Here is a 71672-nt window from a genome sequence, read left to right on the forward strand (position 1 = left end):
TAACTCCTCGGCTTTTTTACTGACAGCGACCTGGCTTACCTCTGGGGACACCCAGGTGAAGGGCACACTCTAAGCGTTGGATGGATGGACACGGTCCCTGATGTTCAGTCCCTTTTTGCACTCATTTCTGTGCATGTGCTCCATCCTCTCTCTTGAACCCCCTCACTTGCCCTCCCATGTCACCTGGCCAACTCCTACTTCTCCCAAGACTGTTCAGGTGCTGCCTCCTCTGGGAACCTCTCGCCTTGCTTGGCAGACTCAGGGCTCCTCCAGCCCTCCCCATCCAGACAGCCCTGGGTCATGGGCTCCTGCAAGACAGGGCTGAGTCTCACCTGTGATTCTCTCCCCGTTTCCAGACAGTTAAGTGCTTGTCCCACGAGGGTGTCTCCACTAGAAGGTGAGCTCCATAACGATACTCTTTCAGAGCTGAATCCCCCACACTTAGAGCAGAGTCCGGCAACTAATTCAATGTAGGATAAATGAGTATCCATCACATAAGTGAATGAACAAAGTGAAAATGTGAACGATGGTGGAGTCCTCAGGTTGACTCCCAGCTGGGGGCTCCCTGCAGCCAGGACCCTCTGGCAGTCGGAACCAGCCATACAATTTGCTGGATCCACTGCAGAATGAAATGTGGGTCCCCTGTTTCAAAATTAAGAACTTTAGAAGGGCAAACAACAGGATGTTAAACCAAGGGGAAGAGGGTGTTTCCGGGGCGCTGAGCCCTCTGTTACTCCACTGTGGCTTGCTGTGAGCCCTGCCCACCCTCCCCAGCCTCCATCTCCCTGCCAGCGGTGCTTCCCAGCTCCCTACTCTAGCCCGGATCTCCGGTGCGCCTGAAGACCTCCGGAGAGGGGCACCTGTCGGACAAGGTCTGGCCGGGCGGGGGGCGTGGGGGGGGGGCTGGTGCGGAGGGAGCTGAGGGAGGGGCCCTGGGCCTCGAGTTCCAGGGAGGACCCGGGGGCAGCCCCCAGTCCCAGCTCGGCTCAGTCCAGAAGCAGCTCCCCATGCTCCTGTAGGAGGGAGAGAGATGATATTTTCTTGGGAAGTGGCTCCCGTCTTTATCCGCTTCTGGGCATCTCCAGGCAGACACACAGGGACAGCTTCTGCGGCAGACGGGCGAACAGAAACAGCAAAAAAGAAACAGAAAAAGCAAAAAAGCACCAGAAAAAGCAAAAAAGACAAGCCATCCCCATAGTCATAGATCTAGGGACGGGCGCTGCCACTCCGTCCCCTCCTCTCCGCCCCAACCAGGCACACTCAAAGACTGACAGGCCAGACAGAAAGACCCCGCACAGAGAAAACAGACCACAGAGACACGCAGGGACGAGGACAGGCAGACTCACGCACAGGGACACCTTCCCACTAACCCGAGCTTCCGCGGGCTGCCACGCAGACGCTGCGGCACGGGAGCCGCGCACGCACCCTCCGGGCTCGCGGTTCCCCCGCTGCCACGCCCCCGTACCCATCCTCTCGGCCGGCTCTGGACAACCCCTCTCTCCCTCGCACCCCAACTCCGGGAGCCACCTGTCGCCCGGGCAGGGCTGGGTCAGCCGGCGTCGGCTCAGGGGACAACAGAGCAGCGGACGGCGGGCGGGTTCGGACGCGCTGGGCTGGGGAGCAGGAGGACGCGCGGCCGTCGCGGCAAGGCTGGTGCCCAACCGAGGCATCGGGGACTCCGCGTGGGTCCAGGGTGCTGGGAAGGGTTGCCCCGGACCTTGCGGAAGGAGGGGGAGTGGGTAGTGTGCATAGGGGAGCGCGAAGAAGCTGGGGTCAGCGGGTGGGGACGTGGTAAGTGGATTGGGTGAGCGCCTTGACCGAGGGCAGGGGGCAGAAGGCTGGAGACCAGGTGTCCGCGGGTGATCAGGACAGGGGGGCTGATCGGCTGAGGCCCCTCGGGGCTAGGGCAGGGGAGGACGGGAGCAGCGGGTGGGGCGCAAGTCGCAGCCATCCCCGAGGCAAGACTAGGTGAGGGTCACTCAATGATTCGCGAGGGTCAAGGGGCGCCTGCCGCTCCCCTGGCGGCTCCGAGCGACTCGGAGAGGGGCTCGTCCTGGCCCGCGGCCCGCCCGCCGGCCCCGTTCTTGGCTCCGGGGTTCCGGGGATCCCCGGGTTCCCCGGCGCCTCGGCGGGGCGCTGTCCGCGAGAGCTTCCCGCAGAAGCTGGCCGAGGCCCTGAGCAGCCAGTACGCGCTGAACGTGTTCGTGGCGGGGCTGCTGTTCTTGTTGGCCTGGGCCGTGCACGCCTCGGGCGTGGGTAAGAGGGACCTGCTGTGCTTCCTCACGGCGCTCATGCTGCTGCAGCTGCTCTGGATGCTGTGGTATGTGCGCCGCAGCTCCGCGCACCGCCGCCTCATCCGCCTCAAGGACACGTACGCCGGCGCGCGCTGGCTTCGCGGTGAGTCCCCGACGCAGCAAACCAGCGGGCGGGCGGGCTAGCGCACCGCGAAACCAGCCTGCTCGCCCGCTAGCTGCAGCCCCACGGTATCTCGCTCCCTTCCACCTCTCTCCTGTAGTCTTTTCTGCCTCCATCTTCCTGTCCATCTTTTCTGCGCCCCCTCCCCCACCTTGACTTTTCTCTCTCCCTCCGCCTTCAGGGTCTTGCCTTACATTCCGACGGCTACGGTTGCAGCTACGGTTACACAAACCTATTCACATCCTTCTTTCCTTATTTAAAGCCCTGCCATGGTTCCACTGACCCCGTGACGGAGGCCACACTCCCTATCCTGGCGTTCCAGGGTCTCTCTGATCGGGTCCCAGGTGACTCTTTGGTTTTATCTTCTCTTTTGTCCTCATTCTGTGCTCCAGGCTCAAAGGCTTCAAGTTCCCGTCACAGTGTGCCATGCCTTCACAGATCTGGCCCCAACGCCACCTTCTCCACGCACTTGGCAGGAATTACTCCTCACCCCCATGGGTCACCATGCCTCGGTGTAGAGCTCTTTTGGCCTTTGTGAATTTCCGCCTTGTTTTATGACTAGCTGGATACGAGCCTGGTCATTCAGATGAGATTTGAGGTTTCTTAGGCTCAGGGACTGTGTCTAGTTCATCTTGCCTTTGGAAAAACTGCACACAACTCCAGGGTGGCCCAAATTCCTGTTCTGAAAGTGGTTGTTTCAAGGAAGTTCATGGTTTTGTGATCCTACAAACGGCAGTGAATCCAGAGCCATAGCAAACAAACATGCAAAAAGAATGGAATGTTACTTTGGGCTGTTGACTTAGGTTCAAAAATATCACACACAGGCTTTTGACCTTCACTTCTCTGTAGTGGCAGAATCTTCCCTTGGTCTTTCCCTCACTTCCTTCCTCCTCCATCCTTCTGTTCTTCTTTCTTCCCTTCTTCTCCCCTCATCCAACCCTTCCCTTCTCCTCCATGCCTCCCTTTTCCATCTACCCTTCTTCCTTCTTTCCTTTCTCTCTTCCTCCCCTACTTTCCCTCCTTCCATCTTTTCTTTCTCCCACCCTCCCCTCCTCTTTCCTTCTCTCCCTCCTCTGCCCTGGTCTTCCTCTCTCTTCCCTCCTCTCTCTTTCCCTCCTCCCAGGAAGACTCTGAGCATTGCGGCCCCAGTCAATGGGTAGGTGGCACTGCCATGTTCCAAGACTAGGAAGACAGAGGAAGGAGCAGGGTGGGAATGCAGAATCAGGGCCCCACCTGTGGATGTGTTACATCTGAGATGTCCATTAGACACCAGGCAGAGATGGAATAAAAGAGGCAACATCTAGAGAGCACGAAGTAGGTGTTCAGTAAATGGTGTGGCTGTTTAGACACTCAGCAAGTTGTCCATAATAACAGAACGCTTCAGGTGAGGCATGTGGATGATGGAAGTGGTGTTGACTCTGAAGGCATGGCGCGATAACTCAGCTCTGTTACCCTTGCCTTTCTGAGTCCCAGTTTCCTCATCAGTAAAATAAGAATCCTGGTTGCCTTTCAGGGAAGGAGCTGGGAGATGTTGCCTGAATGTGGTTTGCAAAGCACTGTCTACCCCTGTAAGTGAGCTGTGGTTTATCAAAGAGGCAAGAGCCTAATCATCCCAAAAGTACGCTAGGAGGCCACAGTGCCAAAGGAAGTGCCTTCAGCTGAAGCAGGGACTGAGGTTTTCCTTGGAATCCCAGCTGGAAAGACAGGTTTGACTTAGCTCTGCCCTGGCTTCTGTGTTGGTCTTGGAAGTCTGCAGCTCTGACAGAGAGCCAGCCTGTGGCATTCTGGACACTGAGGTTTTCCAGAGAAAGTTTTTGGGTCTTGGTATGAGCTGTGAAACATTTCTTTGAGCAGAAGACATTCTGTCTCACCTAGTGCATTTGAGAAAGTGAAGACTTTTGGGGGAACAAAGATCATTGGCTGTCATAAAAAATCAGCAGGCAGGATGAATTATTCATCCAGATCCTCTATTTGCTGAGTAAAGAGACTGATTTCTTCTGGAAGAATTGGCAGCAGCAGGACATCTCATGCCAACCCCTGGTGCGCCGTGACAGGAAAATCCCATGAGTAGCTGTTTCATCCTGTTAATTACCAAGGTCCTGTTTCTGTTGTTTCTGGTCTCTTGAAGGACTGCAGTGGTGAAGGGAGGTTTCTTTTTTCCTGGTTTCTGGCCTGTCTCAAGCCCAGAGAAGTGTTATTAACACAAAATCATGGCAATGACGACAATAGGACTAATAGCCACGTTTAATGAGTGTGTTCGGAATGCTGGTTAGAGATATTGTCCCTAACAAAGTCGTTTGTTACGGTGATGCTTTCTTTGTGTGTGTGAATAATCACTCCCAAATCTACTCCTTTTAAAATGAGATCAGATTTTTACGGAGTGCTCCCCCAATTTTTTTCTTTCTTTCGTTTTTTTTTCTTCTTTTTTTTATGCAAAGAGGGCTTAGGAAAAGATTCATTGGTTGCTTCTCTGCCCTCTCCTGCACCATAATTGATTAGCTCTTATCATTACTTCTTTTTTTCTCTTTCTTTTTTAAAAACTGAAGGATAGTTGATTTACAGTGTTGCACCAATCTCTGCTGTGCAGCAAAGTGGCCCAGTTATACACATATAGACATTCTTACAAAGAGCTTTTTTACGTAGAATGAGGTGCATCTGTGTACACAGCACATTGCCTCTCCGTCTGCTCTGAGTACTGTGGCCCTTATCTGTTAGGGGGCTACAAGTAAAGCAAGGTGCATCTGTAAGACATGCCCAGGACAGGTGGCCATAGAGATAAAGGTTGGGATGCAGTGATGGATTTCAAAAAGAGGCCATCTCCATGTGTGAGAAATTGAAGGCTGCAAAAACAGATGGTTCCAAGCACCTGTGTGAAGAGAGGTGGGTCCTGTCGGGGATGGTGGCAGGGAGCAGAGGAGGAGATAGAGGCAAGGGATGAAAGCTACAGGATCCAAGGATGCAACTGTCTCTGAACCCAGGGAGCCCACAGTCTGGCAGTGCAGCCAGAAACTCCTGGAGCATGCTTGGCAGGATTGCAAAACCCAGCATGCAGCTCTGTGGCAGTATCTGTTGCGGCTAAGAAGGGAACAGTCAGGGTGGGTCCCCGTGGGATTCCAGTCCACCCTGCTGACTTCAGGGCGGATGCAGCAAGTTCATAAACGTGGCGCTGGGCTTCAGGTTGGCTCCCTCCTCAGGATGCATGTTCATCTCAATCTGATCACCTCAGGCCTCTGCAGACACAGCCTCTCCAGACACCCCTTGTTTTCCTGGGCTTCTGTTCCTGCTGCGAGTATAGTGAGCACGTGTCAGCGTCCCCAGCAATTCTTATCCTGTTTCTTAAACAATAGTCCTCTTGAGACATAGTCCACAGAATCTACAATTTACCCATTTAAAGAATCCACCTGCAATGCAGGAGATTCGGGTTTGATCCTTGGGCTGGGAAGATCCCCTGGAGAAGGGAATGGCAACCCACTCCAGTATTATTGTCTGGAGAATTCCATAGACAAAGGAGCCTGGCAGGCTATAGTCCATGGGGTCGCAAAGAGTTGGACACAACTGATCGACTGACACACACACACACACACACACACACACAAGTGCATAAGCTGATGGGCTGTGAATAACCCTATTCACAGATATGTGCAACTATCACCACAGTCAGTTTTTAGAACGTTTTATCATCTCAAATAGAAGCATGTGCCCTTTAGCTCTTATCCCCTGATACCTCTTACCCCCTGAGAGCCCTTACCCATATCCACCTTAGGAACAGATAACCATGAATCTACTTTCTATCTCTAGATTTACCTGGCTTGGACATTTTAGTGAATGGAATCAGCTAATATGTCCTGTTGGTGATTAGCTTCTTTCACTTAGTGTAATATTTCCAGTCTCACAGCGGTTCTTGAGGTGGATGTTATCACCTTCATCTTCTGGACCAAGAAGCTGAAAGGGCATCAGGGGGAGGGTTGAGCCCCTGTCAACGGAGACATTCAGATAGAGTGAGAAAGAGAAGAGGGCTGAGCTCCTTGTGATATTAGAGGGTGACAGAGGGGGCAAAATCCCTCACTTCCATGTAACTTCTGTCCTCTCCACCCAGCAGAGGAATCTTTGGACTATGCAGAGAATAACAGAGCCCACAGCATGGGGGCACCTTTTGTGGTGGCTGGGCAGGAACATTGATTCAGTTTGGTTCAACAGCCTGGACTGAGCTCTGGGGCACTGGCTGGGCTCTGGGGACAGGATGCTCGGGTGTGGCCCCTGTATGGAGAGCTGCAAGAGGGGGCAAGGATGGTGCAGACAGTGAGGGGCGTCAGAGCACGAGGGCTAAGAGCTCTCTGCCCCACCCCCCTGCATGTAGCCTCACTTTTCTGCCTCAATTTCCTCATTTGTAAAATGGGGTGATACCCTAATGTCGGGGGTGGGGCTTCCCTGATGGCTCAGCAGTAAAGAATCTACTGCAATGCAGGAGATTCGGGTTCGACCCCCTGGAAGAGAGCAGGGCAACCCACTCCAGTGTTCTTGCCTGGAGAATCCCATGCCCTGGACAGAGAAGCCTGGAGGGCTACAGTCCATGGAGTTGCAAAGAATCAGACATGACCAAGCAACTGAGCAGGCGTGTACATTACATATAGGGAGAATATGTAGGGTCTCGGTAGGCTACCTTGAATTTAAAAAAGGATAAAAGAATACACAGAATATAGAGAACTGAGCATGACAGTGACACCCAGCAAAATTCTGGAGCAGGTGAAGATGCAGGGGTTTCTGAGCGATATCCCCAGGAAAGGGAGCGACTATCTCCTAGGCTCAGCCTGGGCTCACTGTGAGAGAGTCTTGCCTAACTGCCTGCATTCTCTCACATGTACTTTTTTGTTTTGTTTTTCGAATGGGATTTCTGCTCTAGAGGAAAATACAAATCTCCTCTCAGGATTTCAGCCTTACAATGCAGCTGCCTAAAAAGCTGATGCTGATTGGGCACTGATTGGAAGGAAAGTCAGGCTGCAAGTGGAGTGTTCCCTGTTGAGCATCACATGGGTGCCGCTAGGGGGTGGCCCCAGGAGGAGTGAAAGGGGTGTACAGACAGTCCAGAAGAGAGAGGATGTGGAGATGGTAGGGGGTTTCCTAGAAAATGAGAGTCATTTTTTCAGGGAGGCCTTTCATGTTGCTTTCAGACCAGGTGGGTCTTCCAGGTTGTATGTTCTTATAACATCCTGTCCATTTTCCTCCTAGCACTTCACAAGCAGGAGACTGTGTCTTTCAGTTTGTTGATCTAACCAGACAGTGAGCTCTTCGAAGCAGAGACCCTGTTTGAATGCACTTCCCATTATAACCTGAGCTCCGGCACACTGCCTAACATGCAGTGAGTGCCAGTTGATATTTCTGAATCATCAAATGGATGAGTGGGTAGCTGAATGGATGGATGAAGGAATGAGTGAATGATGGCGGAACTGCCAGGAAAGAGGATGGTGGTTCTGGGACGCTGGCTGAAGTTCTGTGTGGGGAAGAGCATTCTAATTGAAGCAGCAGCTGGTGATGCAACGGGTGAGCCTCCCAGCCCTGGGCACATTCAGGTGGAGACCAGACAGGTGCTGGTCGTGATGCAATGGGAAGCATCTTTGCATGAGACGGGGGATGTAGACTAACTCTGTGGTAACTTCAACCTCTAAGAGTCTACAGTTCAAGATTCTAGACCCCCTAGGAGGGCTCTGGGCACCTAACACAGAAGAAGAGGTCTCCCCTCTGCCGACACTAAACATTTTAGGATTATTCTCAAGAAATGTGACTGCAGAAGCTTCTAATTGGCTCTACCTAGTTAAGTGATGATAATAAGGATGATAACATCCTTGTAGAATTTTTTTATTTGTGGGACCCTGTTCTGGGTGCTTTCCATGTCATGACTCATTTAATCTCCTCCACACCCCTAGGAGACAGTTGACTTTATTAATCTCCTCTACACCCCTAGGTGAGATAAGAGATAAAAAAGCCATCCTCGGTGATCAGTGCAAAGAAATAGAAGAAAACAATAGAATGGGAAAGACTAGCGATCTCTTCAAGAAAATTAAGAGATACCAAGGGAACATTTCATGCAAAGATGGTCACAATAAAGGACAGAAATGGTATGGACCTGATAAAAGCAGAAGATATTAATAAGAGGTGGCAGAATACACACAAGAACTGTACAGAAAAGATCTTCATGACCCAGATAACCATGATGGTGTTACCACTCACCCAGAACCCAACATTCTGGAATGCGAAGTCAAGTGGGCCTTAGGAAGCATCACTACGAACAAAGCTAGTGGAGGTGATAGATTCCAGCTGAGCTATTTCAAATCCTAAAAGATGATGCTGTTAAAGTGCTGTACTCAAAATGCCAGCAAATTTGGAAAACTCAGCAGTGGCCACAGGACTGGAAAAGGTCATTTTTTTCATTCCAATCCTAAAGAAAGGCAACACCAAAGAATGTTCAAACTACTGCACAATTGCACTCATTTCAGATGATAGCAAGGTAATGCTCAAAATCCTTCAAGTTAGGCTTCAACAGTACATGAACCGAGAACTTCCAGATGTTCAAGATGTATTTAGAAAAGGCAGAGGAACCAGAGATCAAACTGCCAACATCCGCTGGATTGTCGATAAAGCAAGAGAGTTCCATAAAAGCATCTGCTTCTGCCTTATTGACTATGCCAAAGCCTTTGACTGTGTGGATCACAACAAACTGTGGAAAATTCTTCAAGAGATGGGAATACCAGACTATCTTACCTGCCTCCTGAAAAGCTTGTATGCAGGTCAAGAAGCAACAGTTAGAACCGGACATGGAACAAAAGACTGGTTCCAAATTGGGAAAGGAGTACATCAAGACTATATATTGTCACCCTGCTTATTTAACTTACATGCAGGGTACAACATGCAAAGTGCTGGACTGGATGAAGCACAAGCTGGAATCAAGATTGCTGGGAGAAAAATCAATAACCTCAGATATGCAGATGATAGCACCCTTATGGCAGAAGCAAGGAAGAACTAAAGAGCCTGTTGATGAAAGTGAAAGAGCAGAGTGAAAAAGTTGGCTTAAAACTCAACATTCAGAAAACTAAGATCATTCCATTCGATCCCATCACGTCATAGCAAATAGATGGGGAAACAGTGGAAGCAATGAGAGGCTTTATTTTTTTGACCTCCAAAGTAGCTTTTAGGCAGCTGCAGATGGTGACTGTAGCCATGAAATAAAAAGACGCTTGCTTCTTGGAATAAAAGCTATGACCAACCTAGACAGCATATTAAAAAGCGGAGACATTACTTTGCCATTTCCAGTAGTCACATATGCATGTGAGAGTTGGACTATAAAGAAAGCTGAGTGCCGAAAAATGGATGCTTTTGAACTGTGGTGTTGAAGAAAACTCTTGAGAGTCCCTTGGAGTGCAAGGAGATCCAACCAGTCCGTCCTAAAGGAAATCAGTCCTGAATATTCATTGGAAGGACTGAAGGTGAAGTTCCCAAACTTTGGCCACCTGATGGGAAGAGCCAACTCATTGGAAAAGATCCTGCTGCTGGGAGAGATTGAAGGTGGGAGGAGAAGGGGATGACAGAGGATGAGATGGTTGGATGGCATCACCGACTCAATGGACATGAGTTTGAGCAAGCTCCGGGAGTTGGTGATGGCCAGGGAAGCCTGGTATGCTGCAGTCCATGAGGTCACAAAGAGTTGGACACGACTGAGTGACTGAACTGAACTGAACATCCCTAGGAGACAGTCAATCTTATAATCCACATTTTACAGATGAGGAAATGGAGGCACAGGGAAGTTAGGAAGTTGCTCAAGGTCATCAACAATAATAAAGTGGTAGCAAATGGATTTGAAGCCAGGGCGTTAGTACCTACCATGACACTTTATGTTCTGTGCTTTTATGACATAATTGATTTTTATCAACATGCAAGGTGATGTCGTAAAACCAAGTCTGTCAGTTGTGCAGTTCAGTTCCTCTATGTCCTGTCTATGTCTGCTAGGTCTGTCTGGTTCTGAAATCTTTCACTCAATTTTTTTTTTTTAAAGTAGGAGTTAAATACACAAAACAAAAATGATTTCATTTGGATTATTTGATTATGATGTCTTCCTCATACATGATGTTTTTTTTTTCACATGTAATGATAAAGATGGAAGAATTATTTGTCCTAAGTGTTTACAGTGAATCCTGAATCCCGTGTGGTCAGATATGAACATTCCTCTACCTCGTTTCTTTTAGTTTGTGTTGCCTACTTCCGCTTTTTCCACCTCCCTCTTTTCCACTGTTGTCACTCAGCTAAAAGTGTGTTTCATGTAAAGATCATATAGTTAGGTTTTGGTTTTAATTCAGAATTCCCATCTTTGCTTACTAATTAATGGGAGACTTAGACCATTCCAATTGTAATGGTTTATATTCTGAAATTTGTTGTTTCTGTTTTTCTTTAGGGTGATTATAATGATTTATTGTACATATTGTTGACTCATTTGCCTTTTCCAGTGTTTGCTCTTTGGAGAACTTGAACATTCTACTGTGTTTTTCTACTCCATTAATCACTAGCTTACCTTTCCTCATTCTCATAATCAGATAAATATTACTCCATTCTCACCGCATTGCTTCCCACTCCAAGATCCTCCCATTCCTCTCTATTCCAAAGAGATAAGACCTTTAGAGTGCATGTTTCCCTCTTTTCCCCTAGTACCCATCTCTTTACCATAAGAACTTTGAAAGGTTGTTCTGCTCCTCACTCAGTCCATCCCCAGCTTTAGTCTGTATCACAAGTCTTTAAAGAGCATGTAAATTACACATTTCCAGACAGTTTATCTTCATCCATTTAGATATAACTTCTATCATCTTCTTCTTTCTTTTTTTTTCTTCTTATTTCTATTAAACTGGACTATTCATCCATTCACTCATGCATCCATCCATAATCCATCCATCCCTCCTTCCATCATCCATTATCCACCATCCATCCATCCATCCATCCATCATCCACGCATTTACACCCTCCCTCCCTTCCTTCTCTCTTTCCTTCCCTTATACATCCATCTACCTCTTCAGTCTGTTGCAAAGTTTATCGCTCATTGTTTCTCCCTTTCCTCTCCATCTTCCCTCGCTAAGAGGGCTCCTGATTGTTTGATTAAAGCTCCTGATTGTTTAGTTAAAGCCCTTTGTCAGGTGAGTTCTGTGGATATTTTTCTCCCATCATTTTTCATCTGTTCAGCTGTCACCTTCTCAGAGAATCCTTTTCTGACTACCATCGTCAACCTCATGCACTTGACACTTCCTGACATTTCTTCTGTGTATATCACTTATTTGCTTATTTTCCTGTCTTCCCCACTAGAAGGTTAAACTCACCAAGGACATATACTTTATTTTATTCATGTTTTTATATCCCAAGTGCCTGGATCTTATTTGAACAACAAAGAGGTGTCAAACAATTATATTCTGCATATCTTCAAATATCTTTCTGTCTTTTGCCCTGACCCGGGGGCACCCTCTTGCCTGGGAACAGGGTTTCTCAACTGCAGTCCTTTGCTTGCAGTGGACTCTTGCTACTCTTCCACTAGCTTCTGATTTTGCATGATGCAGATGAGAAGTTTGGGGCCAGCTCACCCCTCTATATCTTCTGCACACCCCAATTTATGCAGTGTTATATGCGTGTATCTTTTTTTCCTCCAGCAATCTTATTGTTTACCTTTGAGCGCCTGACAAAATGCCTCATGCCCCCGCCAGGCTTCTCTGTCCATGGGATTGCCTAGGCAAGAATACTGGAGTGGGGTGCCATTTCCTCTTCCAGGGGATCTTCCCCACCTAGGGCTTGAACCCATGTCTACCTGCGTCTCCTGCATTGGCAGGCAGATTCTTTACCACTGTGTCAGTTGGGAAGCCCCTCAAGTATAGTAGGAGTCCCTAAAACATTTGTTGTAAAAAGAAATGGATGGGAGGATGGATGAAGGAAGAAAGGGCTGCAGGAATGTGAGAAGGCAAGTGATGTTCTTTTTTTTTTTTTTTTTTTTGCATGTGATGTTCTTATCACAACTCTTGAAATGTCAGTGACAGAGATGTCCTAAATCAGTGATTCTCCAGGTGGGGTCCCAGGCCAACAGCATACGCTCTACGTGAGAGCTTGTTAGAGATGCAAATTTGGGCACCCCGCCCCAGCTCTATTGAATCAGAAACTCTGGGGGTGGGACCCAGTACTCTTTGCTTTAACAAGTCCTCCAGGTGATTCCAACCCAGGCTCAAGTTTGAGAACCACGGCGGTGGACCAGTCTCATTTTATAGATGGGAAAACCAAGACGAGGAGCTTGGGAATGACCTATCTGAACTCACACATTCTGTCTGTGACACAGCCGGGTCCCCAGAGTTTCAGCCTCTGCCCTTGCCACCCAAATCAGCCTGTCTCACTTCATCTGGCCATTTCTCTTTGTAATCGAAAGGAACCATGCATTTGTCAAACCATTTCAAAGTCCTGGGATTGAATCTCCACTCCTGTGGGGTTTCTGATTTCACTGGGGGTTTTCCAGAATTTGGAAAAAAAATTAAAAAAGTGACTTAGAGTTGTTTCTGCAAGGCTTTGAGCAGTGGAAAGGAGCCAGGCGATTGCATTACTCCTCACTGGAGGCTTCTTAGGCCGGAGCTGTAATGTTATAGCTCCCTGTGATGGCCCAGGCCCTCCTCGCTCTCTTGCCATAATGCATGTCACACACGATCTGGTTTCCTGCTTTCATGGGAGAGAATGTATGAATGGTGGTTGATGCCGGCCCAGAGGAGAGACTAGGGACTTTGGCCTCGATCAAATCTCCACAGTTATTATGCTTTTCTTGCTAATTTCTTCATTTGGTTACAAGTTCCTTTTTAAATGTATTTTGCATACTCCTTTCCAATCTTATTCATATGCCTGTTTTTGTTTGTTTTCATTTGCTGTCAACCATGCCGGATATACCATCAAAGAGTGTTTCCTTTCTCCATGTCACTAGCACAGCACTTTACATGCCACGACTATAGACATGTCCCGGTCATTCTTAAAAAGTAAACTTTCTATTTTAAAGGAGAGTTGCAAAGATAGTACAGAAAGTTCCTGTATACCTTATATCCCTTACTTTTATTCTTTAGCGAGCGGGCTTTTAGGATCAAAGAACTGAGATATTTTGAGCAGAACAATGACACTCTTAGATTGATCATTTTGCATGGGAAAATCTTCTAGAGGACTTCTTTTGTTTTGCCCAAATTCTGTTGAATGTACATCATTTGTCAGACCCCAGAATATGCCTGAGGCCTGTACAATGGTAAACAAGTCATAATGTTTTCCTCTCGTTTTAGCTCTTGAGGCCAATAGTAGAATTTGCTTTATATATATTAAAATTTTTTTAAATTATGATAAAATAAACATAGCATACAATTTACCAGCTTAATCATTTAAAGGTACAGTTCAGTGGTGTCAAGTACATTCATTTTTGTGAATTAATTACGGTTAATGTTCAATACTCTTTCATCTTGTAAAACTAGAAGTCTGTATCATTAAATAACTCCCTATTTCCTCCTCCACCCAGCCCCTGGCAGGCACCGTTTTACTTTTTGTTCCTGTGAATGCGACTACTCCAAGGAATAAGTGGAATTATGTAGTATTTGTCTTTTTGTGACTGGCTTATTTCACTTACGGACCTTGAGCTCCATGATGCCCTCACCGTTTGTCCAGGTGGTATCACGTGTCACAACGGCCTTCCTTCTTCAAAGCTGAATCCTATTCCACTGAATGGACATGCCACATTTTTATCCATTCCTCCAATGGTAGACGCTTGGGTTGCTTCCTCCTTTAGGCTCTTTGGAATGATGCTGCCATGAACGCCGGTGTCCACGTACCCCTTTGTGTCCCTGCTTTTGATCCTTTGGTAGAAAATTCCCAGAAGGGGAATTGCTAGACCATGTGGAGTTATTGTTTTTGATTTTCTGAGCAACTGCCATACCGTTTTCCACAGGAGCTACACCATTTCATGTTCCCATCACCAGTGTATAAGGATTCTGGTTTCTCTGCATCTCTGTTATTATTTTCCATCTTTCCTCCCTTGCTCCCTCCTTTCTTGTCTTCCTTCCTTCCCTCCTCCCCTCCTTTCCCCTCCCCCTTCCCCTCTCCTTCCCCCCGCCATCCTTTTTCTCTCTCTTCTTTTTTGGGTAGTGGCCATCCTAATGCATGTGAGATGGCATTTCATAGTAATTTTCATTTTCCCTTCCCTGATGGCTAGTGCTGTTGAATGTTTTTTCATGTGTTAAATATCCATTTACGTATGTTCTTTGGAGAAATGTCTATTCTAGTCCTGTGCTTATTTTTTTAATTGCTTTTTAAAATAAAATGGTTATATTGTAGTTCCTCATAGAATCTGGATACTCTCAGCTTATCAGATATGTGATTTGTGAATATTTTCTTTCATTCTGTGGGTTGATAGTGTCCTCTGATGCCTAATTATTTTTTCATTTTAATGAGGGCTTCCCCCGTGGCTCACCTGGTAAAGAATCCACCTGCAATGCGGGAGACCTGGGTTTGATCCCTGGGTTGGGAAGATCCCCTGGAGAAGGGAAAGACTACCCACACCAGTATTCTGGCCTGGAGAATTTCATGGACTTTATAGTCCATGGGGTTGCAAAGAGTCAGACATAACTGAGCAACTAATGTAACTATTTTTTACTTTTGTGGCTTGTGCCTTTGGTGTCATATCCAATAAATCATTGCCAAACCCAACATTATAAGGATTTTTTTCCTATGTTTTCTTCTAAGATTTTATAGTTTTAGGTTTTAGAATAAGTCTTTGATTCATTCCCTGGTGGCTCAGATGGTAAAGACTCTGCCTACAATGTAGAAAACCTGGGTTCCTACATCTTTTATGACTGAAAGATTAACATTTTTCATTTTGAGTTAATTTTTATATATGCTGTAAGGTGAGCATCCAGCTTCATTAAAAAAAGAAATTATTTATTTGGTCTTCCCCAGTGTCTCAGATGGTAAAGAATCTGCCTGCAATGTGGGAGACCCAGGTTCAATCCCTGGGTTGGGACGATCCCCTAGAGAAGGGAATGGCTACCCACTTCAGTATTCTTGCCTGGAGAATTCCATGGACAAGGAGCCTGGTGGGCTACAATCCATGGAGTCGCAGAGTCGGACTGAACGATTAAACAACTAACACACACATGCATAGACACACACACACACACACATTTATTTGGCTGCCCTGGGTTTTATTAGATGCGGTATATGCGATCTAGTTCCCTGATCAGCGATCAAACCCAGGCCCACTGCTTTGGGAACACAGAGTCTTAGCCACTGGATCACCAGGGAAGTCCCCAGCTTCATTTTTTTGCGTGTGGATACCGAGTTTCCAAGCATCAGTTTTTGAAACAAATGTCAATTCCCAGTTGAGCCATCTTGCCAGCCTTGTCAAAAATCATTTGAGTTTATATATGAGGGCCTAATATAATTTGTTTTGAAGTGAGATCAGTGCATACTAACACTTATATGTGTGTGTTTCTACCACCTCCCCACCCCATTTAGGTAGTATCGCATTGTTCGCATTCATTACCGTCATCCTGGGATGCCTTAAAATTGGGTACTTCATTGGATTTTCTGAATGTCTGTCAGCCACTGAAGGAGTTTTCCCTGTCACCCATGCGGTGCACACTCTGCTGCAGGTAAACCACACGGTGTTTGCTTATGCTGCTTTGACGTCTACCAACCGTATCCCAGGGTGTTTAAGAGTCTTTCGGCCACCTCCTCTGCAGAGTGGAACTGTGTCCCCGTGGCCACTTTTGTGGGAATCTTAAGGGGCAAAACTTACACGGATGAAGAGTCAGGAAATTCAGCCAGGCTGGAGCCCATGGGAAAAGGCTTGGGGAATTTTAATTAACAGTTTTATTGAGATATAATTCACATCCCACACAACACACTGATTTAAATTGTACAGTTTGGTGGCTTGGTATATTCATAGGGTTGTGCAACCATACCTATAATCCATTTTAGAACATTTTCATCATCCCCCAAAAAACTTTGTGCCATTACAGTCTCTGCTCTGAGTCACTGAGACACTTTTTTTTTTTTTTTAAGCTTACTTGTGGATTAAAATCTTTAGAAATGTATGAGAATTTCCTTCTCAACCTTGGTCAACTTGGTGTGGCTAAGAAGGAAGGACTTGATATGTAATTTAAATCTGTAGCTTAGAATCAGAAAAACCTCATGTTTGAAGAAGACCCGAGATGGGTCTCCAGCATACCTTCCATTCTTGGCCAAAATCTCTGGTGATAGCTACCAGGGTTGACATAACTACGAAAGTAACAAGTAGTGTTTCTATTGGACTTTTGCATTTCACTTCGTGTAGTGCTTTCAACATCTCCACAAGCACAGCTCTTGGATCATCACAATAAGGACAGAGGGGACAAATGAGTTGCCCAAAGTCACAACCAAGCTGCCGTGATTCTTTTTTTTTTAACTGCAGTGTAGTTGACTTACAGTGTTGTGTTCATTTCTGCTGCACAGAAAAATGATTCAGTTATTTACACGTACAGTCATTCTCTATACATATACACACACATTCTTATGTTGTTGTTCAGTCGCTAAGTCAGGTCCAACTATGTGTGACCCGCTGCACTGCAGTGTGCCAGGCTTCCTTGTCCTTTACTCTCTCCTGGAGTTGCTCAAACTCATGTCAGTTGAGTTGGTGATGCCATCCAACCTTCTCATCCTCTGTCGCTCCCTTCTCCTCCTGCCCCCCATCTTTCCCAGCATTAGGATCTTTTCAAATGAGTTGACTCTTTGCATCAGGTGGCCAAAGTATTGGAGCTTCATCTTCACACTCTTACACATGTATACATTCTTTATACATACATAAACATTCTCAGATGGTTTGTCTCCACAGAAGTCACCCTGAAAAGCTATGATCCAGGTATACTGTTATTGCTGAACATGTTTCTGCATTCCCCATTGAGGAACGTTCTTTAGGACAAATTTCTCACTTCTGAAGGCCCATGATACCATTTTTTAATCTCCATCTTTTATTAAAAGTAGCCTCCACCCGCATCCAGGTGACTACCAGTCAGCTTTTGGTGACCTTACAATGTTTCTTGAGATGGAACACATTCTCACAAGTGAGGTTCTCTGAGAGGATGTGCCAGGCGAGCTTGGCAGAAGTTTGTCTTTGTGGGAGCATCTCTGGAACTGGGCAGGAGCTCCCAGGGTGATTTGTGCAAAGGGGTCACCTTGAGTTTTGAGAATTATTATGGGGTGAATTGTGTCCTTCACACTCACATGTTGAAGCCCTATAGTCCAGGACCTCAGAAAGTAATTGTTTGGAGACAGAGTCTTGACAGAGGTAATCAAGGCTCAATGAGGTCACTTTGTTGTTGTTGTTCAGTTGCCAAGTCGTGTCCAACTCTTTGCGACCCCATGGACTGCAGCCCGCCAGGCTTCCCTGTCCCTCACCATCTCCTGGACTTTGCCAAAGTTCATGTCCAGTGAATGGGTGATGCCATCCAACCATCTCATCCTTTGTTGTTCCCCCTTGCCTCTTGCCCTCAATCTTTCCCAGCATCAGGGTCTTTTCCAATGAGTCAGCTCTTTGCATCAAGTGGCCAAAGTACTGGAGCTTCAGCTTCAGCTTCAGTCCTTCCAGTGAATGTTCAGGGTTTACTTCCTTTAGGATTGACTGGTTTGATCTCATTGCTGCCCAAGGGACTCTCAAGAGTCTTCTCCAGCACCACAGTTTGACAGCACCAATTCTTTGGTGCTCTTCCTTCTTTATGGTCCGTCTTGGATGTCACTAGAGTGGGCCCTAATCTTACAGGAGTGGGGTCCTTATGAAAAGAGGAGAGGAGGACACAGACTCGCAGTATGAGAGCATTGAAGGGAGGTGGCCATGTACAGGAAAGGAGAGAACCAACCTGCCAGTACCTTGATCTCAGACTTCTGGCTTCTAGACCTGGGGGAAAATTAATTTCAGCATTTTTAAGCCATCTGATCTGTGGTATTTTGTTCTGGAAATGCCAGCAAATGAATGCAATTAACTCCAGGGGCGTGCAATTCATCCCATCCCACGAGGACAATCTTCTGGAAATTCCAGTGACAATGTGGAAAGCCTAGGGGACCAGAAAGAACTTTCTTCTGCCCTCCCACCTTCCCTTCCTCCCCTGCCTCTTCCTTCCTTTGTCCCCCAAATGACAAGCCCTGTGTTCAGTACTCTTGAGTCTAGCCGTGGTCTGTTCTCTTTGGAGAAGTCAGTCAAGGGGGAGACAATCAACAAAACAGACAATGCCAGCACCTCAACTCAATGCTTAGACAAAGTCACCCAGGGACGAGGGAGAGCCAGGAAGGCCTCTCACTAGTTTTGAGGTGGGGGTGTTGTCAAGGAAAGAGGGGTGTGGTGTGTCAGACACCATAACAGAGGACATTTGGAGGTGTGCAGCCTCTCCACATGATGGGGAGGAGATGTGTGGGCTGTAGGGGGAGGCGAGCTAGGGCGATGGGCCTGGACTGAGCCATGATTTGGTGTAGGGCTTACGAGCATGGACTCTGGCTTTGGCTCACACCAGCAGTGTGACTCTGAGCAAATGTCTTAACTTCTCTGGGCCTCATGGTCTCATCTGTGAAACGCCTACTTTATGGGGTTGTTGTGAAAATTAAAGGTGTGGTGTGTGTACCAAGCACATTGCTGTGAGTGGTTGGTCAAGGCTGATGCCCACTTTAGGAGCTTTGACTTTCCCACAAAGGCAGTAGGGACCCATCGAAGGTTCTGAGTAGAGGAAAGACCTGGGCAAACTTTTCCACAAGGGCAGTGGGGAGCCATTGAAGGTTCTAGGCAGAGGAAAGACCTAGGCAGATGTGGTTTTCAAAATATCACTCTGTTACTTGGTGGCTTGGGGATCTCTTCCTTCCTAATTTGAGACATTTTGTTAGTCAGTCAATTAATCCATTTTTCTATCCTTATTGGATCCTGACTCTGTGCATTTGCTACATTAGATGATGGAAAAATAAAAATGTTACTTTTTAAAACAGACTTTTTGTTTTTAAATTGTGGTAAAATACATGTAACCATAACATTTGCTGCCTTAGCCATTTTTACCTATTTGCTTCAGTTCAGTTCAGTTCAGTTCAGTTCAGTCTCTCAGTCGTGTCTGACTTTTTGTGACGCCATGAATTGCAGCACGCCAGGCCTCCCTGTCCATCACCAACTCTCGGAGTTCACCCAAACTCATGTGCATCTATTCGGAGATGCCATCCAGCCATCTCATCCTCTGTCGTCCCCTTCTCCTCCTGCCCCCAATCCCTCCCAGCATCAGGGTCTTTTCCAATGAGTCAACTCTTCACATGAGGTGCCAAAGTATTGGAGTTTCAGCTTCAGCATCAGTCTTTCCAATGAACACCCAGGACTGGTCTCCTTTAGGATGGACTGGTTGGATCTCCTTGCAGTCCAAGGGACTCTCAAGAATCTTCTCCAACACCACAGTTCAAAAGCATCAATTCTTTGGCATTCAGCTTTCTTCACAGTCCAACTCTCACATCCATACATGACTACTGGAAAAACCATAGTCTTGACTAGACAGACCTTTGTTGGCAAAGTAATGTCTCTGCTTTTTAATATGCTGTCTAGGTTGGTCATAACTTTCCTTCCAAGGAGTAAGCATCTTTTAATTTCATGGTTGCAATCACCATCTGCAGTGCTTTTGAAGCCCCCCCAAATAAAGTCTGACACTGTTTCCACTGTTTTCCCACCTATTTCCCATGAAGTGATGGGACCTGATGCCATGATCTTCGTTTTCTGAATGTTGAACTTTAAGCCAACTTTTTCGCTCTCCTCTTTCACTTTCAACAAGAGGCTTTTTAGTTCCTCTTCACTTTCTGCCATAAGGGTGGTGTCATCTGCATATCTGAGGTTATTGATATTTCTCCCGGCAATCTTGATTCCAGCTTGTGCTTCTTCCAGCCCAGTGTTTCTCATGATGTGCTCTGCATAGAAGTTAAATAAGCAGGGTGACAATATACAGCCTTGATGTACTCCTTTTCCTATTTGGAGCCAGTCTGTTGTTCCATGTCCAGTTCTAACTGTTGCTTCATGACCTGCATATAGGTTTCTCAAGAGGCAGGTTAGGTGGTCTGGTATTCCCATCTGTTTCAGAATTTTCCACACTTTATTGTGATCCACACAGTCAAAGGCTTTGGCATAGTCAATAAAGCAGAAATAGAAGTTTTCTGGAACTCTCTTGCTTTTTTGATGATCCAGCGGATGTTGGCAATTTGATCTTAATACCACGGGCGGCTGCGACCAGCGCGCATAGCATGGCCAGGAGGAGCTACCCCACATCTGAGGTCCGGGGCAGAAGCCAGGAGGACCCCATGCCTTAAATGTTCCCTTGGTATCTCTAAGAGATCTCTAGTCTTTCCCATTCTGTTATTTTCCTCTATTTCTTCACATTGATTGCCAAGGAAACCTTTCTTATCTCTCCTTGCTATTCTTTGGAACTCTGCGTTCAAATGGGAATATCTTTCCTTTCCTCCTTTGCTTTTCACTTATCTTCTTTGCACAGCTATTTGTAAGGCCTCCCCAGACAGCCATTTTGCTTCTTTGCATTTCTTTTCCATGGCGATCGTCTTGATCCCTGTCTCCCTATAATGTCACCTCATTCCATAGTTCATCAGGCATTCTATCTGTCAGATCTAGACCATTAAATCTATTTCTCACTTCCACTGTATAATCATAAGGGATTTGATTTAGGTCATACCTGAATGGTCTAGCGGTTTTCCCTACTTTCTTCAATTTAAGTCTGAATTTGGCAATAAGGAGTTCATGATCTGAGCCACAGTCAACTCCTGGTCTTGTTTTTGTTGACTGCATCTTCGGCTGCAAAGAATATAATCTATCTATCTATCTATCTATCTATCTATCTATCTATCTATCTATCTATCTATATAATATATACATAATCAATCTGATTTCGGTGTTGACCATCTGGTGATGTCCATGTGTAGAGTCTTCTCTTGTGTTGTTGGAAGAGGGTGTTTGCTATGAACAGTGTGTTCTCTTGGCAGAATTCTATTAGCCTTTGCCCTGCTTCATTCCGTATTCCAAGGCCAAATTTGCCTGTTAGTCCAGGTGTTTCTTGACTTCTTACTTTTGCATTCCAGTCCCCTATAATGAAAAGGACATCTTTTTTTGGTGTTAGTTCTAAAAGGTCTTGTAGGTCTTCATAGAACTGTTCAACTGCAGCTTCTTCAGCATTACTGGTTGGGGCATAGACTTGGATAACTGTGATATTGAATGGTTTGCTTTGGAGATGAACAGAGATCATTCTGTCATTTTTGAGATTGCATCCAAGTACTGCATTTCGGACTCTTTTGTTGACCATGATGGCTACTCCATTTCTTCTGAGGGATTCCTGCCCGCAGTAGTAGATATAATGGTCATCTGAGTTAAATTCATCCATTCCAGTCCATTTTAGTTAGCTGATTCCTAGAATGTCGACGTTCACTCTTGCCATCTCCTGTTTGACCACTTTGAATTTGCCTTGATTCATGGACTTGACATTCCAGGTTCCTATGCAATATTGCCCTTTACAGCATCAGACCTTGCTTGTATCACCAGTCACATCCACAGCTGGGTGTTGTTTTTGCTTTGGTTCCATCCCTTCATTCTTTCTGGAGTTATTTTTCCACTGATCTCCTGTAGCATATTGGGCACCTACTGACTTAGGGGGCTCCTCTTTCAGTGTCCTATCATTTTGCCTTTTCATACTGTTCATGGGGTTCTCAAGGCAAGAATACTGAAGTGGTTTGCCATTCCTTTCTCCAGTGGACCACATTGTGTCAGACCTCTCCACCATGACCTGTCCATCTTGGGTGGCCCCACACGGCATGGCTTAGTTTCATTGAGTTAGATAAGGCTGTGGTCCATGTGATCAGATTGACTAGTTTTCTGTGAGTATGGTTTCAGTGTGTCTGCCCTCTGATGCCCTCTCACAACACCTACCGTCTTACTTGGGTTTCTCTTACCTTGGACATGGGGTATCTCTTCACAGCTGCTCCAGCAAAGCTCCTGCTCTGGAGGAGCTACCCCATATCCAAGGTCAGGGGTGGCGGCCGAGAGGAGCAACCCCACATCCAAGGAGCGGTGGCTGTGCAGCTGCAGGAGGGCCAGGAGGAGCTATTTTGTTCAGCAGTGTTAAATGTATTCACATTGTCATGCAACTAGTCAGCACAACTCTTTCATCTTACAAACATGAAATTCTGTCCTCTTTAGATACTAACTGCTGATTTCTACCACTCCCAGCCCTGGGCAACTGCCATTCAACTTTCCAACTCATTCAGCTTTCTGTCTCTTTGAATCAGACAAGTGGAAACATAGAGGGCTTGTCCTTTTGTGACTGGCTCGTTTTGCTTAGCATAATGTCCCCAACATTTATCCATGTTGTAGATGTGTCAGAATTTCCTTCCTTTTTGAGGCTGAAAAGTATTTCATTCTATGGATGGACCACATTTCTTATCTGTTCGTTCAATGATAGATCCTGGCATTGCTTCCACATTTTGGCCGTTGTGAGTAATGCTGCTGTGAACGTATGCGTGCAAATATATTTTTGAGACCCTGCTTTTTAAAAAATATTTATTTATTGGCTGTACTGTGTGGGCTTTCTCTAGTGGTGGTAATCAGAGGCTACTCTCTACTTGCGGGGTGTGGGCTTCTCACTGAAGTGGCTTCTCTTCTTGCATAGTATGGCCCTAGGGTATGCAGGCTTCAGTAGTTCTAGGCTTGTGGGCTCTAGAATGAGGGCTAGAATGTCATTATGGTGCTTAGTTGCTCCATGGCAGGTGGCATCCTGCCAGACCAGGGATCCAACCTGTCACTTGCATTGGGCAGGTGGATTTCTAACCACTGGACCGCTAGAGAAGTCCTAAGGCTCTGCTTTCAATTCATTTGGATATGTACCTAGAAGTCAAACTGCTGGATTGTATGGTGATTTAAAAATATTTATTTTAAAAATGTAACATTACTGAAAAAAATTGAAAAAGAGTCTAAAAATACACCTGTAAGTCCTCAACTGAAATATTAGTTGCTGTTTTTATGTGTTCCTCCTCCTTGTCCTCAAGTGTATATTCTTATCAAAGTTTTATATATAAGGTGCAGAGTTTTCTGTATACAATTTTTCACTTAAATCATAAACTTCTTTGTTTTTCTATATGGTCTTTTTAAAAGTATTCTTGTTAAGATATTTATTTATTAATTGGCAGTGCTGGGTCTTAGTTGCTGCAGGCCCCTGTCCAGCTGCGGCGAGCAGGGGCTCCTCTCTAGCTGTAATACTTGGCCTTCTCACTGCAGTGGTGTCTGTTTTTGCGGAGCACAGGCCCTCGGCACACGGGCCTCAGTAGTTGTGGCATGTGGGCTCAGCAGTTTCGGTTCCCGGGCTCTAAAGCACAAGCTCAATAGTTGCAGTGCACGGGCTTAGTTGCTCCTTGGCATGTGGGATCTTCCCGGACCAGGGGTCAAACCGGTGTCACCTGCACTGATAGGCGGACTTTCCACCACTAAGCCACCAGGGAAGCCCCTGCTGTAATTTTCATCAAAGCATCAGCTAAGTAGCCATCTAACTTAGAATTCATAGACAAAACTTAATTTACTTTAGCGCTTCCCTGTTGTTGGGCTGAGTGTCATCTTTACCAGGGGTCACTGCTCTCTGTTTCTCTGTTTTTTAAGTTGTTAGATGTTTCATGAATCATGCCTGACAGTGTTTTCCAGAGCAGGATAGTAAATCTTAGGCGAAATGATGTGGATGAGAGAGTATGTACAGTGTATTTTTGAGTGTGTGTCGTCTGATTATTTTTTTATAGCACGCACTTGCAAAATGAAGACTGAGACAAATTTATGAAGTGCCCGGCTGTGTTTGACAAGTAGTAGGTGCTCAACGTGTGTTTGTGTCTAAAGCGTGTAGTCACTCAGTCGTGTCTGACTCTTTGTGACCCCACGGACTGTAGCCCGCCAGGCTGCCCTGTCCATGAAATTCTCCAGGCAAGAATACTGGAGTGGCTTGCCATTCCCTTCTCCAGGGGACCTTCTCGGCTCAGCGATTGAACCCATGTCTCCCGCACTTCAGGCGGATTCTTTACCATCTGATAATAAGGCTCCAAATGCTTTAGGAACTCAGATTATGCATAAGACAGAGGAGTAAGTTGACAACAGAGAGCTTTTACTGAAAACATACCTACTGCAGGCTCCGTTCTAAACAGACATGGATTATCTTATTTCACTGCTGACAATACCCACCAAGGTAAGTTTCATTATCACCCCCATTTCACAGATGGGAAAACAGACTGGCCCAAGGCCAAGGGAGCCGAGATTTGCACATGGGTCCAATACAGCCTCCCCACATTTAGCCTGCATCCTGAGTTGCTTCTAGTGGTTGCATGGCCAGGGGCCTGGGCAACAGATATAATATAGTACATATAATTATATAATCGCCTACATAAGAAAGTTCTGTTCTGAGAGTGCATTTGTAATTCAAATTTTTTTGTAAGTCCAACAAAGTTAGCCTAGTTACCCACCTATCACAGTTAGATATGTAATGCTGTGCTTTAGTTGATCATTCATTTCCAACTCTTTGTGACCCCATGGACTGCAGCCCGCCAGGCTCCTCTGTCCATGGGCTTTCCCAGGCAAGAATACTGGAGTGGGTTGCCATGCTTTTCTCCGCGGGATCTCCCCAACCCAGAGATCGAACCCAAATCTCCCACATTGCAGGTGGATTCTTTACCGACTGAGCCACTAGGGAAGTCCAGCTATATAATACTGTACTGTAATAGGTTTATAATACTTTTTACATAAATAATACATACAAAAACAAACATAAAAGTAAAACATTTAAAATCTTACAGCACAGTACCTTGTGTGTGTGTGTGGAGGGGCTTCCCACGTGGCGCTAGTGGTAAAGAATCCACCTGCCGGTGCAAGAGACGTAAGAGATGCACATTTGATCCCTGGGCTGGGACGATACCTGGAGGAGGAAATGGCAACCCACTCCAGTATTCTTGCCTGGAAAATCCCACAGAGGAACCTGGCAGTCTACTGTCCACGGGGTCTCGAAGAGTCAGACACAACTGAGCGACTGAGCATACAGCGCACACACCTTGAAAAGTAAAGTATTACAGTACAGTAGCGGGCATACAGGGGCTGGCATGAGCGGACAGGTGAGAAGAGTTACTGACTGGAGGATTGTCAGTGATAGGAGATGGAGGGGAAACTATGATTTCACTCACGCCTGACTCCTTGGAAAATACCCTGATGCTGGGAGAGATTGAAGGCAGGAGGAGGGGATGACAGAGGATGAGATGGTTGGATGGCATCACTGACTCGATGGACATGAGTTTAAGTATGTTCCAGAAGTTGGTGATGGACAGGGAGGCCTTATGTGCTGCAGCCCATGGGGTCGCAAAGAGTCGGACACAACTGAGCCACTGAACTGACTGAGGTTGCTAGAATGCATGCTTGCATCTCTGAAAGTTCGTAACTTGCAGATTCATATATAGTGGACTTACTGTAGAGTGAGATAAAAGACCAACCTGAATCACTTCTGTTCTTCATTTTAAGCACTCAAAATTTGGTTTCCAGCCACTGATGTAGTAACAGTTCAGTGGATATTTCTCGAATGAAGCCCTATAAGGATGGTATAAGCAGGTGAGCAGGCATCATGGTGGGCAGGCTGCTGCTCCCCAAGGCCCACCCCGCAGCATGCAGGGTACCATTTCCTCCTAAACCTGGAGGCCTCCCGCCCCCGGAGCACTGTCTTCATGAGAATGGCACCATCACCAGAAATGACTTGTCATGTTTGGATGGGGTGGTCGCTAATGTGCCCAATGCTTTCCATATCATTCCCTTAGGTTTTATAACTTCTCATGGTGCAGATGTAGTGATGGCTTTCCCATTGATATATCCTTATTTTCTTTGTTTCCATTTAGGTATACTTTCTCTGGGGGCACTCAAAGGATATCATCCAGTCTTTCAAAACACTGGAAAGGTAAACATTGCGGGTAATCGCTTACATGCTGGATTTAGTGTTCATTTAGAGCAAACAAAGCTAATCACTGCCATCTTACTTGGGTTTAAAATATGAGAACCACTCTCTTCTCCATTCTGACAAGTGAAGCCTTCAGTTGTGGCCTGGAGAGGGGACCCTCTGCCTTTGGCCTTTTCTGGGACAGCCCTAAAAGTACAGTGATGTGAGTTGAATTTTGCCTCTGCTGTCTTAGAACCTTTCCCTCTGTGAGCCTCAGTTTTCCTCATCTGTAAAATGGGGATAATAGCATAGCCAGCCTCTGGGGACTGAATGCAGTAATTGATGTAGAGCTTGTTCCTGGCACAGAATAAGGACCCTGAGTGTTGGGTCTATTATTTTGTCTGCCCGTCTTTTTCTCGAGATGATTGTGAGGATCAAGGGAAAGAATCTGTTGGCTAATGAGGTGAGTTACCTAAATGCAAACTATGATTATCAGGTAAGAAAGCCTCTGTGGACACATATAGAGGCATCAAGGGATCACTGTATGCTTTCTAGAAGATCCCTCATCATATAAACTGTCTATAAGGCACAAAAAAGTCCCCCAGTATCATTTGAAATGAAAACTGCTATTTAAGAAAGCTACTTACATATGACCACTGGTTGGAACAATTTTATTGAAGTAGAGGGCTTCCCTGATAGCTCAGTTGGTAAAGAATCCACCTGCAATGCAGGGGACCCTGGTTTGATTCCTGGGTTGGGAAGATCCACCAGAGAAGGGATAGGCTACCACTCCGGTATTCTTGGGCTTCCCTTGTGGCTCAGCTGGTAAAGAATCCACCTGCAATGCAGGAGACCTGGGTTCGATCCCTGGATTGGGAAGATACCCTGGAGAAGGGAAAGGCTATCCTCTCTAGTATTCTGGCCTGGAGAATTCCATGGACTAGAAATAACTGTCACCAACCTCATTATGCAAAAAGGATCTGCTCATCCAGCAGTGAGGCATCTATTGTGCTCCTACTGTGTGCTGAGCCTGATGCCAGGCACTAGTGGTGATATGCAGAGGTAATGGGTCAAGGTACCCAGGCATCCAAGCATCATTGCAGAAGTGTGTGGACTGCTCCCCAGTGCAGCCCCGAGCAGTGGCCGTGGCAGTGATCTTTAACTCCCATCTTAATTGTCCCTTGTGTTCAGCTGCTCTGTCGTGTCTGACTTTTCATGACCCCATGTACTGTAACCCATCTACGTCTCTTGCGTCTCCTGCAGTGCCAGGTGGATTCTTTACCACTGAGCCCCCAGGGAAGCCCCCAGACTACACTTGATCTTAGCCAAAAGCAAATTGTCCCTTAGGGCAGGACAAAGACGTCCCCACCCATCCTCGTGTTTCATCTGGGCTCTGTCTGGGTAACTATGGTAACTGTTCTTCTCTGCATTTCACGGATGTGGCAGCAGGTTCTAGCAGGTTAGGGGACTTCCCTGGGTCTCCAGAATACAAGTGGCCAGCCAGGGATTTCCATCCAGTGTCTCCTCTTTCATGTGCTGGGCAGTGACGGGTGTGTGTGTTTCACCTGCTCCTTTTTCCATCAGTGAGGCTGGGTTCGGCTCGCAGTTTGGGGAGAATGCTTGCTGATTTTGTTCTGGAGTGTGAGTTTCACTGTGTCTACTCCATAACATTCTTCTTAAAAAATGCAGTTTGTTTCCTGATAAAACTTGTAAGGACACAGTGGAAGTTAAAAATCACCATAATGTCACCATTATGGACTGAACATCATGTCTCCTTCAAATTCCTGTGTTGGAGCTCTAACCCCCAAGGGGATGGGTATTTGGTGGTGGTGCCTTTGGGAAGTAATTAGGTCATGAGTTCATGAGGGTACGGCCGTCCTTATGGGATTAGTATCCACATAGAAAAGAGACACATGATTCGCACCCCCTGCCCTGAGTGTACCTGTGAGGACACAGTGACAGGCAGCCATCTGCAAGCCAAGAAGAGAGGCTTCACCAGAAACCAAGTCTGCTGGCACCTTGGTCTTGGACGTTGAGCCTCTAGAACTGTGAGAAATAAGTGTCTGTTGTTTTGTTATAGCAGCCACAGCTTCCTCAGACAGCTTCTACCCAGAGGTAACTACTATTCGTATTTTGGGCTGTTTCCTTCCAGCCGTTTTTTCAGTGAATAGATAGTTAATATTTTTTTTCTTTTTACAGTTGTGGTCCTGCTCTTCTTGCCTTTTCTTTTCATTCTGTCATTAACATTTCCCCTGACTTCCATGATCTTTACCGATTGCATAAAGTGCCATTGCTGTAGTTGATCACGTTATACAGCCCTGTTGTATTCGTCTTGGGCAGCCCTGGTAGGTACCCCACGCTGGGCAGGGTAGGAGGGGCGTAAACAGCAGAAACGTACCTTCTCACAATTCTGGAGGCTCCAAATCCATGGTCAAGGTACCAGTAGGTTGATTTCTGGTGAGGCTCTCTTTCTGACTTGCAGGCATTGCCTTTTCGCTATGTCTGCTCCTGGCCTTTCCTCTGGGCATGGGGAGAGAGCTCTTTAGCGTCTCTTCCTCTTCTTATAAGAATACCAGTCCCATTGGATCTGGCCCCCACCCTTATAACTTCATTTAACCTTGATTACCTCCTTATATGGGCTTCCTAAGTGTCTCAAACAGTAAAGAATCTGCCTGCAATGCCAGAGAGCCAGGTTAAATTCCTGGATCGGGAAGATCCCCTGGAGAAGGGACTTGTTACGCACTCCAGTATTCTTGCCTGGAGAATTCCATGGACAGAGGAGTGGGCTACAGTCCATGGGGTCGCAAAGAGTCAGACACAGCTGAGCGACTGACACACACACCTCCTTGTACACCATCTCCAAGTACAGTCACATTGAGAGTTAGGGCTTCTACATATAAATTCTGAAGGGACCCAATCCAGTCCATAACACCTCTCACTGAACATCGAATTTGTCTGAAAGTTTTTGTTGTTATTATGAATAGTACTGTGATGAACATCTTCAGTTGAAAGTACTTTTGAACATCTCTGATTCTTTTTTTTAAATGTATATCATTAAAATATAGTTGATTTAGGGGCTTCCCAGGTGGTGCTCGGAGAAGGCAATGGCAACCCACTCCAGTCTTCTTGCCTGGAGAATCTCAGGGATGGGGGAGCCTGGTGGGCTGCTGTCTATGGGGTCGCACAGAGTCAGACATGACTGAAGCGACTTAGCAGCAGCAGCAGGTGGTGCTAGCAGTAAGGAACCCACTTGCCAATGCAGGAGATATAACAGATTCAGGTTCAATCCCTGGGTCGGGAAGATCCCCTGGAGGAGGGTGTGGGAACCCACTCCAGTATTCTTGCCTGGAGAATCCCATGGACAGAGGAGCTGGGTGGGCTACAGTTCATAGGGTCGCAAAGAGTTGGACACAGCGGGAATGACTTGCCCCTACACAGCTGATTTACAGTGTTGTGTTAATTTCTGCTGTACAGCACAATGATTCAGTTACACTTATATATACATTCTTTTTCATATTCTTTTCCATTATAGTTTATCACAGGATATTGAATATAGTTTCCTGTGCTATATAGTAGGACCTTGTTGCTTATCCTCTGATTATTTTCTTGAGTTAAATTCCTGGAAGTAGAATTGTTGGGATAAAGTGTAAGATGTTCTCAACAAATGTATATTGGGCCACTTGTCCTACCAGGAACTCCTGGCTGAATAAAATGGGCTTTCCCATTCATAAAGCACTTTCTTTTACATGTGTTACTTATGAAAGTGTCTCATGATAGCCCTGGCAGTTAGGGACAGTAGCTACAATCATGATCCTATGTAGCACGTGAGGAAACTGAGAAAGGAAGTGACTGTCCAAGGTCAGGCAGCTCACCTGTGCATAGCTGGGCGGGACCCGGATGCTGACTTTAAATCCAGCGCTATTTCCGCGGCATCACAGTGGCTCACTGGCCATCTGGGTTTACTGGGGGAAATCTTTCTTTTTGATTAGTTGACATCATAGTATATTAGATATACTGGGGTTAACAAAAAAAATCATTAAAATTATTTTCACCTGTTCCTTTTTCCTGTTCTTTAAATGTGACTACTGGGAAATTTAAAAGTGTCTTCTTAATTAAAAATTAAATTTAAATTTAAACTAAAAATTAATTAAAAAATTTTTTTAATTTAAATGAAAAATTACCTCCGTGTCTTACATTATCTTCTTTAGGATAATGCTGCTCTAGGCCATGTACCCAGATGTTTCCCACCGAGGTTTTTCATCTAAAGGAATTCCAAAGGACTGGAACCTGGTCCTGCCTTGACCTTGTTCATTGAGCAATTGGAGACAAGGCTGTCTGTCTTGGGCCTCTTTCCTAAATTGAATAGTAGGTAGTTTTAACTAGATATTCTCACAGCTTGATTTAGCCTGTTATTTTTTTACAATAGGGCAAAGCGTAAACCATTTTTGACTTATCACCTTTTGGTTTTAGATTTTTTAAAAACATTTTTATAAAAACTTTTTGTCATGCTGGGTGGCACATGGAATCTTAGTTCCTTGATTAGGTATCAAACTGGTGCCCTCTACAGTGGAACTGTGGAGTCTTAAGCACCGGACATCCAGGGAAGTCCCCAGAGTTAAATGTTTCCAGAAAAATTGGAAGGTTTGATAATCCAAAATGTGCATGGCAGCAAAGAGCTAGGGCTGAGTCGGGATTGTTCCCTCCAGATGGGAGCTGGCCACTCATTTAGCTACAGTCCCTACTGTAAGACGGAGTGTGGAGAAAAAGAGAGCGACCCGGGCAGTCAGGCAAGAAAAGGGAAATTTATTAGAGGGGAATGAGAGGGTGACTGGCCCTTATGGAGAACAAGCGTCCTCCCTTTCTGATGGGATCTTTCTTATATACCACCAATGAAAAATTCTCTGAAGGGATGCTTAATTTTTAACCTGTAGCTGAGTCCTCTGGTCACATAGCCAGAGGTCTGGAATCCGGGGGTCTTGTAGCTTTGAGAAGGTAGGTGCCAGCGGGGAAAACAAAACTTTGATTGGGCAATTTGGTCAGTTTCAAGGGTCACTGTGATTTTATTCTTTGTTTGTGAGGTCAACATAATGAGCCATTTCAACCATGAGCCCCCATGTAGACCCTATCACCCACCCCTCCCTAATGTGTCCGAGGCCTGGTTTATTCATTGACACTTCCTGCCACGCCCTGGAGGTTTCAGAACTTCCCACTCTTGGACATACCCTTTTCTTCTGGTCTTTTGAGCCAATACTCTGCTATTCATGCTTTTAGTACATACAGGGACTTTCCTCCTGATTTGATAATTCTTATAGGTTTGAGTGCTTTTCTTTTCTCAAGAGTGAAATTTAGAGAAATAGCACTTCTGAAATCAGAGCTGGAAAGATAAACTGAGGTCAAAACACGGCTCATGGAATCTTTCTCTTTATTGTGGTCTGGGGTTACTCGATCCGAGTATGAGCAAGGCAGCCTGGCATGAGGAAATGATGTTTGCCGTTAGTTTGCAGGACAGTTTCCAGATCAACCAACCGGAGGTTGTCAGCTCCTGCTGCGTGACAGAAAAACGCCTGCAGCCATGGGTGGCATTGGTCTTACCTGCTTGGGTTCTGTGGAACTGGGATTAGGCAACGTCATTTGGACCAGGAAAGAGGAGAAGAAAGGGGAGCTGTGTGCATTATAAGTAAAAGAAAAGCCAGCCAGCCAGCCAGAGGCAAACAGTATTGTCTGCATTTGTCAAAGGCTCTATACATACAATGCCTCCCAGGTGCCCTGGGGAAGGCTGGCCACAATCTGGAGCAAATGGATGAGTACAAGGGGCAGGCAGATGGGCAAACACCTGATTCAGACTGCCCACCCTCACCCCTCTGCGGCTGCTGCCTTCTCCACTTGCGCCTGGACGTTGGGAAGCGGCCAAAGGAAGCTAGAGTTCAAATAAGGAAAGACTTGGCTTGCGAGTGTTCGTGAGAGCCCCAGAGGAGTCATCTGGGTTAAAACTCAGAGAAGAAGCAAGGTCAGGGATGAGGACCCAACTGTACCGTTTTTCCTGTAGGTGCTCTTGGTTAAAGGGGGCTTCCATCCTCTGGGCCTCTGCTCTGCCACTGGGAAGTGATCAGTTAGAAGTTTCAAGGAATGTCCTTCTCAAATCACCTGTATTTGCTGCACCTGCTTCATGCACGGCCCATTGTTAAGCACCCTAGAAGCGACCAGTGGGAACACATGTTAAACTGGCAGCCACGCAGAGACTTTGGAGGCTCTGAAACAGACCGTGAGTCCATTGGAAGCATACTGCCCTAGTTCCCTCCCCTGTCGTCCAGAGTCCAGAGTCATCCCTTTTCTTCTTCCTTAGGGGGCAGTGTGGTCAGAGGCAGGGATAGAACTCTGCTCAGACTAGAATAGCCTTGCGCTTACTAACTTTTAAACTCCAAAGGTGGCTATTTACTCTATTTGTGAAATAGTAGTGTGGTGTTAGTTGCTCAGTCGTGTCTGACTCTTTGAGACCCCGTGCACTGTAGCCCACCAGGCTCCTCTGTCCATGGGATTCTCCAGGCAAGAATACTGGAGTGGGCTGCCATGCCCTCCTTCAGGGGATCTACCTGACCCAGAGATTGAACCCGGGTCTCCCATATTGCAGGCAGATTCTTTACCATTTGAATAATATGGCCTAATTCCTAAACCTGGGCTTCCTGGTGGCTCATCTGGTAAAGAATTCGTCTGCAATGCGGGAGACCTGGGTTCGATCCCTGCATTGAGAAGATCCCCTGGAGGAGAGCATGGCAACCCACTCCAGTATTCTTGCCTGGAGAATCCCATGGACAGAGGAGCCTGGCGAGCTGCAGTCCACGGGGTTGCAAAGAGTCAGACATGACTGAGCAACTAAGCACAGCAGCATTCCTAAACCTGTCTGCTTAACAGTGTTGCCACAGAATAGGCTTTCTGAATGTTTCCACTCTGCCTCCTTCAGTGGGTGAAGGTTTCATCCAGTGTTGTTTGCTTCATGGTTACAAGATAGCTGCCACAACTCCAGCTTTCACGTCTACATTCAAGGCTGGGAAAAAGGGGGAGAAGGAGACTAAAGAGGCTTTTCTCGTTCTATTGTCTTCCATCAAGAAACTGAAAGCTTTTCCGCAGTGCCCAGTAGACTTCTCCTCACATCCTATTGGCCAGGATGGCCATGCCTAATTGCAAGGGAGGCCAGATATCAAGTCTGTGGTTTGTTTTGGTGCCTTTGAAGTAAATGGTAAGACAGAGGGGATTGATAATGACCATTGGGTTGGCAACCCAACAGTAAGGACGTGCTGAACTCTCCAGATGTCCAATGTAGCCCTTTTATCTTTTCTTAACTGTCCTCTTCCCTTCTGGAAGAAAGGGTTTGGGGGTATGGTGGGGTTGGTTGCCTGCTTTTAGTAAATTTCCATCCCTGTGTCCCTGCTTTCAAGACCCAGGGCTTTTTTTTTTTTTTTCTTTTGTCCTATAGACAATGAATTGAGTCCTGGCAGGTTCAAGATTGAGGCAGAGCCAAGACTGTGGTTTTGGAAGGTTCCATGCAACTGCTTCTCCTAGCCAGACAGGGGACCTACCCAGAGCTTAACGTGCCAGATGAAACCACAATTGCTGCAGAAAGAGGCTTGTGTATATGTGTGTACATGTGCGATGCATAGAAAGTCTCCACCTCATCTCTTGGGCTCAGAGTTTCCCAGGGCTGCTCAAGCAGTGAGTCCTTGTGTTTTTCAGGTTTGGGGTGATCCACTCAGTGTTCACCAACCTGCTTCTGTGGGCTAACAGCGTCCTGAATGAGTCAAAGCACCAGCTTAACGAACACAAGGAGCGACTCATCACCCTGGGCTTTGGGAACATAACTATAGGTGAGTGGTAAGAGCTGCCTGGCTGTCAAGTTGGAAGAGCTGGGAAACCTCAGAGATGGAGGGATGGGTTCCAAAGACCTGCAGGGTCCACCCAACTGAACATCGTCCAGACAATCCCCTGTTGTTAAAACTCTTTCGAAACCTCCTAAGTCTTTCATCCTGCCTCCATAAGTAGGGTGTGCTGAGCATAATTAAAGGGTTCTTCAGTGACTTGTCAGACCCAGGGGTCATCATTTTGATCACCATTTCTCACGGTTCAGTTTGGTATGGAGGTGAATGTCTTTATTTACAACTGCAGAAGATTGGTGGTTTTTACTGTTTGTGTTTTTAATTAAACCTCTATGACCAGTTCTTTCTACTACAAGTATAGCATTTAAAAATCCATAGATGTCTAATGTATGTTGTGGTTAGTTGGTTTTTGCTCATTTGAAGTTTTTATTTAACTCTACTTAGTTTATAATTTTGGCCCGTCTTTATTTCCCCTTGTACCTATTTGAGTGCCTGTAGTGCGAATCTTTTCATTTTCTTCCAAAGTTCTCTTTTGGAATCTATCTGTCGATTTGATCTTAGAGCATTGGAGTTGAGAAGAATGTGGGGTAGAGGAAGGTGCAATGCACAGGGGACTGATGCCTCGGGTTTGGGTCCTATGCCTATCGTGTTTTGGCTGTGTGACCTTTGGACACCATTCAACCACTCTGAGCCTCTCTTTTCTCATTCATAACGTGAGGGGGCTTGAACCAAGTACTTTCTGTGAGTCCTTCCAGCATTAATGTACTGCACATCTGTCCTCTCTGTACGAACCCAGATCAGTCACAAAGAGAACTTTAAACCTGTTTCCTCACCAGTGGGATGAAGATGACAAAATCGGGGGACACGCTGTATTTCTTCACCACCCCCGACCAGCAGCCTACTCTTGGGAAGGACATGCTCCTTAAGCCTCATTTCCTCATTGGAATCAGTAACAGTAACAGCAATGACAACAATAACAACATGTTTTGTTAAGCATTCTCTGAGTGGCTGGCACATTAAACACTTGTCCCAACACTTGGAGGTAGGCAACACTGACCTTATATATATATGGATGAAACGACTGGGCCACAGAGAAGTTAAGTGACTAACGCAAGATCACACAGTGAGTAGACGATTGAGCCAGGATTTGAATCATAGCAATGTGGCTCCAGAGACCTTGGTGAAGGTGAGATTAGATTAATTTATGAAAAAGGAAACTTTGTCAGCTCTAACATTCTATTAGTCTGAACCTTTTTCTTCTGAGTTCTTCCTTGTCTTTTGCATCATACAGTCTTAGGTTACAAGTGGTAGGGAAACTCCTTATGTATTGAAAATTGCAGTGCTCTGCGAAAGTAAGGCAGATTCAGTTCAGTTCAGTTGCTCAGTCATGTCCGACTCTTTGCGACCCCATGAATTGCAGCACACCAGGCCTCCCTGTCCATCACCAACTCCTGGAGTTCACCCAAACTCATGTCCATCGAGTCGGTGATGCCTAGGCATATATATATATATATATATATATATATATATATATACACACACACACACTCAGACAAAGCTATAATTCAAAAAGATACATGCAGCCCTATGTTCATAGCAATGCTGTTTACAATAGCCAAGACATAGAAGCAACCTAAATGTCCATTGACAGATGAATGGATAAAGAAGCTGTGGTACATATATACAATGGAATATGACGCAGCCATAAAAGAATGAAGTAATGCCATTTATAGCAACATGGATGGACCTAGAGATTATCATACTGAGTGAAGTAAGTCAGCCAGAGGAGGATGAATATATATCACTTGTATGTGGAATCTCAAATATGACACGAACGAACTTATCAACTAAACAGGAACAGATTCACAGACATAGAGAACAGGCTTCTTGTTGCCAGTGGGGAGGGGAATAGGGGAGGGAAGGACTGTGTGTTTGGAATTAGCAGATAAAAAAACAAGTGAGGGTAATTAATGCTACCATAAAGCCTTTTTTGCCTGATTTTGTAAGTAGTATATGCATATCATAAATTAAAGCAATGGCAAAATGTAAAGAAAAAACTCCACAATAACACCTACTGAGGAATGCAGGTAAATGCTTTTAACATCTGGTTAGTTTTTGGTAGTGTGCTGTGTATGTGTTTGTAGTTGAGATCATACAGTATATATTCAATTGTTTTTTTTCTACCACCTACAGTAAGAAATAGATTTTACATTGCAACCCAAATGCCCTTATGTCTACACGTATGTTCCCATGAAATAATAATCATGCTATATCAAAGATGCTCAAATTTCTATTGTGTTTGATCCCATTCAGTCAATCCTATTTTATTCCATTGGAGTTCCATTAAAAAATATTGGCTGCTATCCTTTAAACTGAGCTCACAACAGAATTCCGGGCTGTGGTATGCATTTAAAAATACTGGATATACAATTTGTTCTTGCTGTTTCCCTCATTGTTATTGTAGCATAATTATTTTCTTACATCATTAAAACACACAATTGTTATTTTTTTAATCTTTAAAAATTTTTAAATTTATTTTTAATTGAAGGATAATTGCTTTACAATTTGTGTTGCTTCCTGCAATACATCAACATGAATCAGCCACAGGTATACGTATGTCCCCTCCCTCTTGAACCCTGCATTGTGGGTTTGATTTCTGGGTTGGGAAGATGCCCTGGAGAAGGAAATGGCAACCCACTCCAGTGTTCTTGCCTGGAGAACCCCTTGGGCAGAGGAGCCTGGCAGGCTGTAGTCCATGGGGTCACAGGAGTCAGACATGACTTAGTGACTAAACCACCACCACTATTCCATTGTAAAGACGTATTATAGCATTCATCTAATTTTGTAAATTCATCTAATTAATCCATGATAAAATCCATCTGCTGCTGCTGCTGTTGCTGCTAAGTCAATTCAGTCATGTCTGACTCTGTGCGACCCCATAGACGGCAGCCCACCAGGCTCCCCTGTCCCTGGGGTTCTCCAGGCAAGAAGACTGGAGTGGGTTGCCATTTCCTTTTCCAATGCATGAAAGTGAAAAGTCAAAGTGAAGCCGCTTAGTCGTGTCGGACCTTCAGCGACCCCATGGACTGCAGCCTTCCAGGCTCCTCTGTCCATGGGATTTTCCAGGCAAGAGTACTGGAGTGGGGTGCCATAAAATCCATCTAATGCTTTCTGAATTGTGCCACATTGAGTGCTTCTGTTTCTTTCTCAGAAACACACAACAAAATTTTACCTAAAGCTTTGATTATATTTTTGACTTGTCCCCTAGAATAGATTGGAATTACAGGCCATAGACTTTACACTATCTTTAAGGCTTTTGTTGCATATTTAATTATTTACTTACAGCATTTCCCCTCCTTGTTATGAAATGGTCCTTTATACAATCAACAAGCTTCTTCCGGAAGATGGGACATGTCTCTTACTACACTTGCTGGCTTCAGATATTCTCAAGAGGAAAATCTTTACTAATAGGAGGCATTTACCCTCACAAGGTTGTTTTTTAAAAAAGTCATTTTAAAATAATACATGTCAATCATATTCATATAGAAAGCTTAGAAAATACAGTGAAGCAAAATCTAAAGGAAAACTTACACAACTTTGTCAATTATATCTCAGTAAAACTGCAAAAAAGATACTTTGAGATGTTTCTTTTCCTGAAAGAAAGAAAATAGAAAAGTAAACCAAAGGAAAATCACCTGCTGTTTTTCCATCCAGCGATAGCCATTGTTAACATTTTAGTGTGTGGCCTTCCAGACTTCTTCTATGTCTATCTTCCTGTCTCTCTATGTCACATTTATATCTATAAAAACAGAGTCATGCTCTAGCCTTTTAGGCAAGTTGCTTTTGTTCACCAGTATCTTCTGAACATCTTTGTGTGTTGGTAAGTAGATGTCTACCCACTCCAGTGTTCTTGCCTGGAGAACCCCAGGGACGGTGGAGCCTGGTGGGCTGCCATCTATGGGGTCGCACAGAGTCGGACACGACTGAAGCGACTTAGCAGCAGTAGCAGCAGCAGCAAGTAGATTTCTACAATACCATTTCCAATGGTTGGACAGCATTCTGATGTCTGGAAAAGATCTAATTCATGTAATTAGTACTCTCTGGGGGACGTTCACGGCTGTCAAGTTAGACAAGATATTCAGCATGACAATAAGCCATGACACAAAGCTTTTCATTCAATGGGCAAACCCAGGCATGCATCCCCAGTGACAATATTTCTTTGTGGTTTTCCATGTCATCACATGAACGTGCTAATCGCTCTCCCCTGTGATCTGCCTCCCCTAGTTTTAGATGACCACACGCCTCCGTGTAACTGCACGCCCCCAACCCTCTGCCCAGCCATCTCCCACGGGATGTACTACCTCTATCCTTTCAACATAGAGTATCAGATCCTGGCCTCCACGATGCTCTACGTCTTGTGGAAAAACATCGGCCGCAAAGTCGACAGTCACCAGCATCGGAAGATGCAGTTCAGGTCGCGCGGGGTCCTGCTGGGCTCAGTCCTGGGCCTGACTGCGCTGGCCACCACCATCGGGGTCGTGGTGGTGTATCTGATCCAGATCGGCCGTTCCAAAACCAAGAGCGAGGCGGCACTCATCATGTTCTACCTGTATGCCATCATCTTGCTGATGCTTATGGCGGCGGCAGGGCTGGTTGGGATCCGGATTTATAGGCTAGATGAGCAGTCACTAGATGAGTCCAAAAACCCGGCCCGCAAACTGGACGCGGACCTGCTGGTGGTCACCGCCTCTGGCTCCTGGTTCATCTCCTGGGGGTCCATCCTGGCCATCCTTTGCGCCGAGTCCCGCCCCCCATACACCTGGTACAACCTGCCCTATTCCATCCTGGCGGTTGTCGAGAAATACATCCAGAACCTCTTCATCATCGAGTCCATTCACCGAGAGCCAGGGAGGCTCTCTGAAGACATTAGAACCCTGCGGGTGGTCACAGTCTACAACGGCAATCCCACGTCTCTCCCTTCTTCCTGCTTCAAGAACGGACCTACGGCCGGGGACATGGCTCCCCAGGCCCTTGAGATGCCACCTGCGGCCAATGGAAATACATGTCTGAGAGAAGTCGGTGGCAAAGACAGAGAGGATAAGAGCTGGGAAAGGGCCCAGGGCTCAGCCTGCCACCCCTGTTTCCTGCAGGGCAATGCCCAGAGAAGAGTCTTGAGGAATATTGCAGCTTTTTTGTTCCTCTGCAATATTTCGGTAATCTGCATCAATATTTCTTTATTTTTAAAAATTATAAATCTATTTTCCCTGCTGTTTTTGAATGAGGAGTGAAGGCAGTTTATAATCAAAATAATTTAAGTGTAAGGTTAAAATATTAGGCTGGAACATAGGCTTATATTCTGTCAATATAAATCCATGTACTGAGTATCTGTGTGCCAGGGGCTGGGGTGGGAACTAAGAATTAAAGGTGGGAAAACTCAATCTGTTTCCTCAAAAAGGTCATAGTATTTGTGGGAGAAGGAGATAAGGAAAAAAATATAATGTAGTGAAGACGGCAAATGCTGTGACAGCACTATGTGCAAGGTAGAATGGGAATGTGGATTCAGGGATGGACTTGAATGAGCAAGGGATGCTTAAGGTGAGACATAGTCTCAGTGAGGAGTGCTTTTGGCTGTAAGCAGTAGAAAACTTGACAAGTAGTATTTTCAGTCTTAAGAATTCTGGAAGTTGGCTGCTCAGGGCTGGCCTGGCAGCTGAACCTTATCATCAAGGATCCAGGCACTGTTCACCTTTCTGCTTGACTGTGGCTGGTGTAGTGCTTGTTGCCACATGGTCATAGGATGGCTGCAGCAACCGCAGGCATCATGCCTGTGTTCAAGACGGGAAGACAGAGGGAAGGACTGGTGCCAGGCAATGTCTGTGATTGATGTGAACACCCCTAACTGCCAGGGAGGATGGGGAAGTGGATGCTTTGCTTTCTAGCCCCTATGATGGAAGGTGGAAAGGAAAATGATGTACAGACAGCCACTCAGTACTGGCTGTCTCAGCCTCTACGAATGGTTGGAAATCTGCCAACTGTAGTCAAGGCAAGGAAAAGCCTTGGGGCAGAGGGCACATGATGTGCAAAGGCACAGAGACATAGGATCCCAAGGCCTGTTTGGGGAGCACTAGCAGCTTAGCATGAATTCCATCCGTGTGAAACAGAGCAGGAAGCAGGATGGAGTGTGTGCTTAGATGGATCTGGCTTAAGCAGAGCTTCATAAGCCTGCCTGAGTCCGGTCTTCATGCTGAGGGTGGTAGAATTCTCAGCCTTTGTGTTTTGGAGTGATGTCCTTGCATCAGTGTGCAGGAAGGATGGAGAGAGATAAGACAAAGATCAGGAAAGCTGGTATAGAAGCCTCTGCAGCTGCTCGGAGAGGAAATGATGGGAACTTGAACCAGGGCAGTGCCAGTGGGGATGGGGAGAACTGTATAGGATTTATCTCACTTGGTGTGAGGACCCTCAGGTTCATCTGACTTGAGTTCCTGGGTGGATAGTGATGCTATTTATGGAGGTTGAGGGGAGGAGGCTTTGGAGGGGGGCTCAGGGGGAGGGTGAGTTCAGTACTGAACAAATTCAATGATAAGGTCTCTCTAGATATCACCAACAGGCAGATTTTTTTTTTTTTTTTGGTTTTCTCTTGCTGTGTGATCAGTGACCCCAAATGCATGACAAAAGCAACAACCATTTTACTATATCTGATGACTCTGTGGGTTAGGAAAGCTGGCAGGGCTTGGCAAGACTTTTCTGTTCCTCACGGTATCAACTGAAGCTGGTGGTAGGGTTGGAAAGTCTGCAATTTGGCACCTTGGGTGGAGGAGGCCAAAAGGCTGGATTCAGCTGGGATTCTGGTTGTAGCATCTGCATGGGGGTCTCTCCAGCACAGTGGTTTTGGGGGAGGTGGACTTAGATGGCGGCTCAGTACCTCAGAGCCAAGCTTCCAGGGGATTGGAAGTGCCAGTCTTTTTATTTTTTTGTAAATTAATTAATTTATTTTAATTGGAGGCTAATTACTTTACAATATTGTAGTGGTTTTGCCATACAGTCACATCAATCAGCCATGGGTGTACATGTGTCCCCCATCCTGACCACCCTCTCCCACCTTCCTCCCCATCCCATCCCTCAGGGTCGTCCTGGTGCACCGGCCCTGAGTACCCTGTCTCATGCATGGAACCTGGACTGGCGATCAGTCTTTTAAGGCCCGGTGTGGACATTGCACGGCACTGTTTCTACCCGATTTTACGGGTCCAGCAGTGACAGCATTCATCCAGACTCAAGGGAAGGGGGTAGAGGTCTGCCTCCCAAGGGGATGAGTAGCAAGAATTGTAGCCAACTTCACAGCAGACGGAAAGGTCTGGATTTCAGGAAAGAGGCTTATAATCTCTTCTTCTCATTTTCCCTCCCGCCCTCCTTCCCTTTCTTCCTCCCTTCCTGAAAATAGAGAAGTGGTTGCCTACTGAGGGCCAGCACTGCTGTGAGTCACAAGGGTACCACGTGCCCTTTTGGATGTTGGTCTTCCTCCTATGGGGCTTACAAACCAGATGGCAGAACTAGCAACAACAGTCTAGTAGGAAGAACGCCCGTAGTGACGCGTACCCTGCAGAGAACTACAAGGGAGGGTGTGTGTGGTGGTGCTTGGATGCCTGAGGTTGATCTGAAGGCCAGGCTGGTGCAAAAGGTACTCTCAGGAGGTGGGCTTAGAGCCCAGGGCTGAACAGAGAAGGAGCCATGGGTGCTCCAGGTAGAGGAGAGAGCCATGCAAAATCCTGGGTGGGAGAGCTTGCCTCCTTCCAGAAGAGGAGGCAGTGCATGTGACCACGTGGGCGGGTGGGGAGCAATCTGGGCAGCAGGGCTGGGGCCGGGAAGGAATCATCTAACACTGGGCTCTGCCATTCTGTGTAGGGGTAGATTGTTTTTAAAAAATATGCTGTGAAGCCTTTGGGAGTTTAACCAGGAAAGGGACACCATCTTACATAAATAATCTGGTGCTGAGTGGTGAATAGACTGTGGGCTGGGAGCATAAGCGAGGCACGGGAGCCACTGATGGTCCAGGTGAGAGATGGGGGTGGTGGCCTGGCGGGTGGAGTGGAGAGAGATGGGTGGATTGAGGATGCTGTTTCGGAGGAAGAGTCGTCAAGATTTACTCAGATGGTAGGCGGGTGGTTATGAGAGCAAATCAGAAGACCAGGATGACACTGGAGTTTTGTTGAGCCCCTGGGAAGAAGGTGTTCCTGAGGAGATGGGGAGAAATGGGAATGTAATGTTGAGTTTGAGATATGTTGTCGACAGCTGAGTAGACTGTGAGACATATGATCCTGGAATTCCGAGGGTGGACCAGGCTGGTGATTTGGATTGGGAAGTCGTGGGCCCAGAGCTGGTGTTGGCAACCCGGACTGGGTGAGATCACTGGGGTCACAGGTGTAGGGAAGAGAGGACCCAGGAATGAATGAGCCATAGGACCAGCCAACACTGAGAGACAGCAAAGGAAGAGGAGCCAGCCAAGGAGGCGAGAAGAACCAGCTGCGCAGGAGGAGTACTTCTAAGGACCCAGAACCCAGGGCTAGAGATATAAGCCTGAGAGGTTTCTGTGTGGAGATGTGAGTGAAAGTCACTTGTATCAGTTACCCACTGCTGTGTAAGAAATGACCCCAACTCACCAACTTAACACAACAGACATTTATCATTGCACAGCTGTTTTGGGTCAGGAAGCTGAGCATGGCTTAGCTGGGTGACTCTGCTCAGGGTCCCTCACAGGCTGTAGTCAAACTGTCTGCTGGGGCTGCAGTCATTCCCTGGGTTGGTTTTTTGGGGAAAGGGGTCTGTTTCTAAACTCATGTATGCGACTGTGAGTTTATCATATATGTAGACTCATTCCCTGGTGAGTTGTTGGGCTGAGGGCTTGAGTTCCTTGCTGGCTGTGAGCCTGAGACTCACCCGCCCACAGTTCCTGGATATGTGGCCTCTCCATAGGGTGGCTCACGTGGAATCTGGCTTCCATTCTTGTGGGAGGGGGTGAGCAAGATGGACTCCAGAGTCCTTTTGTAACCTAACCTCAGTAGTGACATCCCATAACTGGTGTCATATTCTGTTGGATCAATCCAGATCACAGCTTTGGAGGGGGCTCCACAGAACGTGAATCCCAGGAGGTGGGACCTTTGCAGGGGGTCACCTGAGAGGCTGCCTGCCACAGTATGGGGATGGAGGAAGTTGCAGAAGTGTCGGTGTGAGAAAAAAGCAGGACTAGGAGCCTGAGAATTTAAGGGGAGGTGGAGCAGAAGCTGGAACAGGAAGGCTGAGAAGGGGGAACCAAGGTATAGGTTCCACGAGCAACAAATATAATAGGTTATTGCTCTATGTTTTGCGGATTTAGGTGCCATCTTATTCTCATCTGAGCCCCCTGAGACAGGTGTTAGTATTCCCGTATTACAGATGAGGAAACCAAGGCTTGGAGAGGTTAAATCATAGTCTGTAAGTGGCAGGAACCCATGGCTGGCTCCAAGGCAGTGCTTCTCCCCCTGGTCAGGAGGATGTGGGCACGGCCTGGGCTGTCTTTCTAAGCCAAGGACAAGCCAGAGAAAAGACCATCAGCCCAGACCCATGGGCCCAGGATCTGCAAGCACCAACGGTGATATGTACAGATGGGTGAGGAGAAATAGGGAGCACCACTGTGGGAAAACACGGTGGGGCTGTGGGAAGACAGAGGAGGTTCCTGCCTGACCGGTTAGATCGAGGAGGGCTTCCTGCAAGGGGGGTTGTCTCCAGACTTGGAAGAATGTAGGACTGAGCAGAAGAAGGAAGACAGGGAGTCCCTGATAGAGGAAGAGGCAGGAGCGAAGCCCTGAAGACTGGGGAAAGAAAGGCATATTTGGGGGCTGTGCACAGTCCGGCGGGGCAGAGTGAGATGAGTGATAAAGGACGTGAAGATGTGGACAGCTGTCTAATTATTGAGGAGATTTGGCCTTTCTCCTGAAGGCATATGGAGCCCTGGTGAGTGACCCGCAGAGGAGTGACAAGGTCAGATGTGTGCTTTATAAAGATCATCCTTGCAGACATATTGAGGGGGTCGCGGGGAGATAGATTGAAGGTGCCCCCTGGAGTGGGTGGTCTTGGGAGGCTTTGCAGCAGTCCAGGTGGGGAGACCAAGGACCAGGGACTAGACCAAGGTGAGGGCCATGAGGATGGAGAGAAGCAGGTGGGTTTGAAGAGCGTTCATGCAGAACTGGGGCTCAGTGCACTGGCCGGCTGCATGGAGATGCGAGACAACGGGTGGGGGCAGTTTGGCTGTGTCGCGTGTGACTCGGTTTCCTTGAGTTCATGTCAGCACCAGGGTTTGTGTGGGACCCCTGGCAGCCGCTGGGACCGTCTCCCCTTCTCTTGCAGCTCTGGATCCCTCCCGCCTTTGGCTGCCGCCCTGAGTACGACAACGGATTGGAGGAAACTGTCTTTGGCTTTGAACCCTGGATAATTGTGGTCAACCTGGCCATGCCCTTTTCTATTTTCTACCGAATGCATGCAGCTGCCTCCCTCTTCGAGGTCTATTGTAAGATATAATCTGTGTCCACATCAGAGACAGAGGGGAGCGCTAACAAGAGAATTTGGTGGAGCCACCTGGGAATGGCGAGGTCAGGCAAATATTGCCTTACAGATGCGAGAAGGGCCCCTTTTGTCTGTGATAATTGCTTTTCCCATGAGCTGGAATTGCCCGTCACCCTGGATGAGTGTAAACGAGTTAGATCAAAATCGATGAGGTGGCTGAAATCTGCCCTAGGTTAGTTAATTCTAATCAAACCCAAATTTGATCTCCTTCAAAATGAGATCCTTTGTTTCCAAAGAATGTGGTTGCAGGTTGAAAAAATATACATCCAGTTTGTTTTTCATTAAAATCGCTTTCTGTTATCGTGTTACAATATACAGTCTTTTTCTGACCATCTGGATGGTCTAATCACCCTTAAATTTTACCCTTCTCAGAACTGTGAATGTAGCTACAATTCCATTTATTTTATATTGTACTTTTGAAGATTTTTAATTTTTAAATATTTTATGTCTAATTTTTTGAACAAAGTTATTTTATCATCTGGATGGAAAACTGTGTATAGATCAATATAAATGCATATTTCTCACCTGAAATTTTGGCACATTTTCATTGTAATCATTCTGAAGTTTTAAAAATAATACATCTTTACTATCTTCCTCTCACTATAAAGATATATAGGCCTATTTTAGAAAATTTGGATATTTCAGAAGAATAGAGAGAGAAAAATCACCTAGGATGTTTAATTAATAATACTTTTAAAAATTGACACTCATTTTTAATGTTTAATTGGCATTTTCCCCAGATTTATTGAGATGTAATTGACATACAGTACTGTATTAAGGTATACATTAATTATTTGACTTATATACACTATAAAATGTTTATCACAATAAGTTTAGTGAACACCTGCCATCTCATATAGATAGCAAATTAAAGATAAAGATCTCGACAGTCATTTTTCTAACAACTTGATTGATGTGTTTCCTTCAGTTGTTTGAAAGCAGAGGATTCTTTTTACTGCTGTTTTGTTATACTTACTAGTGATATGCAGCATATTCAATTTTGTATGCATTTCCCTTCACTTAACAATATGGCATTAACCTTCTCCCCTCATTGTTATAAACTCTCTGTAAATATCATTTTCATGTTTTAGTCTATCAAGCACTGTAATTAACTTCATTTTTGTTCCTGTTGCTTTTAGAGTGTTTATAACTTTTTGTTTTTATAAGTAACTCTGCAAACATCAACCATGTATGTAAAACACTTTTTATATTTAGGATTGCTTCTTTAAGATATATCCTTAAAATTGAGATGCTTATCCAAAGGTTATAAATAGTTTAAAGCCTCTGAAGGAATAGTGACATTTGGGATGGCTTTGTATATGCTTTTTCTTAAGTCTTTTAAAGTCATAATAAAATCAGTTTACTTACTGTAAATACTAATGTAAACATCTTTTTATCTGAGTGGTGTTTTTTTTTTTTCTTTTTTGACAGTACAGAGAGTGGGACATTAAGAAACACTTAAATTTTTACATGACCAAAATACTTTATATTAATTTTAGAAAAAACTAAGTAATGGGCAGAGATACTAAAAAACAAAGTAAAACATTATCTGTTGTAATTTCCATCTACAGCGGTGAGTCTCAGCTGTGGATGGTCTTGCCTTCCAGGGCAGTTTGGGCAATGTCTGGAGACATTTTTGTTAACCACTAGTGGGCATTATGTCTTCCTCTGTAGTACACTGGTGTGTACCCTGGCATGTCCCAGGTGGCTCAGTGGTAAAGAACCCACCTGCCAATGCAAGAGACGTTAGAAACTTGGGTTCAACCCCTGTGTTGGGAAGATCCCCTGGAGGAGAGCTCCAGTATTCTTCAACCCACTCCAGTATTCTTGTCTAGGAAATCTCATGGACAGAGGAGCCTGGGGGGCTGCAGTCCACGGGGTCGCAAAGGAGCCAGACACGATTTAGCAACTGAACAACAACAAAGTCAGATAAATAGCACAAGTGACGAGGGGGTGTCTTGAGTGGTAAATTTCTAGTGCGACAGAAATTATAAAACCGATTCAAGCAGAGACATGTCTAGATATTCTATTTCAATCTCAAGAGTCTGGTGCAGGAGACAAGCTTGTAAACAACCAGCCGTAGCATAAATGGTACTTCTCATTCTGCAGTTGCTTTTGCATTCAGCAACAGGGGGCATTACCGGCAACTCATGGGTAGAGGCCGGGAAAGAAGGTTCGCACCGGACTGCCTCCATCACAAAGAATTATCTGGCTCCAATTGTTAATAGTCCCTAGGTTGAGAATTTGCAGTCTAGAAGTAATTGCTGTTAATTTTTGGTACCTGGGTACCCCTTATCGCACATAGACTCACATATGAACTCACACAAGCACTCACACAAGCACAAACAATACTGTTTTTATACGCGTTGTCTTTGCATGCGACTTGCTTTTTAAATCTTAAGACACCAGGGTATTTCAGGGTTCCCACGGCACTTATTCTCACACGGTTGGGTGCATTAGAATCATTTAGGGCCTCTGTTAAGATTCCTGCCTCCTCAGTGAAAGGTCAGCTTCCACTGGGCTGGAGTTCAGTCCTGGATGCTTAAATAAGCATCTCAGGTGATGCCGATCATTTTCCAGAAGCATCTTAGGAGCCCATGGACCTCAAGTAGAGACTCCTAGACACTGTGTTCTCTTCTGTAACATGACTTTAGACAGCTTCAAAGTATATTCCTTGGAGGGCTGTGCCATAGCTGATTTAGTCAAACCCTGATGTTGGACACCTAGAGACATTTATGTGGTTTGCTTGCTTGTTTGTTTGCTTTCATAAATGACACTCTGGCAAGCATCTTCTCCTGAGTCTCTGGGCATATTGGTAAATGAGCCTGTGTGAGACGACCCTATGTGAATGCTGGTTTCTCCAAGGCATCCCATTTTGGTTGATATTAATTTCTCCCTGTTCTATCAGTATCCACCAGTACAGCCTTAGGGCCTCAGCCTGTGGGTTTTAAGCCCTGCCAAGAGATTCAGGGAATCACAGTAGTGCTGGGAACAACTGGTCCTGGCTTGGTGGTTTTGAGGTAGACACAGGATACTATTAGTTCAGCTCAGTTCAATTCAGTTGCTCAGTCGTGTCCGACTGTTTGCAACCCCATGGATTGCAGCACGCCAGGCCTCACTGTCCATCACCAACTTCTGGAATTTACTCAAACTCATGTCCATCAAGTCGGTGATGCCATCCAACCATCTCATTCTCTGTCGTCCCCTTCTCCTCCCGCCTTAAATCTTTCCCAGCATCAGAGTCTTTTCCAATGAGTCAATTCTTCACATCAGGTGGCCAAAGTATTGGAGTTTCAGCTTCAGCACCAGTGCTTCCAATGAATATTCAGGACTGGTTTCCTTTAGGACAGACTGGTTGGATCTCCTTGCTGTCCAAGGGACTCTCAAGAGTCTTTCCCAACACTGCAGTTCAAAAGCATCAGTTCTTCAGCATTCAGCTTTCTTTATGGTCCATCTCTCACATCCATACATGACTACTGGAAAAACCATAGCTTTGACTACACAGACCTTTGTTGGCAAAGTAACATCTCTGCTTTTTAATATGCTGTCTAGGTTGGTCATAACTTTTCTTCCAAGGAGCAAGCGTCTTTTAATTTCATGGCTGCAGTCACCATCGGCAAAGAATTTGGAGCCAAGAAAATAAAGTCTGTCACTGTTTCCACTGTTTCCCCATCTATTTGCCATGAAGTGATGGGATTCAATGCCATGATTTTAGTTTTCTGAATGTTGAGTTTTAAGCCAACTTTTTCACCCTCCTCTTTCACTTTCATCAAGAGGCTCTTTAGCTCCTCTTTACTTTCTGCCATAAGGGTGGTGTTATCTGCATATCTGAGGTTATTGATATTTCTCCCGGCAATCTTGATTCCAGCTTATGCTTCCTCCAGCCCAGTGTTTCTCATGATGTACTCTGGACTTAAGTTAAATAAGCAGGGTGACAATATACAGCCTTGACGTACTCCTTTCCCGATTTGGAACTAGTCTGTTGCTCCATGTCCAGTTCTAACTGTTGCTTCCTGACCTGCGTACAGATTTCTCAAGAGGCGGGTCAGGTGGTCTGGTATTCTTGTCTCTTTCAAAATTTTCCACAGTTTGTTGTGATCCACACAGTCGAAGTCTTTAGTGTAGTTAATAAAGCAGAAGTAGATGTTTTTCTGGAACTCTCTTGCTTTTTCTATGATCCAGCAGGTGTTGGCAATTTGATCTCTGGTTCCTCTGCCTTTTATAAATCTAGCTTGAAAATCTGGAAGTTCACAGTTCATGTACTGTTGAAGACTGACTTGGAGAATTTTGAGCATTGCGTTACTAGTGTGTGAGATGCGTGCAATTGTGTGGTAGTGTGAGCATTCTTTGGCATTGCCTTTCTTTGGGATTGGAATGAAAACTGACCTTTTCCAGTCCTGAGGCCACTGCTGAGTTTTCCAAATTTGCTGGCATATTGAGTGCAGCACTTTCACAGCATCATCTTTTAGGATTTGAAATAGCTCAACTCTATGTCTGATGCAGGATACAGCATGCTTGGGGCTGGTGCATGGGGATGACCCAGAGGGATGTTGTGGGGAGGGAGGTGGGAGGGGGGTTCATGTTGGGATCGCATGTACACCCGTGGTGGATTCAGGTCAATGTATGTTGAAACCAATACAGTATTGTAAAAGTAAAATAAAGTAAAAAAAAAAAAAAAGAAATAGCTCAACTGGAATTCCATCACCTCCACTAGCTTTGTACCTAGTGCTGCTCCTAAGGACCACTTGACTTCACATTCCAGATGTCTGGCTCTAGGTGAGTGATCACACCATTGTGATTACCTGAGTCCTGAAGATTGTTTTTGTATAATTCTTCTGTATTCTTGCCACCTCTTCTTAATATCTTCTGCTTCTGTTAGGTCCATATCATCTCTTTCCTTTATTGAGCCCATCTTTGAATGAAATGTTCCCTTGGTGTCTCTAATTTTCTTGAAGAGATCTCTAGTCTTTCCCATTCTATTGTTTTCCTCTATTTCTTTACACTGATCACTGAAGAAGGCTTTCTTATCTCTCCTTGCTCTTCTTTGGAACTCTGCGTTCAGATGGGTATATCTTTCCTTTTTTCCTTTGCTTTTGGCTTCTCTTCTATTCACAGCTATTTGTAAGGCATCCTCAGATAGCCATTTTGCTTTTTTGCATTTCTTTTTCTTGGGGATGGTCTTGATCCCTGCCTCCTGTACAATATCATGAACCTCCGTCCATAGTTCATCAGGCACTCTGTCTATCAGATCTAATCCCTTGACTCTATGTCACTTCCACTGTATAATTGTAAGGGATTTGATTTAGGTCATACCTGAATGGTCTAGTGGCTTTCCCTACTTTCTTCAATTTAAGTCTGAATTTGGCAATAAGGAAGGAGTTCATGATCTGAGCCACAGTCAGCTCCTAGTCTTGTTTTTGCTGACTGTATAGAGCTTCTCTATCTTTGGCTGCAAAGAATATAATCAATCTGATTTTAGTGTTGGCCATCTGGTGATGTCCATGTGTAGAGTCTTCTCTTATGTTGTTGGAAGGGGGTGTTTGCTGTGACCAGTGTGTTCCCTTGGAAAAACTCTATTAGCCTTTGCCCTGCTTCATTCTGTACCCCATGGCCAAATTTGCCTGTTACTCCAGGTGTTTCTTGACTTCCTACTTTTGCATTCCAGTTCCGTATAGTGAAAAGGATATCTTTTTTTGGGTTTTAGTTCTAGAAGGTCTTGTACGTTTTCATAGAACCATTCAACTTCAGTTTCTTCAGCATTACTGGTTGGGGCATGGACTTGAATTACCATAGTATTGAATGGTTTGCCTTGGAAATGAACAGAGATCATTCTGTCATTTTTGAGATTGCATCCAAGTACTGCATTTTGGACTCTTCTGTTGACTATGATGGCTACTCCATTTCTTCTAAGGGATTCTTGCCCCCAGTAGCAGATATAATGGTCATCTGAGTTAAATTCACCCATTCCAGTCCAGATTAGTTCGCTGATTCCTAAAATGTTGATGTTCACTCTTGCCATCTCCTTTTGACCACTTCCCATTTGCCTTGATTTATGGACCTGACATTCCAGGTTCCTATGTAATATTGCTCTTTACAGCATCGGACCTTGCTTCTATCATCAGTCCCATTCACAGCTGGATGTTGTTTTTGCTTTGGCTCCATCTCTTCATTCTTTCTGGAGTTATTTCTCCACTGATCTCCAGTAGCATATTGGGCACCTACTGACCTGGGGAGTTCTTCTTCCAGTGTTCTATCTGTTTGCCTTTTCATACTGTTGATGGGGTTCTCAAGGCAAGAATACTGAAGTGGTTCGCCATTCCCTTCTCCAGTGGACCACATTGTGTCAGACCTCTCCACCATGACCTGTCTGTCTTGGGTGGCCCTACATGGCATGGCCCATAGTTTCCTTGAGTTACACAAGACTGTGGCCCATGTAATTAGATGGGTTAGTTCTCTATGATTGTGGTTTTCAGTCTGTCTGTGCTCTGATAGAGAAGGATAAGAGGGTTACGGAAGATTCCTGATAGGAGAGACTGAGAGGGAACCTGGGTCTTGTTCTGATGGGCAGGGCCATGCTCAGTAAATCTTTAATCCAATTTTCTGTTGATGGGTGGAGCTGTGTACCCGCCCTGTTATTTCAGTTCAGTTCAGTTCAGTTGCTCAGTCTGACTCTTTGCAACCCCATGAATCACAGCACGCCAGGCCTCCCTGTTCATCACCAACTCCCGGAGTTCACTCAGACCCACGTCCATTGAGTCCGTGATGCCATCAAGCCATCTCATCCTAGGTCGTCCCCCTCTCCTCCTGCCCCCAATCCCTCCCAGCATCAGAGTCTTTTCCAATGAGTCAACTCTTCTCATGAGGTGGCCAAAGTACTGGAGTTTCAGCTTTAGCATCATTCCTTCCAAAAGAAATCCCAGGGTTGATCTTCAGAATGGACTAGTTGGATCTCCTTGCAGTCCAAGGGATTCTCAAGAGTCTTCTCCAACACCACAGTTCAAAAGCATCAATTCTTCGGCACTCAGCCTTCTTCACAGTCCAAATCTCACATCCATACATGACCACAGGAAAAACCATAGCCTTGACTAAACGGACCTTAGTCGGCAAAGTAATGTCTCTGCTTTTGAATATATTATCTAGGTTGGTCATAACTTTTCTTCCAAGGAGTAAGCGTCTTTTAATTTCATGGCTGCAATCACCATCTGCAGTGATTTTGGAGCCCCCAAAAATAAAGTCTGACACTGTTTCCACTGTTTCCCCATCTATTTCCCATGAAGTGATGGGACTGGATGCCATGATCTTCGTTTTCTGAATGTTGAGCTTTAAGCCAACTTTCTCGCTCTCCTCTTTCACTTTCATCAAGAGGCTTTTTAGCTCCTTTTCACTTTCTGCTATAAGGGTGGTGTCATCTGCATATCTGAGGTTATTGATCTTTCTCCCGGCAATCTTGATTCCAGCTTGTGTTTCTTCCAGTCCAGCGTTTCTCATGATGTACTCTGGACTTAAGGTAAATAAGCAGGGTGACAATATACAGCCTTGACGTACTCCTTTTCCTATTTGGAACCCGTCTGTTTTTCCATGTCCAGTTCTAACTGTTGCTTCCTGACCTGCATACAGATTTCTCAAGAGGCAGGTCAGGTGGTCTGGTATTCCCATCTCTTTCAGAATTTTCCACAGTTTCTTGTGATCCACACAGTCAAAGGCTTTGGCATAGTCAATAGAGCAGAAATAGATGTTTTTTTGGGGACTCTCTTGATTTTTTGATGATCCAGCAGGTGTTGGCATTTTGATGTCTGGTTCCTCTGCCTTTTCTAAGACCAGCTTGAACATCAAGGAGTTCACGGTTCACATATTGCTGAAGCCTGGCTTGGAGAATTTTGAGCGTGAGATGAGTGCAATTGTGCGGTAGTTTGAACATTCTTTTGCATTTCTTTTCTTTAGAATTGGAATGAAAACTGACCTTTTCCAGTCCTGTGGCCTCTGCTTAGTTTTCCAAACTTGCTGGCATATTGAGTGCAGCACTTTCACAGCATCATCTTCCAGGTTTGAAACAGCTCAACTGGAATGCCATCACCTGCACTAGCTTTGTTCGTAGTGATGCTTTCTAAGGCCCACTTGACTTCACATTCCAAGATGTCTGGCTCTAGATTAGTGATCGCATCATCTATGGTAGAGGTAATGAAGATAATGGCGACCTCCTTCAAAACACCTCTTCTGAGCACCATTAGAGCTCAGAAAAGTCAGCACAGTCTTCTGCGGCTCAGGGCATTTGGGAGTATTCTTAAAAATGGGTCATCTCTTTTCCCTAAACAGGAAGAGCTCACAGCTTCAGGGGTGGCTATTCTAGCCAGGCAGCTTCAACCCATGAGTAGTCAAGCATCCTGACTCAACCAGCTTAGGCACCAAGGAAAATTCATTACCTTGATATTAATGAAATTTCCAGAATAGGAAGCAGAGTGTGCAGTTAACAAGTGTCCAGATCTCAGGGCTAGAATGAGAGCAATACAAGTTAAAATAATAATGAGATACCATTTCCCATTCATCAGATTGGCAAAGGTTGTCAGCAAGATGTGAAAGAAAGGGAACTCACGGACATGGGTGGTAGGAGAGCAAACTGGTAAAACCAGACAGAAGAAAATTGGTAATATTGATTAGGGCTGAAGGCGCACAGTCCTTGAGATCTAGCAATACCACTCCTCTGTGGGTGTGTGCCCCAGAGGCACCCTCCCTCACATGTATTCGTCACACATAGGAGATGTGTTCAGCAATGTCCACAGCAATAGCCCTTGTCATTGGGAAAAATGGAAAACACCCTAAATGGCCATCGATTAGGAGTATGTATAAACAAATTATGGATTATTCCGGCAATGGGATATTATACAGGAGTGAAAAATGAACGAGCCAGAATGTGTATCAACCTGGATAATCCCACAAGAAATGCTGAAATAAGTATTAAGTAGCAGGATTTCCCTGGCTGTCCAGTGGTTAGTACTCCATGCTTCCACTGCAGCATTTCAGGGGGTCAGGGTTCAATCCTGGTTAGGGAACTAAGATCCCACATGCCTCAAGGCATAGCCAAAAATAAAAAGGAATGAAATAGCATAAAACTATAACTGGTATGATACCATTAATAGAGTGTTTTAAAACAGGCAAAACAATTTCTGATGTTTAGGGGCTACATCCATAGACAGTGAAATTATAGACACACATGAAGAAAGGAGGCACCACAAGTTTAGTGTAGTGGTTCCCTGTGGGCTGGGAGGAAGACAAGGGCCAGAACTGGGGTGGAGGCTAACCAGTTCTGTACTTGCATCCAAGTACATGCGGTGTCTGAAATGTCTGATGTCTTTGGCAAAGTGACTGGTATAGAAGCATTCATATGTTTTCTTAGGTGCTTCTTGATATGCATGACATATTTCATAGTAAAAGCATTTGAAAGAGAAGGAAAAGAAAGCCAATGTAAGGAAGACAGACTAGAGTCGTCAAACAAGGTGAACTTGCAATATTCCCCCATCATTGTTGGGAGGAGGGTGTCCAGGTCACCGCTGTATGATCTCCTTGGCAGCAGGTAGATCCAAGAAGTGGAGTAGCTCAATGCCATTAGCTTGTAAACATCACCCAACTTGCTCCCCAGGGATGATTCCACATCCATCAGAAACCTGACATGGGTTTGTTTTCCCACGTGGTTCTTTACTGTGAGCACTGATGTCTTGGGCAGTCAAGTTCCCAGAAAAATCTCTTAACTGTTCTCACTTGTTGCAACCAGACTTGGGAGGAGCCTGCGCATTTGGCAGCTTGAGCTCATCCATCAAGTGATGACTTGAACTTGTGATTTTGCGGTACCACAGCTGTTGTTAAGGTCAAGTGGGAGAGCAAAAACTTTGGATTTTGCTCCCAGGATCACAACTAGCCCCGTGGCATGTGGGTGTGCCTTACAAAAGACATCGCTTCCACCAGCATCTGTTTAGACATCTCTATCTGGAGGTCACATTGGCCTCCTATATCTCCCCAGGATGAATATCATCATGAAGTCCAGCTGGAGCAATCACTACTCGCGCCTTCCTAACTGCATAACCCTTCAAGTTTACCAAGCACTTCCAGGGTCTGTCTACGAAGTCTCAGAAGCTCCCAAACCTCGCTGGATAAGAATTCCTAATCTATTAGAATGGAGGGAACCTTTGATCACAACTGCATCGTGAGGAAGTTGTAGCATCAGGACCAATAAACCTTTTTAAAACACCCTGTTGCATTTCCCTCTCTATTAGACATATCATCTCATGAAGAAATGCAATTCAGTGAATATGACCATGAAACAATGGCTTGGGGATGTGTGTACAGACCACTACACTCACGGAAGAATGTCTCCCTTTTCACCCAGTTGTAAATTGCTACAGTTCAGTTCAGTCACTCAGTCATGTCTGACTCTGCGATCCCATGGACTGCAGCACGCCCGGTCTCCTTGTCCATCACCAACTCCCGGAGTTTACTCAAAACTTATGTCCACTGAGTTGGTGATGCTATCCAACCATCTTATCCTCCGTTGTCCCCTTCTCCTCCTGCCTTCAATCTTTCCCAGCATCAGGGTCTTTTCCAATGAGTCAGTTCTTCGAATCAGGTGGCCAAAGTATTGGAGTTTCAGCTTCAGCATCAGTCCTTCCAATGAACACCCAGGACTGATCTCCTTTAGAATGGACTTGTTGGATCTCCTTGCAGTCCAAGGGACTCTCAAGAGTCTTCTCCAACACCACAGTTCAAAAGCATCAATTCTTCGGCGCTCAGCTTTCTTTATAGTCCAACTCTCACATCACATGACTGCTGGAAAAACCATACCTTTGATGAGACTGACCTTTGTTGGCAAGGTAATGTCTCTGCTTTTTAATATGTTGTCTAGGTTGGTCATAAGTTCAAACGGTGAAGCAGTGAAGGAACGCTGCTGGAAACAGCTGGTTCTTCAGTGGGATTGTGGACTTTGCCTTAGAAGAGGACGGCCAGCAGGGGGCGCTGGTGCCTTTTCTGCTGAGTTCACTCGCACTTTCAGGCCAAAATGAGGGGCTGGGACCAGCCTCTAGGGTAACAGGTGCCCTGACTGGACTCTGTCTACAGCTCTGGGGTCCCGCGATGTGTCAGAGGTGGCTGTCAGCATCCTAGGGGAGGATCGGGAAGATTTTGAGTTCTCACAGGGAAGCTGAGAGAGCTATTTAGTTTTAAGAAGGATGCTTCCCCCATGTGCCCTCACCACCTCTCACTTCCCGGGGCGGGGGCGGGGCATCCTTGATCCATGGAGAGATCAGGAGGATCAGGGTGTTTTGCTGCGGATTCCCGCAAGAGGAGAGTCCCCAGCATGAGGCCGGGGTGGGACCTGTCAGGGCAGCTGGTGGAGAGGGTGCTCTTGGGCTCTGGTGAGCAGACCCCAAGCGAAAGGTGGGGAGGGGCAGGAGAAGTGTGAACGTAGTGTTTTGATGCTCAAACGGGTGGTGCTTCTGGTGTGGTGTTTCCGCTGCCCTAATAACATATGAAGCACCATGGGAAATAGGCACCTTAGTTGTCTAAAAAACGTAGATCAAATTAACTCACCTGCTAAAACCCTTCCGTGGCTTCCGGTTGCTTTTAAAAGAAAGTACTGGAGGAGACCTGGGTTCGATCCCTGGATCGGGAAGATCCCCTGGAGATGGGAATGGCAGCCCACTCAGTATTCTTGCCTGGAGAATCCCATGGACAGAGGAATCTGGCGGGCTACAGTCCATAGGGCTGCAGAGAGCCGGACATGATTGGGTAACTTTTTCACTTTTCACAAACTCCTAACGGTGGTCTGTCGGGGTCTTCAGGATCTGGTCTCTGCGGCTCCATCCTCTTCTTGTGCTGGTCCCTCCCTCTCTCCCAGGCACCCCTGCTATTGCTGCTAAGTCACTTCAGTCGTCCCCGACTCTGTGCGACCCCATAGACGGTAGCCCAAATGGCTCCCCCGTCCCTGGGATTCTTCAGGCAAGAACACTGGAGTGGGTTGCCATTTCTTTCTCCAATGCATGAAAGTGAAAAGTGAAAGTGAAGTCACTCAGTCGTGTTTGACCCTCAGCGACACCATGGACTGCAGCCTTCCGGGCTCCTCCGTCCATAGGATTTTCCAGGCAAGCCTGCACTTTATTTCTCTCTGCTTCCCTCCCCTCCCCTCCCCTCCCTCCTTCCTTCTTTCGCTGTCTCTTCCCTTTCCACTGACATCAGTCTAAGTAGACCCGCTGTGACTCTCCACCTTGGCGCCCTTTGCCACTACTTGCTGGGGTCTCTCGTGGATTGGACCCCTCTGCGCTGGGAGGGTGGGGCTCTGCCTTTCTGCCCCAGGGCCTCACCACACGGGTTGCATGACCACGCGTGCTGCCCTCGGGACTCCAGGCTATTGCAGAACGTGAGCAGGCGCTCAGTTTAGTTCAGTTCAGTCACTCAGTCGTGTCCAGCTCTTTGCAACCCCATGAACTGCAGCTCGCCAGGCTTCCCTGTTCCTCATCAACTCCCGGGGTTTGCTCAAACTCATGTCCATCCAGTCGGTGATGCCATCCAACCATCTCATCCTCTGTCATCCCCTTCTCCTGCCTTCAGTCTTTCCCAGCATCAATCGCCAGTCTATGTCTGACGCAGGATGCAGCATGCTTGGGGCTGGTGCATGGGGATGACCCAGAAAGATGTTATGGGAGGGGAGGTGGGAGGGGGTTCATGTTTGGGAATGCATGTAAAAATTAAAGATTTTAAAATTCAAAAAATAAAAAACTAAAAAAAAAAAAATTTAAAAAAAAAAGGAAAAAAAAAAAGAAAAAAAAAAAAAGACCTTTTCCAATGAGTCAGTTCTTCCAGCAGGCGCTGGGAACTGTACAATTGGTGAGAGCTGTACAATTGGTAGAGCTGCTGTGCGCGCTTCTAGTCCACACCTCCGGGCCGTCGTTCACCTTTAAGGCACAAGAGGGCGCCTTAAGCCTGGTTGTTAATACAGAGTGCAGGGGACTGTCCATTAGAATGTGCCGCGCCCTGCCTGCTCTGGATCAGGAGCCAAGCAGGGGACACAGCTCGACGGAGGTCACTAGGTGGGGTCTGCTCTCCCACTACGTAGGGAAAAACCAGCAGCCAATCGCTTCTTCCCCCTGCGACAGGAAGTGATCCCACTATCTCCCTGACAGCCGCCAGGGCCGCATACCTGTCTTGGCGGATGTTTCTAGAACACTCACTTTTGGGTGATTGGTCTAAGACAAGTATAGTGAACCTCCTGCCCCCAACCTTTGCTGGGCATCAGTATGGAAGTGGGCGTGTGAATAGCTCTAGACTATGTGTGGGTAACCTACACCTGTGAGCTAGAATGGTTTTTACATTTTTTAAAGTCTTTTAAAAAAAAACAGTTTCAAAAAAGAATTTGCTGCAGAGACCGTACATGATCCATAAAACCTGCCATATTTACTACCTGAATCTTTACAGAAAATGTTTGCTGACCCCTGTTCTTTACCATGAGAGGTAAGAGGCCTCTGCTGGATAGCCCTGGAAGCATTTATTTCCCTGATAAGAAAGAGATGAGGAGGAGGTCTGCCCTTCTTCCTGCCTAAATGTGACTGTGGGAGGAAGTCATCAAGGCTGGAGCTGTGGCAGCCAGATTGTGACCATGAAGCAACAAGCCCAGGAAAGAGAGGCCAAGATACAGAAGAAGCAGATGGAAGGAGGTTGGGTCCTCGCTGTACCCCTGTCTGATCCTGGAGCTGTCTTCCTCTGGACTCCTTGTTTTGATAGGAAATTTGAACTCTTTTTGATTGACAATGGAAAACATTTATTGAAATATAGCTGATTCACAATGTTGTGTGAGTTTCAGGTGTACAGCAAAGTGAATCAGTTATACAGATACCTATATTCACTCTTTTTAAGATTTTTTTTTCCCCATATAGACAATTACAGAGTATTGGGTAGAGTTCCCTCTCAGTGGTTGTCTGAACTTCTTATGGGAGATAAACATTATTGTTATCTAAGCAAAGAGTGGGCAAACATTTTCTGTAGAGAACAAGTAGAACGTATTTTAATTTTCTGTTGCAACTACTCACCTTTGCCCCTGAGGCATGAAAGCAGCCACAGCCCTTCATCAATGAATGGGTATAGATGTGCCAGTAAAACTTTATTGATCCAAACAGGCAGTAGGCTGGATCTGGCCTTGGAAGCTTGCTGTGCACTGGGTACTTTGTTACTTGCATCCTGACTAGCACTCCCTGAAGTTGGCCTCAGCTCTAACGTGGAAGGATAAGCCTGAGAGTGGGTGGGGTCTGCAGCACTGGTTGGTGGTGGGGAATTAGCACATAGAACCCACCCACTGACACATCCTTTCCTCTGTGTCCATAGCATGCTGCCCACTGCTTCCTCCAATATCCCAGTCCTAACAACTGTCCTGTGAGCACCTGACTTGACAAAAATGGTTTCACCTTTTCCAGGAATGCGATCTAGGGAATGGCAGGCGTTCCTTCTTCCCCTCGACGCTCCAGTCTGGCCGCAGTCAGCCCTTTACCCACCCAACCTGGACGGGGATGATGTGGCTTGCTCACTGGGCAGAACTGAGCCTCCCAGCTGTGTTCATTGGGTCACAGAGCCAGAGAGTGGCCAGAGAGGGAACAGGTCACCTTCCTGCACAGAGCACTTCCCCCAAAGGGCAGTTTCTTCTACAATGTAAAGGTGGGCCTGGCAACCCACTCCAGTACTCTTGCCTGGAGAATCCCAGGGATGGAGGAGCCCAGCGGGCTACAGTCCATGGGGTCGCACAGAGTCAGACATGACTGAAGCAACTTAGCACGTGCAGGCGGATGACACTGTGGTGCTTAAGACCACGGCCAGCACCGTGGCCGTGGGTAAACTGCAGAAACAGGCCAGGGCTCTGTCCCTGATGCTAGAATCTGGGTGTTCCTTGGGTACTATGCTGGACCCTGAAGAAAGGTCAAGATCTCAGCGAGTGTCTAGAGGTGGGGCCTTCTGGGAAGGGGCACCGAGTCTACCAGCCCAGGTGCAGGCAGAGCTGGAGCTGCCCTGTAACAGGTCCCTAAGGATTGGCGCTTCCCTGGCAGAAGTGGTTTGGGGAGACGGACAGGCTTTGAGTCCAGGTTCAGGTCCCCTCCACTGCAAGGTGCCTTCCTCTCCCTGCGCCTTGGTTTTCTCCTCTGTAAGATAGTGGGGACCACCTGATATACCTTAAAGAGTCACTGAAAGCATGAACTGAGATGCTGCATGTAAAGCTGGAACCACAGCACTTGGCAGGCAGCAAGCGCTTATCAAGGCTACGTGGACCATTTCAGGTCTCTGCCTCCAGGGTGCTGTCGCGTGTGGACCAGACGTCTCTCTTTGCCCAGGAGAAGAGCGGCTCCAAAAATTCTCAGAACACTGGTCCTTTACAGGGCCCAGAGAGCCCATAAGAGGACAAACAATGCTCCCTAAAGATGCCCACATTTTCCAATCCCTGGAACCTGTGATAGGTCACTCAGAAGCAAAAGGGACTTTGCAAATGCTGTTAAGTCAAGCATCTTTTTTTTTGTTTTAAAGCCTTTATTGAATTTGTTACAATATTGCTTCTGTTTTATGTTTAGGCGGTATGTGCGATCTTAGTTCCCCAACGAGGGATTGAACCTGCATCCCTCTGTACTGGAAAGTGAAGTTCCAACCACTGGGCCATCGGGGAAGTCCCAAGTCAAGGACTGTAAGGTGGGAGATTCTCCTGGAATATCTGGATGGGGCCTCAATGCAATCACAAGGAAGATTGGACATATGTGAGGAGGAGGCAACGTGATTACAGAGGCAGAGACCAAAGTGATGTGGCCACAAGCCAAGGAATGCCAGAAGCTGAAAGAGGCAGGAATGGGATTCTCCTCCAGGGTCTCTGCTGGTGGCTCTTCCAATGCCTTCTTTTCAGTCCAATACGACTCATTTTGGACTTCTGATGTCCAGAATGGTAGCGTAATAAATTTGTGATGTTTAAGCCACTAAGTTTGTGGCAGTTTGTTACAGCATCCATAGGAAATGCTTTTTCCCTTTGCCCAGAAAAAGCTGGGTGGTCCAGCGCAATACCAAGCTGTCTCTGTCTCGGTTTCCCTGACTGCAGATGGAGCGGGTGAGCAGCGTGAATCCGGTCTTGGCTTTGATGACACCTTCCCTCTGAGTTGGTTCCTTCTGAGGCTGTTGGCAGGTCATGGCCCTCTTCTTGGCTATTTGGTGTTGGAATTTCTGGCCGGGAGCTATACAGGATCCACTTGGCTCCTCGCTGCTCTCCTTGGTGGTTTAGTTCATGGCCAAGGGCTTACCTACTCTTTAGATACTGTTGGCTCTGAAATTTGCATTGTCAGCCTGACCTCTGGACTACAGGCTGGTTATTTCCGGCAGCCTACTTGGATGTTTCAAAGGCACTTTAGACTGACTGCATCCAATACCAAGCTCAAGATTTCCCACTCCTCTGGCCAGCTCTCCCTCCATATTTTCTATCCCTATGAATTGTACCAGCCTGTCTCTTACCAAGTCAGACATACAAGAGCTGTCTTTACCTTTATGCCTCATTTCTAACCAATGGCCACACCTGTCACTCCTAACCCCAAATACTTTGGTTCTATCCACTTCTTCCCACTTCCAACACCACTACCTACGGCAAGCCATGATCATCTCCATTTTGGTCTTCTGAAGTAGCTTCCTCATTTATTTCTCCAATTCATCCTCACTTCTATTGGTCTGTCCTTCACGCTGAGGCTGGAGTGGACTTTGAAAAAGGCCAACATCCTCCTATCTGTCCCCTGCCTAACACGCTCCCATGACCTCTCCTTGATATTGAGACAGAGAACCTTAATTTGGTCTTGAGTCCTGCATGGTCTGTCTTGCCCTGCTCTTTAGCCTGATCTCCTATTGCTTGCGTTGTGCTCTGCTTCTCTTTTCCTCTGAGTTCCATCACACTGACCAGCTTCTTTAGTTTTTTGAATGGGCTATGTTTCCTCCTGCCCCAGGACCTTTGCACCTGCTGTTTTCTCTTCCTTTCAGTTACTTAATTCCTCCTCATCTTTCAGATCTCCATCCAAACAGTGGTTTCTCAAGGAAGTGTCCACTAGCCCTGGACTGGGTCTGGTGTCCCTATTATGAACTTTCACAACATCATTTAGCTTTCCTTCCTATGTCTATTGTAACTTTTAATCCTACATTTATGTATCAAATTCTTTTAATGGTGGTCCTTTTCTTTAGCTACTGATAGTTAAGTGGCTCTGTCACAGCTCTCCATCTGGAGCATGGAAGCCCCTGTACAGCTTAATCAGGAAGTGGTGACCTCACCAAGTTTATCTGAGTTTCTCCAATAGCAAATAAATAACATTTAAATGAACTTGTATTAGAGTACATGTGTGTGTGCTCAGCGATGTCTGACTCTCTGCGACCCTATGGATAAGCCCGTCAGGCTCCTCTGGGAAATTTTCCAGGCAAGACTATTGGAGTTGGTTGCCATTTCCTCCTCCAAGGGATCTTCCCAACCCAGGGATCAAACCCACGACTCCTGTGTCTGGTGCAATGCAGGCATATTCCTCACCCCTGAGCCATCGGGGAAGGCCTTATTGGAATACAGTTGCTTTACAATGTTGTGTTAGTTTCAGCTATGCAACAGAGTGAATCAGCTATGCAAATGCATACAGCCCCTCTTTGGATTTTCTGCCTGTTTAAGTCACCACAGAGCACAGAGCAGGGTTCCCTGAGCTATACAATACTTTCTCATTAGTTATCTATTTTATACAAAGCATCAATAAGTGTATGTATATCAGTCCCAACCTCCCAACTCATCCCTCCTGCCATAACTTTTTTTTTTTTAGTTCATAACTTTTTAAACTTCATCACCAAATACCAACTAAATGCACACTTTCTCACTGAGCTTTCCATATATTGAAACTATCTTCTAGTTGCTCATTTTTGTCTTAAAAGATCTTTAAGCATCCATTCATTTATTTGTTCACTCAACAGAGTTCCTCCTCTCCCAGTTGGGAACACAGCTGGCTGCGGGGGGTGGGGTGAGGGTGGCGGGGAACACTATTTCTCCTTCTTGAGGCTTGTTCTGGCTAGTTAAGTTAGTTCCCTCTGGCTAATGAGACAGAAGGTCTTTCTAAGAAGATTTTCTTCACTGGTGGCAGGTGAGAGACACATCAAGAAAAGTCCCTCTGACACAGTCTGCCCCCATTTTGCACCTGGAGTTTGAACTTGGTCATGATTCCAGAAACCATAACAGTCATCCTGTGACCGTGAGGCTCCAAGGACACAAGGGCACGGTGTTGAGAAGGTGAAGCATTTGAATGAAAAGACAAAAAGAATCTGGATTCATAGTTGGATCGGTGAGCTTCTGCACCAGCCCTTGCTGGCTTCCTCTGAATTTCCTATTGTGCTGGGCTCAGTCGCTTTAGACTTGTCTGACTCTTTGCAACCCTATGAACTATAGTCCATCAGGAACCTCTGTTCATGGGATTTTCCAGGCAAGAATACTGGAGGGGGTTGCCATTTCCTTCTCCAGGGGATAATGCTGACCCGGGGACTGAACCCACATCTCTTATGTCCCCTGCATTGGCAGGCAGATTCTTTACCAGTATGTATATCTTCAGTGCTTAAACCATGAATGGTCAGGCTTTTCATTGTGCACAGCTGAAAGCACTCTTAATCAGTATATTTATTTAAAGTTTCTTAAAAAATTAATTTTTTAATGTTTTGAGTTGAAGTTGATTTATAATGTTTCAGGTGTACAGCCAAGTGATTCAATTATACATAAATCAATTCAGTTCAGTTCATTCGCTCAGTCGTGTTTGACTGTTTGCAACCCCATGGACCACAGCATGCCAGGCCTCCCTGTCCATCACCAGCTCCTGGAGTTCACCCAAACTCATGTCCATTGAGTCAGTGATGCCATCCAACCATCTCATTCTCTGTCATCCCCTTCTCCTCCTGCCTTCAATCTTTCCCAGCATCAGGGTCTTTTCAAATGAATCATCTCTTCACATCAGGTGGCCAAAGTATTGGAGTTTCAGCTTCAACATCAGTCCTTCCAATAAAACCCAGGACTGATCTCCCTTAGAATGTTCTGGATGGATCTCCTTGCAGTCCAAGGGACTCTCAAGAGTCTTCTCCAACATTACAGTTCAAAAGCATCAATTCTTCAGTGCTCAGCTTTCTTTATAGTCCAACTCTCACATCCATACATGACTACTGGAAAAGTCATAGCCTTGACTATATGGACCTCTGTTGGGAAAGTAATGTCTCTGCTTTTTAATAAGCTATCTAGGTTGGTCATAACTTCCCTTCCAAGGAGTAAGTGTCTTTTAATTTCATGGCTGCAATCACCATCTGCAGTGATTTGGGAACCCCCAAAAATAAAGTCAGTCACTGTTTCCACTGTTTCCCATCTATTTCCCATGAAGTGATGGGACCGGATGCCATGATCTTCGTTTTCTGAATGTTGAGCTTTAAGCCAACTTTTTCACTCTCCACTTTTACTTTCATCAAGAGGCTCTTTAGTTCTTCACTTTCTGCCATAAGGGTGGTGTCATCTGCATATCTGAGGTTATTGATCTTTCTCCCGGCAATCTTGATTCCAGCTTGTGCTTCCTCCAGCCCAGCGTTTCTCATGATGTACTCTGCATATAAGTTAAATAACAGGGTGACATTATACAGCCTTGACGTACTCCTTTTCCTATTTGGAACCAGTCTGTTGGTCCATGTCCAGTTCTAACTGTTGCTTCCTGACCTGCACAGAGGTTTCTCAAGAGGCAGGTCAGGTTGTCTGGTATTCCCATCTCTTTCAGAATTTTTCACAGTTTATTGTGATCCACAGAGTCAAAGGCTTTGGCATAGTCAATAAAGCAGAAATAGATGTTTTTCTGGAACTCGCTTGCTTTTTTTATGATCCAGCGGATGTTGGCATTTTGATCTCCGGTTCCTCTGCCTTTTCTAAAACCAGCTTGAGTTGATGGTTCACGTATTGCTGAAGCCTGGCTTGGAGAATTTTGAGCATTACTTTACTAGCATGTGAGATGACTGCAACTATGCGGTAGTTTGAGTATTCTTTGGCACTGCCTTTCTTTGGTATTGGAATGAAAACTGACCTTTTCCAGTCCTGTGGCCTCTGCTTAGTTTTCCAAATTTGCTCGCATATTGAGTGCAGCGCTTTCACAGCATCATCTTTCAGGATTTGAAATAGCTCAACGGGGATTCCATCACCTCCACTAGCTTTGTACCTAGTGATGCTTTCTAAGGCCCACTTGACTTCACATTCCAGGATGTCTGGCTCTAGGTGAGTGATCACACCATCGTGATTATCTGGGTCATGAGGATCTTTTTGTATAGTTCTTCTGTGTATTCTTGCCACCTCTTCTTAATATCTTCTGCTTCTGTTAGGTCCATACCATTTCTGTCCTTTATTGAGCCCATCATTGCATGAAATCTTCCCTTGGTATCTCTAATTTTCTTGAAGCGATCTCTAGTCTTTCCCATTCTATTGTTTTCCTCTATTTCTTTGCACTGATCACTGAAGAAGGCTTTCTTATCTCTCCTTGCTGTTCTTTGGAACTCTGAATTCAGATGGGTATATCTTTCCTTTTTTCCTTTGCTTTTGGCTTCTCTTCTTTTCACAGCTATGTGTAAGGCCTCCTCAGACAGCCATTTTTCATTTTTGCATTTCTTTTTCTTGGGGATGGTCTTGATCCCTGCCTCCTGTACAATGTCATGAACCTCCGTCCATAGTTCATCAGGCACTCTGTCTATCAGACCTAGTCCCTTGAAACTATTTGTCATTTCCATTATATAGTTGTAAAGGATTTGATTTAGTCCATACCTGAATGGTCTAGGGGTTTTCCCTACTTTCTTCAATTTAAGTCTGAATTTGGTAATAAGGAGTTCATGATCTGAGCTGCAGTCAGCTCCCAGTCTTGTTTTTTCTGACTGTATAGAGTTTCTTCATCTTTGGCTACAAAGAATATAATCAATCTAATTTCGGTTTTGGCCATCTGGTGATGTCCGTGCATAGAGTCTTCTCATGTCTTTGGAAGAGGGTGTTTGCTATGACCAGTGTATTCCCTTGGAAAAACTCTATTAGCCTTTGTCCTGCTTCATTCTGTACTCCAAGGCCAAATTTGCCTGTTACTCCAGGTGTTTCTTGACTTCCTACTTTTGCATTCCAGTTCCCTATAATGAAAAGGATATCTTTTTTGGGTGTTAGTTCTAGAAGGTCTTATAGGTCTTCATAGAACCGTTCAACTTCAGCTTGTTCAGCGTTACTGGTTGGGGCATAGACTTAGATTACTGTGATACTGAGTGTTTTGCCTTGGAAATGAACAGAGTTTATTCTGTCATTTTTGAGATTGCATCCAAGTACTGCATTTTGGACTCTTCCGTTGACTATGATGGTTACTCCATTCTTTCTGAGGGATTCTTGCCCGCAGTAGCAGATATAATGGTCATCTGAGTTAAATTCACCCATTCCAGTCCAGATTAGTTCTCTGATTCCTAAAATGTTGATGTTCACTCTTGCCATCTCCTGTTTGACCACTTCCAATTTGCCTTTATTCATGGACCTGACATTCCAGGTTCCTATGCAATATTGCTCTTTACGGCATCGGACCTTCCTTTCATCACTGGTCACATCCACAACTGGGTGTTGTTTTTGCTTTGGCTCCATCCATTCATTCTTTCTCCACTGATTGCCAGAAACATATTGGGCACCTACTTACCTGGGGAGTTCATCTTTCAGTGTCCTATTTTTTTTTTTTTCTTTTCATACTGTTGATGGGGTTCTCAAGGCAAATATACTGAAGTGGTTTGCCATTCCCTTCTCCAGTGGGCCACATTTTGTCAGAACTCTCCACCATGACCATACATATATAAGCATACATATGTATTCTTTTTCAGATTATTTTCTATTGTAGGTTATTACAAGATATTGAGTATAGTTTCCTGTGCTACACAGTAGGTCCTTGTTGTTAATCTACTTTATGTGTAACAGTTTGTATGTTAATCCCCAATTCTCAATTTATCCCTCCTCTAACTTCTTTCCCTTCTTTCCTTCCTCCTTCCCTCCCTTCCTTGTTCCTTCATTTTTCTTTTTTCACAAGGAATTCATGGAGTTTCATTTTACTCAGTAGATTATAATCCATTATTATGATGATTAGCTCTGATGCTCACATTATCCCAGATGTGGCAAGTGGGAGCCCCTTTGACTTGGTTGTCATGTCCTTTCCACATGTTTCTATCATTCTTTGAGCACTTTCTTGTCTTCTGGCACGACAAGATGTCCCACACTCGTGTGGTACCTTCTCCACCCAGCTCTGGCCTCAGCCACTTCTCCAAGACACTCTGAGTCCACTTGGTGACGGCTGGTATTTATAAACCAAGATCTCAGTGCCCTGTGGATACTGAGCAACATTCCTTTTGAAGCCATCAGAAATGGAGCAACGCTTACTCATTGGTGTATTAGTCATGCTAACCAAAGTGACCTGGAGAAATAAGCAGATGTCTCGCTCATGGAGAGTCTGATGCAGGCCAGTGGATCCTGGGAGATTCCATCTTTGCAGCCCTCATATCCCCACACAAGGTCATTGCTGAAGAGATGGCCAAGGAGTCAAGCCAGTTCTCAAGGTGCTTCTGACAAGGACCATCCTTTTTGCTCATATTTTCAGTTGCCAGAAGCTCCAGGGAGTCTGGGCGGCGCAGAGAACAAATGGGTAGTTGGTGCACTCTCCCCTTTCTGCCACAATGCTTTTATTCATTCAACAAATACCAGCTCTGTTCCTTGTAGCCACGCTGACTCCAAAAGGCTGAGATAACTTCATCTCAGGTGGTTTACAGCAGGGGGAGAAAGGTGTCTGTGTGCGTGTGCGTGTGCAAACACGTGGGGTTGCAAAGAGTTGAACACAACTGAGCGACTTTCACTTTCACTTTTCACTGACATCTTCTCCATTGGCAGGAGAGTACCACTAGTGCCGTCTGGGAAGCCCCGGGGAGAAAGGTAAGTAAACAGTAAGTCAAGTCTGACCCTTTGCTACCCCTTGGACTGTAGTCCGCCAGGCTCCTCTGTCCATGGATTTTTCCAGACTAGAATACTGGAGTGGGTTGCTGTTTCCTACTCTAGGGGATCTTCCCAACTGAGGGATCAAATCCATGTTTCTTATTTCTTCTGGGGCTTCCCTGATAGCTTGGTTGGTAAAGAATCCGCCTGTGATGCAGGAGACCCCAGTTCGATTTCTGGGTTGGGAAGATCTCCTGGAGAAGGGATAGGCTACCCACTCCAGTATTTTTGGGCTTCTCTGGTGGCTCAGCAGGTAAGGAATCCACCTGCAATGCAGGAGACCTGGGTTTGATCCCTAGGTTGGCAGGATCCCCTGGAGAAGGGAAAGGCTACTCACTCCAGTATTCTGGCCTGAAGATTCCATAGACTGTATAGTCCATGGGGCTGCACAGAGTCGGACATGACTGAGTGACTTTCAGTTTCCCTTATATCTTCTGCATTGGCAAGAGAATTCTTTGCCACTAGCGCCACCTGGGAAGCTCTGGGGAGAAAGGTAAGTAAACAGTAAGTGAACAGACCGTCACATGACAGCGGGCTTGTGAGCTGTAACAGAGGTCAGTGCCGTGTGCTGCAGCAACACTGAATGGTTACCTCCCTGGAGTCTTGAGGAAGACCCATCTGGGCGGTCCACTCGCACTAGGTTTGAAAGCTGAATGGGAGTTAACTCCCACTCAGAAGAGAGGCTGGGGCATCTCAGGTTCAGGAGAGATCTAGAGTAAGGACAGAAGGCCTGAAAGAACTAGGCGTGCTGGGAGACGAGGGAGGCATTTGGGGTGGGTGGGAGATGGAGTCTACTGGGGAAGACTTGGAAGGCGAGGGATGAGGCTGATAACAGGTGGATAAGCAGGTACATAGGTGGTGACCAGACTGTGCTAAGGAGTTTGGGACTAACAGATTAATTTTTGTTAGTTGGGTGAATAATTAATAATGTGGGTCACGAGGCATTGTGAAAATGTGTTTAAGCTGATGAAGGGCATCCGATCTGTGTGTTAGGAGGATCTTCTTGACGGTTGAGCATCAGATGGAGAGGCGAGAAGACACCGAGACACAGGGACCTGCTGGGAGGCTCTGGTGACCACGTGGGCAGCAGGTGATGAGGACCTGAATTGGAGGTGGCAGAGGGACAGAGAGAAGGAGCTGGCTGTTGGCGCCATCAGGGAGCAATGAAGCCGTAATGGCTACATTTACTGCAGACCGTGCGGCTGATTTCATTTGCTCACAATTGCTCCTGGCCTCCCCACCTTGCTGTGACTTCTCAGTGGACAGGGCATAGTTCTCACTTGCCTGTGTGACTTGGCTTTGGTCAAGGGCGCAAGAGTGACCACGTGCTCCATCTCACCCCAGGCTCCAAGTATGTGTGTTACCATTTTAAGGACAAGGAAACTGAGGCTCAGAGAGGTCAAGTAACTTGCTCAAGGTTTCAGAGCTAGTACGTCAGAGAAGAGGGATTTGAACCCAGGACTGTCTGACTTGCAAAGCCCTCTCCCACCCTACATGAATATGCTAACTTCTGGGATAGCTACATGGATATGCTAGCTTCTGGGATAGCTATTTTTACCTGCCAGAAATAGCCGCTTTCAGCTTTCTGTGTTTCTGAGTTGGGAAGGAATGGGGGCCAGGGGACCAGCCCTTGGATTTGAAGAGACCCCCAGGTCATCATCAGTGGATGTGTGCCTAAGAGGGTTTCTCCAGCCTCCGGGATGGAGGCTAATATTTCACCTCTACCTACCTGCTAGGGCTCTGCTGAGCCAAGCTGAGTGTGTTGCCAGCCTGTGTGTATCCCATAGGCAAGGAACTAAGCCTGCCCTGGTGTAAAAGAGAGTTGACTCTTGATACCAGCAACGGCAGTACCAGTAGCAAAATCCTGGCTGTTGGCCTATTGATTTAGCTGGATGTCTCAGAGAAGCAAATCCAATTTAAAATATATCTTCAGAATGAAAAGGATCAATGAGTTGAAATGGAAGACTATTAGCTGGCCTGACTAGGAAAACTCCCTTTGTCCTAAAATGTTCTAAGAAAAATCCCCTTGGTACAATTTTGCAGGAGCCAAGCTTGTGAGAGGATCATTTGGTTACTGTCATCCTCTGAGCGCAGGGCTCTGGCTTGGATAAAATAAGAGAAGGAGTTTATTTAGCCTGCCTTGTTGGATAGAATCTGTGCCAATGAGTTTGAGTTCTGAAACTCCTTGCCCAGACTCCCTGGGCACTTTGTATGCCCAGTTCTTTTGAAAAAAATGTGGGGAAAGAGCTTGGATGAGCGAGGGCAGCCACTGCTTACACAAAACCATCATCCCCAGCAGGCAAACTGCTCCCGGTGAGGATGGGAGAGACATGGGCTGAAGCACTCTGGCAGCATATTAATCTACTTTGCTTGCATTACGGTCTGTGGATAGAGAGGAAAATCTCAGTTTCCCAAAATAATGAGACACCTGGTCCTTCGGATAACAGAGGGAAAAGTCCTGGAGTTCTGAAGTCTGTCCTCCCACACACGACACGAAGCTTCATGCCTTTGCACATGCTGTTCCCTCTGCTAACAATGCCCTTCCAGCCCCAGAATGCTGGTGAACTCCATTTCACCCTCCAGCTTGAACGCCCTCTCTTCCATGTTGCCCTTCCCTCTGCTGCCTGCCCAGATGGGCAGTTCATCACTCATATTGGAATGATTCTGGTATCATCACAATTATCTTTTAAACTACAATGATCAACTCATTTTGAAGATGAGGAAGCTGAGGCTCAGAGAAATCGAGTAAGCTTACCCAAATCCCACAGTTAGTTAATACCTGTTCTGGCCTGCCCTGCGGTTCTTTCTCATTTCCCTTTTGCCTTCTTCAATGAGATTTCAACACAAAGCAAGACTTCCTCAGGGAAGCCTTCCCTAAACATTTTGTCTTGGTCAGTTGCACCTATTATACACTTTCATAAGGCCGTGTACTCTTCCTGCATAGCACTTGCAACAGTTATAATTGTACATTTCTCTGGATGACTCTTGGGTTAAATCCTATACCCACTACTAGACATAACCTTGTGGAGGGAAAGAGTAATGTATATATATTGGCCTTCCTGGTGGCTCAGGGGGTAAAAAATCTGCCTGCCATGTGGGAGACGTGGGTTTGATCCCTGAGTTGGGAAGATACCCTGGAGGAAGTGAAGTGAAGTCGCTCAGTCGTGTCCGACTCTTTGCGACCCCATGGACTATAGCCTACCAGGTTCCTCCATCCATGGGATTTTCCAGGCAAGCGTACTGGAGTGGGCTGCCATTTTCTTCTCTAGGGCATTTTCCCAACCCAGGGATTGAACCCAGGTCTCCTGCATTGCAGACAGATGCTTTACCATCTGAGCCACCAGGGAAGCCTGGAGGAGGGAATGGCAGCCCACTCTAGTATTCATGTCTGGGAAATCCCATGGACAGAGAAGCCTAGCTGGCTATAGTCCATGTGGTTGCAAAGGGTCTGACACAACTGAGTGACGAACACTTTGGCATAGACCTACCTTTGTATTCTCAGCAAATAAAACAGCATCTGGGACATAATAGGTGCTCAATAAATATTTGTTGGATAAGTGAATAAAGAACTGAAATTCAACCACCTGTCTCTAAAGTCCAAGTTCTTTTCTAAAATCACGTGTTGATGCTCCCCAGGAGGACAAGATGGGATGGAGGTCATTTCAGGGTGCAGAATTACAGTACAACTCATTAGAGAAATTACAGTTTGTGGTGTGTGTGTGTGTGTTG

At 45.9% G+C, this 71672-nt stretch overlaps 2 protein-coding genes across 2 annotated transcripts in view; both read left to right on the forward strand.

The window, feature by feature from the left end:
- The first annotated feature begins 1982 nt into the window (after positions 1-1982).
- OTOP1 (otopetrin 1) lies at positions 1983-48217 on the forward strand. The gene is made up of 6 exons (XM_015096297.4): positions 1983-2397; positions 15955-16091; positions 26386-26444; positions 34152-34282; positions 38576-39504; positions 44669-48217. The coding sequence occupies exons 1-6, from the start codon at positions 1983-1985 to the stop codon at positions 44837-44839; spliced, it is 1842 nt and encodes a 613-aa protein (XP_014951783.2). The 3' UTR covers positions 44840-48217.
- A 21966-nt stretch (positions 48218-70183) lies between these two features.
- Positions 70184-71672, forward strand: part of DRD5 (dopamine receptor D5) — a 5359-nt gene continuing 3870 nt past the window's right edge. Inside the window, exon 1 of the mRNA XM_027971411.3 lies at positions 70184-71672. This exon is cut by the window's right edge and continues 3870 nt beyond it. The gene's annotated coding sequence lies outside the window, so the exon portion shown is untranslated.

The sequence above is a fragment of the Ovis aries genome, chromosome 6, assembly GCF_016772045.2.
Source record: "Ovis aries strain OAR_USU_Benz2616 breed Rambouillet chromosome 6, ARS-UI_Ramb_v3.0, whole genome shotgun sequence".
Taxonomy (NCBI): Eukaryota; Metazoa; Chordata; class Mammalia; order Artiodactyla; family Bovidae; genus Ovis; species Ovis aries.

Coding starts and splice junctions, on each gene's coding strand:
- OTOP1 (XM_015096297.4), top strand. CDS start 1,983: ATGATTCGCGAGGGTCAAGGGGCGCCTGCCGCTCCCCTGGCGGCTCCG. Junction 2,398..15,954: donor CGGCGCGCGCTGGCTTCGCG/GTGAGTCCCCGA, acceptor CACCCCATTTAG/GTAGTATCGCATTGTTCGCA. Junction 26,445..34,151: donor TCTTTCAAAACACTGGAAAG/GTAAACATTGCG, acceptor TGTGTTTTTCAG/GTTTGGGGTGATCCACTCAG.